The following is a 61,936-nucleotide window of genomic DNA, read 5'->3' as shown; positions in this document are numbered from 1 at the left end:
TGTGCCATTCTGCTTGTAACGCGTTGGCCAGTTGTGGGAGTGTCTGCGGCGTGTTCTGACGTTGACGTTCACGTCGATCGAGTTCATCCCAGATGTATTCGATTGGATTGAGATCTGGAGATCTCAACGGCCAGGGCAAAATGTTGATGTGGGCATTATGAAGGTAGCCTACCGTGACACGAGTTGTGTGAGGTGGAGCGTTGAAACAACTCCCTCTAGCGGTCAATGTTTGGAAGAAGGTGAGGTTGAAGAATTTGATTCATGTAGCGATTTGCTGTCAAATTTCCCTGAAACACAACCAAGTCAGATCTCCTGGTGTAGGATATGGTCCGGAATCCCAACGGGCAGACAAGCACAGGTTGCTAGGGACTATTCTAATCCGGAATCCCAACGGGGAGACAAACTTAGGTTGTTGGGGACTATTCTAATCCGGAATCCGGGACATCATATATACAGACACGCACGTTTTTGAAAAATGACGTAAAGTTTCTTTTGGAAGCTGAGCTCACTAGTCACGTGATCATCATATGACTCATGCGCCAGAAAGAATGTGACATATAGGCTTTGTGTCACTTTGGAATTTCAGGCAGTAATATGCAACACGTAATTTAACCTGTGTGGTGGTATGCTTGGGCTTATTCCAATAACCGGCGCGTGCGCTGCCCAATGCGAATGGCAAGTTTGGCGTTTGACCATATAGAGTTTTGGTCGGTTTATCAAATGATATGGAATTTACCAAATGAGGCTAATTTCTATCCTGTAAACTGATCCGTTTTCATTAACTTATATCACAGAGCTTATTTGCACAAAGCGATCTTTGCGCCGGGCTGTCGTAAATATGGGTTTGTTGGTTAACGCCGCACTCAGCAATATTCAAGCTATATGACGGCGGTCTGTAAATAATCGAGTTTGGACCAGACAATCCAGTGATTAATATCATGAGCATCGATCCATGCAATTGGGATCGATGAAAAAAGTCAGCGAGCCTGACCACCCGATCCCGTTAGTCGCCTTTTATGACAAGCATAGTCGCCTTTTACGGCAAGCATGGATTTCTGAAGATCTATTCTATCCCGGATCTTCACGGGTCCGTAAATATGGGCGTTGTGACAGTCGCAGCGCTAAGGTCACTTTGTGGAACGGCCCATGCGCTGGTCTTGAGAGGGGACACTGAGATTAATTGTCGATACGAGATGTGATGTTCACATATTAATGCCTGAACATCCTTTCAACTCACAGATGTGTAATTTTATATTCATTTATAGCGTTTACATAGAATGGTAATATTTTAAATATTAATATTTTTATTTTTAACCTAATTGAAAACATCGCCGACTTTCATACCAAGCTGAATAAAAAGGACAGTGAGAGAGAGAGAGAGAGAGAGAGAGAGAGAGAGAGAGAGAGTACTAATTCTTTAACATGCGCATACATTCACATGCAACGGCATACTACAAATGTGAATATCAAAATATAGATTTTTGTTATGTCCATCAAAGTTTTTCCCATTTTTTTTCTGATAAGAAGAACAAGTGTACACGCAAGGGAGAGCACTCTCTTTCTCGCTCTTCACGCGGGAATTCAAGCGAGGTCAAGGGTTACAGTACATGCCAAGTAAAAATGGCTGCCGATTTGGCACAATTCGATTTATTACTTCAGTCTCTTTTGAGCCCTGATAACAACACAAGAACACAATCAGAGGTATGTATTTTGAAGATTGTTTATGTGTCTTCCAATTAAATATCTTGAGAGCTGCCCCAAACAAGAGATCGCGGCACCAGACGCTGGGTGGTGTGAGCCTCTGTCTCATCGATCCTTCTCCATGTGACTCCAGCCTTCTGCCATGTGGTCATAATAAAGGCAGACACACGTGTGCGTGTTGGAGGGAGTTGCGATTCTCTGAAGTTCAGCTTTGACTTTCACCGTGTGTACATATAATTACAAATAAACGAATATTGTTTAGGTCGTAAACTGATACCGTAAAGTAGGCCTAACTGAATTCGGCTCGATCAACTCGTGTCTTGCTTACAAATTGGTGTTGTGATTTTTTTTCTGTGGTTATGAATAAAACAACTGGTCACACATGTCTGGGTGAAAGTAGGGTACTATTATCTTGGGAAAGCATATATATCAAGGCTAAAAAACACCTTGGTCTGTATAGTTCGCAATATATATGAACAAGGGAGAAAAAAAAGACTTTGTATGAGCCAAGTAATTTTTAGGAGTAGCTCTATGCGTCATCACTTTGCATTTTGACTTCCTTCCAAATGTATCTGCAGAGTTGAACATTAAAAAACAGTTTGACCAAACATGAACAGGAATTTTTATGATTGTAATATTTTATTTAAGTGGTATTGTCCACATGGCAATCTTCAGATATGAAGTGCCTTGTATTACAATTTGCAATAACCGACACGTTTTCCATGTTGTGATCCGAGTGAAACACAATTCCCTTGTCAATAGCTACTGCCTCTGTACTTATTAATGAAACTGATAAAAAATTGATTGAGGATTATGTTACCCCTTGGTTTTCAGTCGATGAGTGTTTGAGCTTGTATGAAACTCTTGATGAATTACATCTCACTGTTTTATCAAGACAGACCATCAATATTGTATGGAGCTGAAACTGAAAGCCCATTTAGCGCCTAAGCATTTGTTACTGACTAGTCCTAGTTTTCTGGTTAATGTGGCTGTGGGTTAATTGATAGAGTGTCAGTCTGGAGAGCGGAATGTTGGTCGGTTCTATCCCCTGTCCACATCAAACCAAATAGACATTAAAGATGGTACTTGATACCCTGCATGGCCTGGAAGTAAGGGAATGAAACAAGGACTTGTTGGCAATTATAATATTTAACTGTAGCATGCTCTCGCAAGGGGTTTGAATTAGTGGTAGAGCGTCCACCCGGAGAGAGGAAGGTCCGGGGTTCGATCCCCGGCCGCGTCATACCAAAAGACGTTAAAAGATGGTACTTGTTGTTACCCTGTCTGGCGCTCGGCATTAAGGGGCTAAAACAAGGACTGGTCGGCTCGGAGTCAGTATACTGTGTCTGAGTGGGGTATTCATGTTAAACTGCGGCATGGTATCTCAGTGAGCTAGCACTATAAATCGGCATCAGTCCGGACTAGTACAAGCAGCCACACACACACATACACGTGCATGCACGTCGCTATATAAGTGCAATAATCTTGGACGCGACGTTAAACCCAATTTCACCTCACCTCACCTTAACTGTAGCATGCTCTCGCAAGGGGTTTGAATTAGTGGTAGAGCGTCCGCCCGGAGAGAGGAAGGTCCGGGGTTTGATCCCCGGCCGCGTCATACCAAAAGACGTTAAAAGATGGAACTTGTTGTTACCCAGTCTGGCGCTCGGCATTAAGGGGCTAAAACAAGGACTGGACGGCTCCGAGTCTATACTGTGTCTGAGTGGGGTGTTAAACTGCGGCATGGTATCTCAGTGAGCTAGCACTATAAATTGGCATGTCCGGACTGGTACAAGCAACCACACAAACACACACACACACGTCGCTATATAAGTGCAATAATCTTGGACGCGACGTTAAACCCCATTTCACCTCACCTCACCAATGATATGGTGGGGGTCGCTACAGGCTACATATCCCTCTCAATCAAGAGTTATGACAAACACTTCCAAACTTCTTCAACATTTATTTTTATCATTAACATGTTGAGAGGACATCACCAAAGCCCATCACTGATTTACTGTCCAATAACTATCTGATCACTACAACATGTTCGAAATAATGAACTTAAAATGACGAAAAGTTTACTGTTCAAACTTGAAAAGTGTTGGATTGAAAGCTTTGGAAAGAATAGCAGGCCTCAAAGTTTACATTTTTACCAAGTAGTCATATGGCTACAAGTATTTTTTTCCAGGTAGCCAGTGGTAAAATCAAGAAGTCAAGCCAATAATGTAGGTTGCCAAAAGCATTTGAAATAATCTTTATCAAATAACTATTATAATATGTATTTTACAGCGATAGTCTTGAAATTGTATCTTAATGGAAACTGTACTTGATTTTTGTTATTTGTGACTTGAACAATGATGCAATTTATGTTACTAGATTATATAGGTATAACCTTGCTTATCCAGTGAGCATTGTCAACTAAAATAAAATACTAATTACATTAATATTTATGTATTTTGGTTCATTGTCGACTTTAGAAGGAATTATTTGCGAGTACAATTACATGTATTAGCAGACATGTTTTCAACCATCAGCTGTTATTTATTTTTGTGTCTACAGATGTGTAGCAATAGAATTTAGTCGCCACAAGATATTTTTCAAGGTCGACATTTGGTTACCTCTGAATTTTAGACAGTAGACAAACTGAAATTTAGGTCACATTGGCGACCATTTTTGTTGCAACTTTGCGGCCTGAATAGTGAGTCATTCTACAACCTGGGCATGCTGACTGGGCATATGTTTAGTACTGATGTGTCCGCATTCTGGTAAAGAAGAATTTCATCTTTCATAACAATATATCATGTAACTAACCATGGGTCTGGGTAGTCCTATAGGTTGCCAAGGCCTTCTCAGTACCCATTCGACCCTAGTTGCCAGCCCCAGCCCTATATTGTATCATGGGTCATGTATCGGGATACAATACTGTATCACCATGTTGTTACACCACTAACTGTACCAATCTCATTAAAATCAGATCTTAGTTCTCGCTACCGCTGAACAAAGATCCAAGGAAATAACATTACAGGTCCTGTCAGACCGACCTTGCACGAACTTTGACCGACCAATGGAATAACTGATAAGAAGTAGACATTAGCCAATCAGAAGGCACCTTTCTCGTGCTTTACAGCAATAGTTTTAAATTGGCGACTACGCTGACAAACATATTTTGACAAATTCTCGATTAAAACTTGGAACCTGAACAAAAGAACATTCTGGAATGGCTAATAGATGGTCTAGATTATATGGATTCAGTTGTTAAGTTGTTACTATCGTTCAGAATTAGAAATCACATTCTGACTCTCACTTTCATGATCTGGTAAGCGACGCTCTGATTGGTCGGATGAAAGGTTGTTCTGACGCGACCCCTAATGGGATGTCCTCAGATCTTTGTTTAGCAGCAGCGAGAACTAAGGTCTGATTTTAATGAGATTGCCAACTATACACACGTGTATGCCTATAGCTTGGCACACACCATCGGCCATCTGAGTGTAGACAAACCCCGCATGGGCCATCTCTTCAGCAGTCTGATACATTTGCGTTGGCCACGCCTCAAACGAAGCGAGCCTTCTTTCAAAGCGTAGATAATAGTGCGATGGCGCCTCCATGGTCTAGCAGTAGAGCGTCTGTCCAGGGAGCGGAAGGGCTGGGGTTCTTGTTACCCTGTCTGGCGCTCGGCATAAAGCGGCTAAAACAAGGAATGGTCGGCACAGTCAGTATACTGTGTCTGAGTTGGGTGTTCATGTTAAACTGTGAGATGGTATCCCACAGAATCCCACTGGGCGAGCACTATAAAATTGGCATTAGTCCGGACTAGTACAAACAGCCAATCACACATGTGTATGCACATTGCTATATAGGTGCAATAATCTTGGAGACGACGTTAAACCCCATTTCACCTCACCTCACCTCACCTCACCTCACCTCACCTCACCTCACCTCACCTCACCTCACCTCACTTGTCTAACTCTAATTACTTACAAATAAATTCTATTTCAGCAAGCCTATGAGGGTATCCCAATCCCAAGTCGACTGGAGTTTCTCATCCGAACTGTACGAAACGCAGACACCTCCATTGAGGTGAGTTTATGACACAATCATGAAATATGTTTAAAACAGCACCCTGTTACATAAACACAGTGACACAGTGTGCGTTTCAATAATCTGTAAATATATATATTTTATGATTTATGAACCAATTTATTACCAAAACTAACACTCGGTCAAGTGTTTCCACAGTGTCTTTATTCTTATCACGATATGCCGCACATGATTTGCAAACTTTACGCACTAATACTGCCCAAGACAAATGTTGCATCTCGAGTCGCTGATCTGTGACCACATGTTGTGCGTTCATGAGCATCGGTTCACACAACATAACAGTATGTTCATTTGTGCATCAAACCAATCTAATATCTCATGAATATGATGCAATTCTTCACATATTAACCAACATGTATAGTATTCGCGTTTCATTTTGTCGGTGAGTCAGAGCTCTAGATAACTTTTTGAGCAATTGAGTTTTCACTCTAGGGTTTCTATTTTAATTGGATTATTACATTTTTCATTGGATGACCAATATTTTTTCACTCATCTATTCTACACTCTATTGGTTTTTTTCCCAAAAGTAGTGAACATTTTAAGATTAAAAAAAATATGAAATAATGTTTAAGATATATATAACTGTTCTAAATAAATAGGCTTGACTCAGAAAGTAATTTAACTGGTTATTGTGTTTTCGGAAATTAGCTCCGTTGTACACATGCCGAAAAAGCTTCATTGGGAATTTATGCGAGCTGTTTTTATACATTTGAGTTTTTCATTTAATGCATGCATTTCTGTACGCAAGTGAATTGAAAGTAATTGGGTTTTGAATATTTTTGCGGGGGGGGGGGGGGGGGATTTTAGGCAAATACGCAGCTTATCTGTAGTTCTGGTGAGTATATATGGTTCAGTGTTGATGTTAGTGAAGAAAGACATGGACATTGATCCTTGTAGTATTGATCATATTAAATTGTTGGGAAGCTAGTTTGAGAAAAGAGTTGGTGAGTTGCCAGGCAACAAGTATGTATGTCTAACCTATGTTAACCTTATTACTATGGTTACCCTGAGAGATAATGCTGAATCATGTCTGTACCCCTTTGTAGACAAGAAGCTTGGCAAATGTACTCCTGCGACGTTTGTTCACATCCAATTTTGAAGAGTTTTGGCCCCAAGTGACGGAAGACCTTAAAAATGCCATCAAGAAGGAAATGCTGCTCGCTGTCCAAGAAGAGTTAACTCCCCCTGTCAGGAAAAAAGTCTGTGATGCTCTGGCTGAGCTGGCCAGGAATATGATCGGTGAGCAGTTTGACGTTATGGCAGTTTAAAGACAATGTTCAGGGAATTTGACCAATTTATCTTTGTTTGTTGTTTAACCCCACACTCAGCAAATAATCCAGCTATATGGCAGCAGTCTGAAAATAATTGAGTCTGGACCATACAATCCAGTGATTGACATCATGAACATCGATCCAAGCAATTGGGATACGATGACATGCATCAACCAACTCAGCAAGCTTGACCACCTGATCCTGTTAGTTGCCTTTTTACGACAAGCTTGGGTTGCTGAAGACCTGTTCTACCCCAGATCTTCATGAGTCACCAATTTCTCTGTGTATTTACCAATATAATGACATGACATTCCTCTAGGAAGGGGCCAGTTTTGTGCGATGTGGGTCCCTGGGTAGCTATTGTTTGCTCTGTGTTTCTTGGACTTGAGCCATCATTTTCACAATGAGATGCAGGGCGGTCGGGTAGCCTAGTGGTTAAAGCGTTCGCTCGTCACGCCGAAGACCCGGGCTCGATTCCCGACATAGGTACAATGTGTGAAGCCCATTTCTGGTGTTCCCCGTCGTGATATTGCTGAAATATTTCTAAAAGCGACGTAAAATCTAACTCACTCACTCACTCACAATGAGATGCTTGACCCAGTGTGTGAAAAAGCTGCCTGCCCACTGCAAAATTTTGGCAGGGCAAAAGATTCAGAAATGTCCGTAGCCCGACTTGCTATCGAGACATTCACTCTTTTTTGGTATGCACACCTCAACCGTTTCTGTAGCTCAATACAACCGTCAAAACTGAAAAATCAAAATTAATATCCCCAGTGAATCGAGATCAGAGTTACTCCCCCCTCTTTATATTTGACTCATGATTTGCATTTTGGATCTATTTTATGATACACTTGTTATTTTCTCATGAATAAAATAGACCCAATTTGCAGATCAACTTTGCGGAATCATATTTCTGGGAAAATAAAATCACATATTTAAGGTAAAGAAATTTTAAACTGACTGGTAACTTTTAAGGCCAGCTTGCCCACAATATTTTGAGACTGTTTTACACACTGTTGACCTATGTCTATTATTCCAGTAAATTGGGGCGGTTGGGTAGCCTAGTGGTTAAAGCGTTCGCTCGTCACGCCAAAGACCCGGGTTAGAATCCCGACATGGGTACAATGTGTGAAGCCCATTTCTGGTGTCCCCCGCCGTGATATTGCTGGAATATTGCTAAAAGCGGCGTAAAACCAAACTCACTCACTCACTCACTATTCCAGTAAATCCCCCATGTTCTGTTTTAGATGAGGAAAACAACATGCTGTGGCCGGACTTCCTCAAGTTTCTGTTTGAGTGCGCCAACTCACAGGACCCTGGCTTGAGAGAGAGCGCTCTACACATATTCACGTAGGTCGTGGCATGTACCTCCATCATATAGTAGAGAAACTGTGATTTCCTTGTTCTTTAAATCCGCACTCCGCAATATTCGAGCTAGGTGACGGCCTTCTGTAAATAACCGAGGCTGGACCAGACAATCCAGTGATTGACATCATTAGCATCAATCGATGCAATATGGATACAATCACATGCATGAACCAAGTCAGCGAACCTGAGTACCCGATCCTTTTAGTCACCTCTGATGACAAGCATTGGTTGCTGGTGACCAATTCTAGGCCAGATCTTCACATCATTCAGTGATACAATTTGTCAGTTCAGATACTCTACCATAATTAAGTCTACCAAAAATTAGAATAATAAGTACTTGTAATCGTTTAATTAAAGGTCTTGAATCAAAATAAGAGGCCCTGATGGCCACATTATCTCCGTTACTTACATTACCTAGTAATAGCAAAGTATTTTTTCTATCCCCATGTGGTTCCATATTTTATATGATCCTCAGCAAATTGGTGGTCTAAAGAAATATTTAAGATTTTAGTTTATCTTGACTTCTTTTATGTCCATCCATCTGTCCTTTAGCACTGATGATAAGAACTCTTTTATTTACAACTGCTGAAACTAACAGTTTTGGTCCACTAGTCCTTATGATGCCATCTTCCAGAGGCAAGAGAGTTAGCTGACTTTAAAAGTCCAGTTTCCACCCTTGCCGAAAGAATTAACTCTTGTTTTAAAGAGTTAACTCTCTTGCCTCGGGAAGATGTTATGATGCTGACACATAGCAAAACCCTTATTAAGGGCCAATTTCTACTAGTCCTTATGATACCTTAACTATTGGGCAGTTTGGCAAGGACTATAGGACTAGTGCCAATTTCTAACGCTGCTGAACATATTACCTTATCATCCTTATACCATGTATACACCTCTGCACTAACTTTCACGAATACTCTTTGACGATGGAGTGCTACCATGACTACTGTACGGCTCTGTGCATGGTAGGTTCTACTTTTCATGTAGGATGTGACACATTTCATGGCAACAAAGTGCATAGTTACAGTCCTGTTTGTTTCTACTGCAGTGTGGTCCCGGGAGTATTTGGGAACCAACAGGCTCACTACATTGAGGTCATCAAACAGATGCTCGGGCAGAGTCTTCTGGACAGGGAACACCCTCAGGTATAAGTTGTAGGTGTTTTGTTTGTTGTTTAACACCAGACTCGGCAATATTCCAGCTATATCATGTATATGGTGGGTGTCTGTAAATAATAGAGTCTGGACCAGACAATCCACTGATTGACATCAGCATCGATCGACGCAATTGAGATACAAAGACAGCATGCCTGACCACCTGAACCCATTAGTCACTAAGCATAGTCGCCTTTTACGGCAAGCATGGGTTGCTGAAGACCTTTTCTGACCTGGATTTTCACGGGTATATCTATCCATGTCATAATATTGTGCAGTCTCAAACTGTGGTGGGATGTTCATCAAGGTGAAAAATATTACTTCCTACCTTAAATGTTTGCTTTAGTAACTCTTACACCAAACAAAACTAATTACCAGCGAAATATTTTTATCCATTGTGCTAGAATTGACACTAGTACACACTTGACTGCATTTCGAATCTTATAAATGTAGTTGTATAGAGTAGGGCTGCAACGAATACACTATGAGGCGAATACGATTTGTATCATGAATATAGGGTAACGGATTCGAAGAATAATTCACAAATACATTAACAAGTCAGCAGTTGATGTATCATTTGTCATATTCAGCATGTTCAGTGAGGCAACAACAACATAAATTATTTGACATGGTTTGTTAATTTTTAATATATTATTAAATATATTATTCATTTATATACTGCATTTATCCAGGTACTAGTATCTGCTCAAATGCAACAATGACCAGTGACCACAATACTGTCAAATTAAACAGTATAAGAGTGTTGTATTATGAAGAAATCTATGCATATAATATGTTCTTATGGGTATTTACATGTAAATGCATATGCTTGCATATTCAAAAATATTCGATTCTAGTGGCCACGAATAACGAATTCAATTCATGAATGGATACGTCTCGATTCACCGAATACGCGAGTGAATCGTAACAGCCCTAGTATAGAGTGCTCGTGCTTCAGCTAAGCTGAACAGTTTGATTGGCTAAGTGGACAGGCAGTGGCCTATAGTGTTCAGTGGCATTTATGTGCATTGTCTTTCCCGATTTGAAGGTATATATGGGGATTAGCTGTCTCCTGGCTGTAAAACAGCTATGATTTCAGCAATGTGAGCTTATGTTATGGGTTAGACACAGGCACTAGTCTTTTTGCCTGACTTGTGAAAATCTAGAGCGACGGTGTTTTACTTAAAGTAATAGTCGACCCATGAAGATCCAGGGTAGAATAGTTCTTCAGCAACCCATGCTTACCGTAAAAGGCAACTGTGCTTGTCGTTAGAGGTGACTAACGGGATCGGGTGGTCAGGCTCGCTGACTTGGTTTGGTGCATGTCACCGATCCCAATTGCTTGTTGTAAAAGGCGACTATGCTGGTCGTAAGAGGCGACTAACGATATAGGGTGGTCAGGCTCGCTGACTTGGTTGATGTATGTCATCTTATCTCAGTTGCGTTGATCGATGCTCATGATGTCAATGAATGGATTGTCTGGTCCAGACTCGATTATTTAAAGACCACCGTCATATAGCTGTAATATGGCGGAGTGAGGCGTTAAACAACAGCAACCATAAATCAATAGTCAAAATGAGCTGTGGACTAGTTAACTAAGACCGAAGGTGTCTATCCCTCATCGGTTGTCTACCACTTGACTACTGTACTTGTCAGAGTTAACATACCTTCAAGTAAGCCGATAAGTTTGTGTTAAGCCTAACATCGTGTGGGTCTTGACAGGTGCGGTTTGAAGCAGTCAAGGCAACTACAGCATTCCTCAATGCCAATGACAAGGAGCAGGGCCTGTTGAACCACTTCCGGGACCTGTTGCCCGGGGTCGTGCAGGTACGTACAGCGGTAACAACGTGTACAGGGATAGTAAGACGTCCTTGTCAGAGCCCTTCAGTTGTATGGGAAAGATTCAGGTGTCCTGGGCCCCGTTCCACAAAGCGATCTTAGCGCTACGATGATCGTAAGCCTATGTTAAAGAATGAGACTTACGATCACCTTAGCACTAAGATCGCTTTGGGGAACAGGGCCCAGACCTGTTGCCCGGGGTCGTGCAGGTACGTACAGCGTTATCAACTTGTACAGGGGAAGTAAGGCGTCCTAGTCAGAGCCCTTCAGTTGTATGGGAAAGATTTAGGGGTCCCGAGTGTGTGGGAAAGATTTAGGGTCCCGAGCGTATGGGAAAGATTTAGATGTCCCGAGTGTATGGGAAAGATTTAGGGGCCCTCGAGTGTATGGGAAAGATTTAGGGGTCCCGAGTGTATGGGAAAGATTTAGGGGTCCCGAGTGTATGGGAAAGATTTAGGGGTCCCGAGTGTATGGGAAAGATTTAGATGTCCCGAGTGTATGGGAAAGATTTAGGGGTCCCGAGTGTATGGGAAAGATTTAGGGGTCCTGAGTGTATGACAAAGATTTAGGGTCCCGAGTGTATGGGAAAGATTTAGGAGTCCTGAGTGTATGACAAAGATTTAGGGGTCCTGAGTGTGTGGGAAAGATTTAGGGTCCCGAGTGTATGGGAAAGATTTAGGAGTCCTGAGTGTATGACAAAGATTTAGGGGTCCTGAGTGTGTGGGAAAGATTTAGGGGTCCCGAGTGTGTGGGAAAGATTTAGGTGTCCTGAGTGTATGACAAAGGTTTAGGGTCCCGAGTGTGTGGGAAAGATTTAGGGGTCCCAAGTGTATGGGAAAGATTAAGGGGTCCCAAGTGTATGGGAAAGATTTAGGTGTCCCGAGTGTATGGGAAAGATTTGGGGTACCGAGCAGCAAACCCTAGGACCCTGCTTTGTTTCTGACACTGTTTGATATTTAGGGAAATAAAGTTACTGTATTCGACATAATAAGCGCCCCGCTCTAATAAGCGCCCACGGCAATATTTGCTAATATATTGGCTAGCGAACAATACCAATTAGCACCCTTCCGATTGATCAATGTACACAAGACTTATTTATTCATGTATAGTACGTGTGTTATATGCATCCTTAATTATGGGAAATTAAATTCTGAAAAAATATATTTGTCGTATATATAAACATTTCAGGCTGTTGTTTTTCACCAAAATAATATTCTAATAAGAGCCCCCTGTTTCTAATTTTGAGAGAGCCCTGGGCGCTTATTTTGTCGAATACGGTATGTGTTTTCAGAAATGTCACTTAGAATGCACACAGTTTGCCGAAGGTTTCAAATGTTGAAATACTTGGGCATCAAATACTCAATAACGCCAGCAAATCTAAAAGCACATAATGTTTGTGGACGTTGTGCTATTTACCTGTGTTCTGTGTCCAGGGCGTTGTGGAGAGTGTGAACCAACAGGAAGATGATGCGCTACTCAAGTGTATGATCGAGCTGGCGGAGAACGTTCCCAAGTACCTGCGGCCCCAACTGGAGAGCATCATCCCCTTGTGTCTCAAGGTCAGTCAGTCCGAGCACGCCACTTATCAACTTACTCAATGCGTACTGGTTTACTGGAATTTTAATGTTTGACTGGAAAAGACTTTAAATACCAGCTTATCTTGAAAAGGACTGAAATTACAAGTAAATACCTTAAAAAGTATTGTAGTTTGACATTGTGTTTTCAAAATTATTATTTTTCATGTTAATGATGTTCTCTTTGATAGCAAATTTGTGTTAGATTCAACATCAGTTTCGAGTAACTTTATTTGGGTTGCACTTTTCAATAATGTGTTTGCCTTATGTGCATGTTTTATATAGCTAAATCGAGCCCTGGTCGCGAGTCAACCTTCATCCTTTATCACACTTCAGCATACCATTCTTTGTCACTGTCACAGTGAGACTGCTGCTCCGTTGTTTTGTGGTACTAATAGTGACAAGATACAATATTGAGTCTGTGAGAAGTACTAAACACGTGGTGATTGGGTTTTTTTGCAGGTTGTATCAGATGCCAATTTACCTGACTCTTGGCGCCAGCTTGGTCTGGAGGTCATCACAACTCTTTCAGAAACGGCACCAGCCATGGTCAGGAAGTTCAGCAAATTTATTCCTCTACTAGGTAAGTTCTGCATATTTTATTATTCAGAGCTCCAGGTAACATTTTGAGCAATTGAGTTTTTACTCGAAGGTTTCAATTTTAATGGGGTTGTTACATTTTTTATTGGGTAACTAATCTTTTTTCACACATCTTTTCATCACTCTTTTTTGGTTTTTCCCAATATGAGTACACATTTTGAGATTTCAAAAGAGATGAAATAATGTTTTAGATGTATATAACCATTCTAAATATAGGCTTGACTCGGAAAGTAAATTAGCTCTGTTGTACACAAGCTGAAAAAGCTTCATTGGGTATTTTCGCGTGCTGTTTTCAAACAATTGAGTTTTTTATTTAATACATACGTTTCTGTACACCAGTTAATTGAAAGTAATTGGGTTTTGAATAGTTTTGGGGGGTATTTTTTACGCATCTGATTATTGGAATTATATCTTCACTCACAGTTTCTAATTTTGAATACTACTATCATCTGGAAGTGATCCTCATCAGTAAAATGTTTGCAAACATCAGACATTTTAGATGCTTATTTCTTTAGTCCTCAGATACCAGTGTTGGTTGACATATTCCCTTCATGGAAGAATCTGATGTGACCAAAGATCTTTAAGTTTCCTTGATTGGTTTTACCTATTCTATTTGTAGTGCCCCAGGTTCTTGCGCTGATGGTTGACCTGGAGAATGATCCTGATTGGTCAGTGCAAGACAAAGATGAAGATGAGGACGAGGCTGACAGGTCAGACCTGATACAGAGGTTGATTGAAGCCAACAGGGCTTGCTCCTTTTAAGTTTCTGCCCGTCTCCAAACTAACTGGCCTACAAGTAAATGGAGGCCGCGTAGCCATCTAGCGGGACTCTGAAACTCTTAGAACTCCTCACCCTTTGAAATGCCTTTTCCTGCATTCGTGATTAAATCTTGGCTTCTATTTTCCTCATTTTGTGGTGAATTATGTGAAAAAACATATGCTTGAGCCCTGAGAAAAGGATTATGGTCTCCTACAGTTCAGTAGATGTCGTAAAGATTTAAGTGTCTGTATTTGCTGATCTTGCCTTCTTAGGGATTCCAACCTCTACAAATATTTTCAACCACATTTAAACTTTTTCAGGTGTCATTGCTTTCAATGTCTATGATGATATATCATAGAGCCTTTTTTGTCTGAATGTATTGATGCTTAATGATAGGACTGAGACAATTGAAAGCATGATATCAAATGCCGTCATCAAACACCATTGTCTGTCATCTAGTTAATGGCACCCCCATGATTAGTTCAAGGTCGCTTTGATAAGGACTTTTCCAGTTGGTCGACAGTAATAAGCAGTGTCCTAAGGGTACTTAACAGCTTCAGTAGCAGAGCCATTAGTTTTGTCATTTGATTGTGACGTCATGGTAACCAATGACGTCACAATGGTCTGCAAAGCATTGTGGTGCAATTTCATTGCAGTGATATCTACAATATAGATATCTCTTGATCTCACCCAAGTGATATCTCCTGTGGGAGCCAGTTTCGGATGATAAAGTAATTAGAAGAAGAATATTTGACATACAAAGTACTCTGTTTTTAGGTGAAATGAATAAACACTGACACGTGAAGATCACGGTAGAATAGGTCTTCAGCAACCCATGCTTGCCCTAAAAGGCGACTATGCTTGTCGTAAGAGGCGACTAACGGGATCGGGTGTTCAGGCTCGCTGACTTGGTTGATACATGTCATCGTATCCCAATTGTGAAGATCGATGCTCATGATGTCAATCACTGGATTGTCTGCTCCAGACTTGATTATTTACAGACCGCCGTCATATAGCTTGAATATTGCTTAGTGCGGCGTTAAACAACAAACAAACAAACAAGCTTACAAATCTGTCGGCTATAATTGGTGATTGTGTATTTCAGCAATGCCATCGCGGGTGAGAGTGCTCTCGACAGGCTGGCATGTGCCCTGGGGGGTAAGACGATGCTGCCACACATCGTCACGAACATCTCTCAGATGATGGCTCACGGTGAGTGTATTTGCAGCAGCAGCTGGTAGAAACTCATCACCTATCATCACAGAAATGTACTTTTTTATCAAGCATGTCATAGGGCCCTCAAAAGATTTAAAACATGCCTTTCTGAATTTACGTGTTTCAAAGGAAGAATAATTTGTCACTGTAAAAAGAGTAAGGTCATACGAGTTGTACATCTACCCTTTTTACTTTGCAATAATTACCTATGTTGCCTTGCAGACGACTGGCGGTACCGGCACGCGGCGCTCATGGCTATATCCGCATGTGCCGAGGGCTGTCATCTACAGATGGAGACAATGCTAGGAAACATCATGGATGCTGTCATGCCACAAACAAAGGACCCTGTATGTAATCATATGATGTCATTACCATTGTTTCAAAAATAATCCCTGGCGATTCCAGGGCAAAAGAGTGGCTTACAATGTGTGGCGTCACTGAGAGAGTCATTGTCCTGACAATGGCTCACTGTCTGCACTTTGGGCCCATCCTTGTTTTCACAGGTCTCTTTGATATATCTGGTATTTGCAGACTTGTTGTTAAACAGTATCCACTCACTAACTCGATGTGAAGATCCGGGGTAGAATAGATCTTTAGCAACCCATGCTTGCCGTAAAAAAGGCGACTATGCTTGTCGTAAAAGGCAACTAACGGGATAGGGTGGTCAGGCTCGCTGACTTGGTTGATGCATGTCATCGTATCCCAATTGCATGGATCGATGCTCATGATGTCAATCACTGGATTGTCTGGTCCAGACTCGATTATTTACAGACCGCCGTCATATAGCTGGAATATTGCTGAGCGTGGCGTTAAACAACAAACTAACAACCACTAACTCGATAGTTGTTTTTTTCTGGCCACTGTTTTTTCTGGCCATTTTGATTATATATATATATATATATATATACAGGCAGTCGTTGTAGCTGGAATATTGTCTAGTAAGACCACAAACCTCATCCCTTTGTTTCAGCATCCGAGGGTGAGGTACGCTGCATGTAATGCTATTGGGCAGTTGTGTACAGACTTTGGTCCAACGTTTCAGAAAAAGTTCCACCAGCGGGTAAGAATATGTACCTATTTCAAACCTATTTATTTTTTCAAATACTTTTAACAAGTATTTAAGGATATATAGCTGGAGCAGCAACAATGAAGTAAGAGCTATCTCTCATCTTGCCCAAGTTCTCATGTGTGATATACCTGGTATTTTGTCACTGGCTTAAAACCACCCACTTAATGCAGAAATTTACTGTTTGACTCAAACCTTAAAAGCTTATGTCAACTTCAATGTTTCTTATCATCCGTTAAGTAAGCCACGGCAGCATAGATGGACATATAATAATTTGATCAAGGGAGATTCCTTGAAAACCAGTCGTATCTACCTGAGTAAGTTCGGTTGCATGTAACGGTGTATCATGGCTGTGGGATTCCAGGGTAGAACAGTCCCAAGTAGCCAGTGCTTGTTGATAGAAGCCACTGAAACTGATTGGGTTGGTTGAGTGTCATTTACCCATCTGTGTGGATCGATGCTCATGATATCAGTCACTGGATTGTCTGGTCCAGACTCAATTATTTACAGGCCGCCCTCATAGCTGGAATATTGCTGAGTGCGGCGTTTAAACAACAAACCAACCAACCATGGAGATGTTGCTCATAATATCAACCACTGGTTTCTCTTGTCCAGAAAGGATATATACTGAACCAAAAAAGTTAGGGATCATGAATATTTGGGGGGATATTCTATTTGTAGATAACTGAGCATACCATTCCATAAAATATCCCCTCAAATATTCATGATAAACCTTTTTGTTAGGTTATACAGGCCGCAATGGTCACGCATAACATACTGCAGCATACAACAACACTCACTCACTAAAATGTAGTACCCGTGAAGATTCCGGGTTAGAATAGGTCTTCAGCAACCCATGCTTGCCGTAAAAGGTGACTTTGTTTGTCGTAAAAGGCGACTCACGGGATCGGGTGGCCAGGCTCGCTGACTTGGTTGATGCATGTCATCGATCCCAATTGCGTGGATCGATGCTCATGATATTAATCACTGGATTGTCTGGTCCAGACTTGATTATTTACAGACCGCCGTCAAATAGCTGGAATATTGCTGAGTGCGGCATTAAACAAGAAACCACCAACAACAACTAAAATGTAGTCTTATGGTCATAGATAATGAGAATATAATTGACAGATGATGGTGTGTTGCAGATTGTATCTGAGCTGCTGCTGATCATGGACGATGAGGCTAACCCTCGTGTGCAGGCGCACGGTGCTGCGGCCCTCGTCAACTTCAGCGAAGACTGTCCAAAGCATATACTAGTAACATACCTCGATGTCATTGTTAACAAGCTGGAACAGGTCCTCACAAGCAAACTGAAAGAAGTGAGTAGCTTTTGGATTGGATTTGAGTCACTTCACCTAGGAATGTTCTGCTTGGACATGTCAGGGAGATTGAAAATATTTCTTAGCCCTAAATTGAGGATCTTGATGTTTGTCAACATGTATTAACAACTATTGAAGGATGATGTTGTAAGGTTTTGTTTCTATGCATGTTGTTATCATTAAGGTGAAGGGGGAGATAGGAATGGGTGCCGTCTGTCATGTTTCATTTTCAGAGCAGAACTAAAAAGAATTTTTACCAAACTTGGCGCATAGATAGGTCTAGTGGTGAACTGGTGCCTTTTGATAGTTTGGGATTTTAAAAAAAATTATTTTTCGAGTTTCCATGGCAACAACATTTGACTTTGATGGAAAATGGCTGTAGTGCTCTTTTCCGGAGCAGATCTTGAAAAACGTGCAATATATCTTCACCAATATTTATTGGCAGGGGATATGGGTATTTTATGCTTGTTTAAATTATATTTAAATTGTTAAGGAATGTATGTAGATGTAAATAACTTGAACCACTATTTGGTTTGACTTTTGCTAAAAATGTGACTGTATTATCAGCCAGAGTATCAGCCCCTATGGCAAAATGGCTGCGAAAAGAAAAATTGGGAAGTTTGTCCTAGACGGCAGGAATTTATACTAACCCCAGGCTAATGGTAAGTTCTAACTTGATACTGTTGTGTTTGTTCATGGATGGAACCAACATGGATGTGCATTTGTTTCAGCTGTTGGAGAAGGGTACTAAGCTTGTATTAGAACAAGTTGTCACAACACTAGCGTCTGTGGCGGACACAGCGGAGGAGAAGTTCCTACAGTATTATGATAGGTGAGAAGATCAGTGCGTCGATAGTAGCTCAGTCGATGCCTCCTGGCTGGTCAGACAATCATATGACCTGAATAGTAGTGTGTTGTTGTATTGGCTTATTGGGCATACAATATTTGCTAATCAGACATAAGATATTGGTTCGTCAGACATAACATATTGACTCGTCAGACATACAATTTTAGCTCATCGACATACAATATTGGCTAGTCAGACGAACAATAATTGCTTGTTTGCTAGACTCAGAATTATATGTCTCTGTAAGATTGCTGAAATACTGCTGACTAGAGCAAAAATAACATTCCCTCCCTTAGTTCACTGGAGCCCTGTGAAGACTGGGGTTAGAATTGGTCTTAGTTAACTTGTTTTGAATTGTGTGTATGCACATATATGAGACCTGTGAAGATCCGGGCTAGGATAGGTCTTCAGTAACCCATGCTTGTCATCAGAGGTGATGAATTGGATCGGGTTATCAGACACGCTGACTTGGTTGATGCATGTCATCGTGGGTCAATTGCGTAGATCGATTCTCATGATGTCAATCACTAGATTATTTGCTCCAGACCTGATATATTTATGGACCGCCGTCATATTGCTGGAATCTTGCAGAGTGCAGCGTTAAACAACAAATAGTTTACTTGATTGATACAACAAAAATGGTATCCTCAAAAGTTTTTGAATAAGAAATAAGATGTGCTTCACTTTCCCTTGTCTTATTATCTGAACTTTCTGATTGAGGGGTGGTTTCTGTTCGAAATGTCAATGTCAAGGTATGCATTGACAGGGAAAACACTACCATTGAAAGCTGTTAATATTCAGCATATTATTGCAATCTCATTAAAATCAGATCTTGGTTCTCTCTATTGCTAAACAAAGATCTGAGAACATCCCATTATTGGTCACCTCAGAACAACCCTTCATCCAACTAATCAGAGCGTTGCTTACCAGATCATGAAAGTGACAGACTGAATGTGTTTTCTGATCATGCAACCTCGAAATATTTCACAGAGGGTATTCCGAACGACAGTTACAGGTTTAATTATTATATCCATACAATCTAGGCCATCTATATGCCATTCCAGAGTGTTGTTTTTATCAGTTTTATAATTTTTCATCGAGAATACGTCAAAATATGTTTCGAAGCGTAGTCGCCAGTTTGAAACTAGTGTCGTAAAACTTGAGAAAGCTGCCTTCTGATTGGCTAATGTCTATTTCTTTTCAGTCATTTCATTGATCGGTCAAAGTTCGCGAAAGGTCATATCTTTGTTTAGCGGCAGCGAGATTGATTATTGCTTTGTCTTACTTTGATCGCGAGGGGACACGGGTGGCCCAGTCGTCTAAGGCGCCGCAATTCGCTGTGAAGAGTTGCGTCCCTTGGTCACGCCAGAAACCTATGACCGTGGGTTCGAATCCCGGTTCGCCCCGATTATGTTTCTAGGTTTGTCAGCACCATACCCGTGCTCGTGGGTTTCACCGAAGTGGTAAACATCCGAGACTTGATTTCAAAGAAAATGTTCATTCTATGGGGAGAATTTATTATAATGTATGTGATCTTCTACAGGTTTATGCCGTGTTTGAAGTACATCGTTCAGAACGCCACGACGACAGAGTTACGCCTGCTGCGAGGGAAGACCATTGAGTGCATCAGTCTTATAGGGTTGGCTGTTGGAAGGGAGAGGGTGAGTAGCCTTACACATTTGTTTCTTATAAGAGTAGTCCAGAGGACTAGAAGACCGAATTTCACTGGTCCCCAGAGCTTGTAGCTAGTCCCAGTGTTCCCGTTTACTGGTAATTACCAGTTTTTCACCAGTAAAATTAGGCTTGGACAGGTAATTCATGTGACTGCCAGTCCCTGTGGACCAGCAAATAAAATACCTTATAAATCTGTGATATTCATATAAGTATATTTTTCGAACAAAGTCAGCTTGTCTGTTACATCAGGGTTTCCCCTTGTAGAGTTTTGACCGCCTCCGTGGTCTTGTGGTAGAGCGTCCGCCCGGAGAGCGGAAGGTCCAGGGTTCGATCCCGGGCCGCGTCATACAAAAAGACGTTAAAAGATTGTACTTGTTGTTACCCTGTCTGGCGCTCGGCATTAAGGGGCTAAAACAAGGACTGGTCGGCTCGGAGTCAGTATACTGTGTCTGAGTGGGGTATTCATGTTAAACTGCGGCATGGTATCTCAGTGAGCTAGCACTATAAATCGGCATCAGTCCGGACTAGTACAAGCAGCCACACACACAGACACACGTGCATGCACGTCGCTATATAAGTGCAATAATCTTGGACGCGACGTTAAACCCAATTTCACCTCACCTCACCTTGTAGAGTTTTAGTGCAGTGAAATGAGATTTTGCTTTGCTTTGATGTTAAATATATATTTGTAGCGACTTCGGACTGGAAATATTTTTTTAAAAAGAGAGAAAATTGTTACTGAACATAATGTGAATGATGTATAGATCTAACTAAGTTATTTCAGAGATGACGTCATTACATTGAACATGATGTTGAGCACTTGCTTGATAACAGTGTTAGAACCTACATCGAAACGTAACTCTTAATTGTAATAAAGAAATTTTTTACTTATCCTGCATTACTCCTTAATGCATTCACTGCTTACTTACGACAACTAGAAGGACAGCGCTGCGAAGGTCCTGGGTGAAGAAATAAAGTTGTTGTTCTCAAGTCCCAATCAGTGGCCTTCCGTCGCTGTCCTGTGACCTTGATGACACCTAAGGTCATCTTCACATCACTGCTTGTCGCAGCACAGCTAGGACGTGTCCAAGCGGAGCTCTCCTTTTGGATTAATTTTAGACCTTCAGTTTGTCTACAATCTTAAAAATTGATCTGCGATGGGTGATGTATTCTTTTCATATTACTTTCACCATGTTGTGTAGTTTTATGTGAATTAATTAGGCGTGAAAAGACGCTTGTCTTTTTTCCCGCCAAAATATTGTTGTTCGCCGCCATTTTGAATTGTGTTACAATCGTTTGCCTGCCAAGGTAGTCATATTGTTTACAATTCTCAGCTACGTATGTATAACATATTCTTATGTTCTTAAATATTACTAGCTTTGGCGTAACAGTGAGTTGCGTATACTAAAATTATTGTATACTTTTTCAACTCGTTAAAAATATGGTTGCCGATAGATTAATATCAAATCTACGGCTTTCTTCCAGTCCCGCTTCATCAACAATTCTTTTATTGCGTACCTATGTTTATGCGATTAAATAGTTTTTTGTTGGTATTTTTGGTTTTACATTGAGTTGCGTATATGAACTATTGTATACTCTTGCAACTCGTAGTTTTTGCCGATAGATTATTGTTCAATTCTATGGCATTCTTCCAGTACCGCCTCATCAACAATGGCGTAATTGTGTTTAATTTAAACATATTTTATTGACATATATGGTCAACGGGATTGGGCAAAAGTTATCCAACTTAGGTGGCCCTTTCCCTACTCTATATGTACAGACATTGAATATACATATATATATGTAATTGTGTAACTTATGATTGAGCGTGGTATTAATTGTCGTGGGAAAAATCTTACAAAGATTATCATCCACGTTGTTTGGTTTGCGCGCAGATGGGCTCTCCAAACCCTAAATGAAAATATAAATACCCTTGGTTTACATTGGGTTGCGCATACAAAAATATTGTATATCCTTGCAACTCATAAATTTGCCGATAGATTAGTGTTCAAATTCTTCGGCACTCTTCCAGTATTATCTCATCAACAAGGGTTTCATTGCGTAACATACCTTTGAGCATTTTACTAATTGTCGTGGAAAAAACCTTACAAGATTATCATCCACGATTGGTTGGTTTGCGCGCGGATGTGCTCTCCAATCTCTAAATGTAAATAGCCTTGGTTTACATTGAATTGCGTATATAAAAATATTGTATACCCTTGCAATTCGTATTTTTGCCGATAGATTACTGTTCAATTCTACGGCATTCTTCCAGTACCATTTCTTCAATGGTTTAATTGCGTAACATAATTATGTTTGCTCGGTGTACATATTGTCGTGGAATAATCGCCCAAAGCTCTTTATCCACGGTCATAGGCATGCACGTAGATGTGCTCGCCAAAATTCAAAATGTAATTTTTATGTAAATCTCTAATCCAACGAGTTTACTATATAAAAGCAGATTACTCACAATCATATTTTGCAGTTATTCCGTCGTGAGACGAGAGGAATGTCACTATCGCAGAATAGCGAATGACATATGGTTCTGTCATTACCACCCAACCGTTATTATCGGCAGGTATTATGACGACTGTGATTGCAGAAGTACACCATCCACCGAAATCAACAATACCGGAGGATTTTGTGAGTATCGTAACTGCTCCTATTTTTTCAGCCGCCGGACACTTCCAGATACATGTATGATAATCTGTGACGTCGGCGACAGCACCAGCGTATCGAGATGCTATGATGGGGGTAGATTAGACACAAGCCTTGATCCAGTCAATACTTTTGAGCTTTGTGTCTGATTTATCTGCGCCGAGCGCAGCACTTGACTACAACCAAAGCACTTCTATTACGCAATCGGCGCACGATCAGCTTAGCGCTGTTCCAACATATCCAGCATAGACCTGCGCCGAGCGCAGCGTCTGACTGATACCCAAGCGCTCCTATCACGCCAGTGACGCACGATCAGCTTAGCGCTGTTCCAACATATCCAGCATAGACCTGCGCCGAGCGCAGCGTCTGACTGATACCCAAGCGCTCCTATCACGCCAGTGACGCACGATCAGCTTAGCGCTGTTCCAACATTCCAGACCTGCGCTGAGCGCAGCGTCTGCGTATCAATCAAGGTCTCTACAATGACGTTAGCCCAAGGCTTACAGTGTACCGGTTACGTAACCGGCACATGATCAGCTTAGCACATGTACCCGATTGGGAAGCAGACCATCTCGTGTCAGTAACGCCTTCCCCTGATAACAGGGTAAATAAGAGGGACACCACGAGGTCATTGGAGGAAGCCTTCTCCAAAACTCACATTTGCTCCGTGATTTAAGCGACCAATATCGTCAATGTTTGTAGTGGATCAGAATCTATTAGAGGATAACCCTATCTGATTAGATCACTTCCAAACTATGGTGTTTTTCCTACAGCGTCAGTTTGACCACAGGAAAATTCATCTTGAGACCGTTCTGACGGTGATTACCGTTACACCCAAGACTTTATAGCGTTTCCAACTGAGATGCTGGTTTCAAGGGCAGTCTATTACGTCAACCTTGATCATCTACTCCCCTGTTCAACGAACAGATCGCAGACACGCACGTCAAGTTCCCAAAAAGCTTGGAAAGTCCAAGTCAGGGAATTATAAGCCTAGACGCGCGTTTCTCAGGGAAGACCAGCATTCCCTTACTGAGAAAGGGAGTGGCAGAGACAAGTCTCAAGGACGATTTCGTACTTATCGCACTATATCATGGTGTCCGTATAAGGGTAGAGTTAACCCCACCGTTGACCACAGTTTGATTGGGAAAATCCAACATAGACATACTGTTGGTAAGAAGAGCTGTAGAGTGGGTTCACAACCCAGTCTTTACTCCGGGGTTTTATCCTCACACCTACCTGGTACTCATGAAGGACCCAGACAAGATGAGAATGATCCACAATCTCTGTGTTCAACGAACGTTTGATTCTTCATCAGTCTCGACTATCCATCCCAACCGTAGACTTTTCAGGTCCAGTTCATTGGGGTTCACTACCAATGGTAGTATTTCCCATTTGACATGTCAGTGACACTTATGGCTATTTACAGGAGTAATGAAGCCAATAACTATCTACACGTGACGAACACTTGGTTCGAGTCGTAGATGGAGGGCGATCTACTGTATCATCAACACATGTCAATAACTGGGATAGACAATCAACGAGGCGAAGTCGGGAGTATTCTCCTTCCTATTGACTTCAGTTCATAGGAGACCTGTTTAAGACAGACCAGGATATCCTATCTGTACCGAGGGACAGATGGCACAAGTTTCTACTTCTTTTGTCATCTACTCTACACCAACCACACACACTTCGCCAGTGGCAAGTGTTGCTAGGGTTAATCACCTCGGCACAGGAGTTAACTAGCATGGGCCGCTTACAACAGCGACCAATTCAATTTTTTTCCTGAACCCTTACATCAGGAGTCAGGATCCACTCAAGGCCATCACTCTACCAACTAAGCTAGAGCATCAATTTGTGGCGCTGAATGTCTGCGGAGTCTGTTTATTCGGATTTTCCCCGAATACACACCTGTTTGTGGACGTCCCTTTTCAGGGGTGGAGTCTTCACTTACAAGACCAGATAAGCTCAGGGCTATGGCCCGGCGCACAATGGAAGTGGCACATAAACAACTTGGAGTTGGAAGCTTTAATTCTGGCTATATCACATTGGCAGAATCAACTACAGTTAGCCCGACTCGCTATATCCACAGACAACAGCACTGCGGTGTGGTGCCTGTGCAATCGGGGAACAACACACTCCCACTCTCCACTTCTAAGGACATTCAGATTTCTTCCATCTAGTGGATCGGCTGTGACTAAGGTTCATAGTTCAGCACATCCCCGGATGTAGAAACATACTGGCCGATACTTTATCACGTCCAGACAGGGTGGCTCCCACTGAGTGGAAATTTCTCACAGAAGCATTCCAGTTACTGCTTCAGGAATTCAGGCAACCAAACATTGACTTGTTTATTACTTGCCTAGGCCACCAACCCATGACGTATATCTCCCCGTTGCCGGATCCGCAGACTTGGGCGGTGGACGAGTTCAGTATCACTTGGGAAGGGCAAAGAACTAAAACTCTTCTGCCACCACTTTTACTTCCAAGGTGCTACAGGGGATCAAGGAGACAAGGTATCTCGATCTCTCCTTTGGTCGCACCATGGTAACCGGCGAGAGGGTAGTTCGTCAAGCTCGGAAAAATCTAAAACGATTCACTTCCCCTCTCACAGTGGTCCAACCTACTCATCCACCCTCAACAGAAAATTGCCTCACCCAACGTCTGCACGCATGGTTCGTCTTTAAAAGGCGTTTAAGTGCGAAGGGTTATTTCGACACGGGCAGCAAAGCTATAGCTTTAGTTCATCGTTACTCTCCCAGAGACGACGATGACAAGTGGGGATCACTTGAGACTTTTTACAGGGAAGAAAAGAATCAAGACCCTACGATTGCGTCACAATTCCTAGAGGAATACCTCCTACATTGCGTACCCAAAAACACTTGGAAGGTAGCACCATTACTACGTAATTGGCTGCAATTATCTTAGTGTTGGCCGTTTCCGGAAAATCACAGTGTGATTAAGGTCACGGAACTACAGGCCATATTATGCTCATTCAGGTTTGAGGATCAGAAGGCCAAGTTCCAGCCACCTGATTGGGACTTGAACGTGGTACTTCGAGGTTTGCGAGGGCCCCCTTCGAGCCCCTCATTGCATCCTCATTTTCAAGCTCCTTCCCAGCGCGTGACACCTTCGTTACACTCTCGGTATAGTATAGAGAGCTCCGCGAACGGGCTATCGCTGTGAGGAGCTTGGACCTCACCAAGGAAACAATGGTTTTCTCTTGGCATTAGCAATGGCGGTACGGGTGAGCGAACTACATGTGGTCGACTCAACCCGGATCCGTTTTGAGCATGGGACGCACGGAACAGGACATCTAGGGTTATGCTGGGATTTTATTGCTAAAATCTACTACCAGGCCAACCCGACCGTTCTTCACCATCCCACCGATATCGACTATTGTGGGAATCGTACATGGTGAAGTTCTCCTGGGCTCGGTGCGAGCAGTTCGAGTTTTCATTCGACGCTCCAAGACAAGGCGTGGTTCGTCCACGACAGAAGTTAGTCGCATAATCGCAAACACCATATCTATATGGTTACGCGCAGTAATCCTTCAGGCCTACGAGATCATCAAACGGAACTCGCCGAGAGCGAATTACCCTCAAGATCTCAAGGTGTCAGCCTTACCAGGGCTCAACACGGCAATTGTGGTTTTGGAACAATCACGGAAGGATATTTCTGGAGATTCGACACATATTTTCGTTAGTCATAACCTTCGCGTTGTGACTCTCGAGGATGTCAAAGACGTTCGAAGTTTGGCCCTCTGGTTGTTATCCTGCAGATTGCCAACCACTGACGCAAATAATGAACTCGCCCTATACAGAGCCAGTCAACTTCCATGTGCAGTCACTCAGTCGCCACCAGTGGAAGAATATTAGACAATCTTGTTTGTCAGCGACGGCTCTATGACGCAGTAAGTAAAGAATTAGCTGAATAGCTATTATTTTCTTTATTACTAAGCGTGTATAGGGAATTTCTCTTTAATTCCTATGTTCAATGTTTTTGATTTTTGAACAACCCTACCGTAATGGCGTTTTTGTCTGAACTTTTCCGCTTCACGGTTTATCGACCAAATGGGGTCGTATTGCAGGGTGTGAATTATTGAGGTTTCTGTATTCTGAAGGTTGACCCACCTCCAAACCGTCCGATACAGATGCATTAAGGAGTAATGCAGGATAAGTAAAAAATTTAGTAAAATCTAAATATTTTTTACATTTGTATACTTATCCTGCATTACTACGCTTAAGGCCCACCCGTCGTTAGACTTGCCTCCCCACTTTGGCTTCAGAAACCTCAAAAGTATGTTTTTCTAAGAGCTTGGGCGACAGGCAGTGATGTGAAGATGACCTTAGGTGTCATCAAGGTCACAGGACAGCGACGGAAGGCCACTGATTGGGACTTGAGAACAACAACTTTATTTCTTCACCCAGGACCTTCGCAGCGCTGTCCTTCTAGTTGTCGTAAGTAAGCAGTGAATGCATTAAGGAGTAATGCAGGATAAGTATACAAATGTAAAAAATATTTAGATTTTACTAAGTTGTTCATCCATAAATTCTTACCCCCACTTTGTACTCCAACTTCTAAATGCCTATCAAAGAAGTTATGATGTTGATAGAATCATAACCAGGTAATTTTCAGGCGTTTTTTTATTTGTTGAAAGTCGGGACTGACATAGATTAGGGAGACCAGTGAAGATCCGGGGTGGAATAGGTCTTCAGCAACCCATACTTGCCGTAAAAGGCGACTATGCTTGTCGTAAAAGGCGACTAAAGGGATCGGGTGGTCAGGCTCGCTGACTTGGTTGATGCATGTCATCGATCCCAATTGCATGGATCGATGCTCATGGTATTAATCCCTGGATTGTCTGGTCCAGACTTGATTATTTACAGACCGCCGTCATATAGCTGGAATATTGCTGAGTGCGGCGTTAAACAACAAACCAACCAATCAACACACTGTTTAATAAGTAACCGGGGGAGATTTAATAATGTAATAATGAATAGTAACCTGTGATGCTACATGTGCGTTTGTGGTCTCCAGTTCATGCAGGACTGTAACGACGTGATGCAGCTGCTGCTGAAGACGCAGATGGACCAGGAGGAAATGGCGGATGACGACCCACAGGTCAGCATTTGTCTCCCTTGCACTATCCCATGTTTTCTTCCACTTGACCCCACTACAGAACCGTATCATCTGACATCTGTTATTTTGAATGAGGGGGCACGGGTCTAAGGTTCCCCGATTCGCTGTGCAGAGTTGCGTCCCTTGGGCATGCCAGAAACGTATGATTGTGGGTTTGAATCCCGGTTCGCCCCGATTATGTTTCTAGGTTTGTCTGCACCATACCTGTGCTCGTGGGTTTTACCAAAGTGGTAAACGTCTTGAGACCTTCATCACTTCGGGCTTTCCTCCCACATTAAGCTGACATGCCACAATATACCGTATTCGACGTAATAAGCGCCCCGCTCTAATAAGCACCCACGGCGATATTCGCTAATAAATTGGCCCGTGAACAATCCTAATTAGCACCCCTTCCAATTGATCAATGTACACAAGACTTATATATTCGCTTAAAATACACACTCATCTGTTATATGCACACTTAATTATGGGCAATTAAATTCTGGAAAAATATATCTGTCGTACATAAACATTCAGGCTGTCAGCATAAACCACGAAATTTACCTTTTAACTCTCTTTTTTTTTCACTAAAATAATATTCTAATAAGAGCCCCCTATTTCTAATTTTGAGAGCGCTCTGGGCGCTTATTACGTCGAATACGGTAACTGGAATACTGTTAAAAGCGGCATTAAACCCAACTCACTCACCCACTATTTGGAATGATAGGACCTCAGATGAGGTTGACAAACAAGAGCCACCTTTCGATAATTAGATCGCTGTCAGCATTTTATAATTAAAAGACTTGGATGGAATGTTTCTGAAAATTGTCAGGAATGACAACATTGTAAGTATCTGGATAGGATGGCCAGTGGGGTTTTATGCATGTCTCTGTCTTATCAGGGGACATGTTTCAGGATCCCATGAAGGGTTAGAATTGGTCTTCAGCAGTCCATGCTTGTAAGAGCTGACTGTATCAGGTGATCAGGCTCACTGACTTGGTTGGTGCTTGTCATTGTATCCCAAATGTGTAGATTGATGCTCATGCTGTCGATCACTAGATTGTCTTGGCCAGACTGGATCATGTAGAGACTATTGTCATATAGCTGGAATATTGCTGAGTGCGGCGTTAAACAACAAAAAAACAAAAACAACTTTGGGGATCAATGCATGGGTGGCCCAGTCGTCTAAGGCGCCGCGATTCGCTGTGCAGAGTTCCGTCCCTTAGGGGCGCCAGAAACCTAATATTGTGGGTTCAAATCCTGGTTAGCCCAGATTGTGTTTCTAGGTTTGTCAGCACCATACCCGTGCTCGTTGGCTTCACCGAAGTGGTTACGTCTGAGACCTGCATCACTTCGGGCTTTCCTCCCACATTCAGCCGACATGCCGCGATATAACTGGAATAATGTTAAAAGCGGCGTTAAACCCAACTCACCCACTCACTCACTTATGCATTTGCGGTATACTGTGATTGTTAATCAGATGTTTGCGAATCAGACAAATCTTAAATATGAAAAAAGGCAGTCCATATGGGTTATTTATTTATTTCCAGATATCTTATATGATCTCGGCATGGGCAAGAATGTGCAAGATATTAGGGAAGGATTTCCAGCAGTACCTGCCCCTTGTGATGGGGCCAGTGCTCAAGGCAGCCTCGCTAAAACCTGAGGTCGCGGTTGTCGATAGTACGTAACTTTCTGGTCAGTTAGTCAGTCTTAGTCTCAGGTATTTGTCGTTACAGATAAAAGCACAAGAATTTATTATTTATGATATAACATAATTGAAGGGTCTAATGTTTTCAACTTAATTTCTACCACTGACCCATGGTTTTGAGAGAAAAATATCTAATCCAAGAAATTCAAAATAAGATATTAACATTTTGAGATGGAAAGTAGAGTTCAAATGAGCATTGCTGGAGAAGTAATGGTGTGCCGTGTTTCAGGTGAAGACATGAAGGCTATGGAGAATGACTCGGACTGGCAATTTGTCACTCTCGGGGATCAGGTGAGATGAACTTGGATTCTGTCTCCATCCGGACCAGAAACCCGTAGTGATTCCATGTTTGTTTCGTCCCCAGCAATCTATCCTAGTCCCTCAAGCAACTTAATGGATTGGGTGGTTAGAGTTGGAGACTTTGTTGATTGTCATCATACCCTGATGTCATTGATAGTTGCTCATGATATCAATCACTGGATTGTCTGGTCCAGACCTTTTAATTTACAGGCTGCTGTCATATGGTTGGAATATTAAGCAACAAACACACACTCTACCAACTCAGTCTCAGATATTCCAGGGTAGAATTGGTCCCATGTAACTTGTGCTTGTAAGAAATTGATTGGTCAGACTCAGTGACTTGGTGAATTGGATGTCCTGATACATGCTGCTGCTCTCAGTCACTGATTTGTGCCCAGTCATCCAAGGCTCAGCAGATTTGCGTCCCTTGGAAACCAGAAAACTATGATCGTGGGTTTGAATCCCCATTCGCCCTGTTTATGTGGTTAGGTTTCTCAACATCATACCCTTTCTCGTGGGTTTCCCCAAAGTGGTAAATGTATTAAGACCTACATGACTTCGGGCTTTCCACCAGCTTCAAGCTGAGAGACTGTTATATGACTGGAATACTGTTCAAAATGACGTTAATCCAAACTTACTCACTCATACAGCTTGGATATTGCTGACTCCAGTATCGAACAACACTCACTCACTCACTCACTCACTCACTCACTCACTCACTCACTCACTCACTCACTCACTCACTCACTCACTCACTCACTCACTCACTCACTCACTCACTCACTCACTCACTCACTCACCCACCCACCCACCCACCCACCCACCCACCCACACACACATTCACCCACCCACCCACTCACACATTCACTCTCTCACCTTCTTCCTGGGTTTGACACAAGAGGCGTGCTGACTAGGTTCATTGCATGTCATTGTATCCCAATTTTGTTGATGGATGCTCATAATGTCTATCACTCACTCACTCACTCACTCACACAACCACTCACTCACTCAAACCACTCTCACTCACTCACTCACTCACTCAGTCAGTATTCCAGCTATGTGACAGTCAGTCTGGGTTAGAACTGGTCTCCATCAACCTGTGCTGGTCTTCAGGGGCCGACCAAATGGTGGTCAGGTTCAGGTAACTTGGTAGATGACATGTCATACCCTGATGACGTGGATCATTGCTCTCAATATCGATCACTCGATTGTCTGGTACAGACTGGATCATGAGTGTCATGTTAAACAACAAACACTCGCTTACTATGTCAACAGTTGTGTATTGAATTCAAGTTACACATGCACTCTCTTGCAGCAAAGTTTTGGTATTCGGACGGCGGGTCTGGAAGAGAAGGCGACGGCCTGTCAGATGCTGGTGTGCTATGCCAGGGAGCTGGATGAGGCATTTGCTCCATACACAGAGGAGGTTGTCAAGACGCTAGTACCGCTCCTCAAGTTCTACTTTCACGATGGTATCCTTCCTCACCGAGCTGGGAACATACTGCTGCTTTTGTCTACAGCAACAGGATTACATGCAAATTTGGGACACCAGAGAACACAGACCAATCTCTGCATGAAAAGAAATTTAAAGTGTCATTGATCAGATTGTCAGGATTAATATTTAATGGCAGTTCTTGTAGGGATTATATGTAAAAGTCAGGGCCTTGTTCCACAAAGCAATTGCTGTGCCGGAACTGGCCTTAGTCTGTGTTAAAATAGGGGAAAATAGGGAGTTACAATTAATATTTAATGGTGGTACTCATATGAATAATATTTAGGGTTCAGGGCCACATGGCACTGGTTTTGTCATGACTGACGTTAGTCTATGTTAAAGTATGGGAGTTATGATCGCTTTGTGGAACAGAGACCATTAGATGTCATAAAGATCCAAGTGTCTGTATTTGCTGTTCCAGCCTTCTTAAGGATCCTGCCCCGTGAAGGTCCGGGGTAGAATAGGTCTTTAGCAACCCATGCTTGCCGTAAAAGGCGACTATGCTTGTCGTAGGAGGCGACAGGATCGGGTGGTCAGGCTTGTTGACTTGGTTGATGTATGTCATCGTATCCCAATTGCATGGATCGATGCTCATGATATCAATCACTGGATTGTCTGGTCCAGACTCGATTATTTACAGACCACCGTCATATAGCTGGAATATTGCTAAGTACAGCTTTAAACAACAAACAAAACAAAAAAACAATCTTAGGGATCTACAGATCTACAGATCTTTTTTAAACCACATTTAAATTTTATCAGATGTCATTGCTTTCAATGTCCATGATGATATATCATAGAGCCTTTATTGTCTGAATTTATTGATGCTTAATGATAGGACTGAGACAATTGAAAGCATGATATTAAATGTCAACTTCAAACACGAATAGGTGTCACGACGACCTTGTCTACGTCACATGCCCTCAGAATTCAGGGATGTCACGATTTTTAGGGGTGTTCTTTTATGTTATGACTATGGGCCTCATAAACATTTCAGGGTATTTCCATTCCTGTTGGTCATTCTAAATCTTGGATCAGCAGTTGATACCGTCCATTTTATGTACTTGTGCTCAAATGTGAGCTCTTCTGCCCCAACTAGGTTTTTTTAACAAAACACTTAAGAAAAATGTTAGAAAATGATGCCTAATAGACATGGGTAAGAATCTTCCATGGATCCTCGAAGTTTAGTGACCACAAATTTGTTGAAATCTCATGGCTTCCCCCTGAACCCCCAAGTTACGGCCGACGCTCCATTGCAAAGAAGTTTCAGCTGAAAAGGAAAATATCCCTTAATACACCTCCTATTGACCCGTAGGGACATTCTGCCATACGATTGGATGACATTGAATGTCAAGGTCACTCGATGTGATCTAGGCATAATAAGGTGTGTGTATGTATAACTTACAAATTATATAATGCATGATCTTAAAGGTGGGTCTATTTTGTCACCTATCTAAGGTCAAGGTCACTGGAGATAACATTAAGAAACATGGCTCTAATTTTAATTGTTCATCATGGGACAACATGTTCAAAATGGATCCTTAGCGTGTAAGATGTTCGGATTGCTGCGTCGGAGAGCCTGCCGTTCCTGATCGGATGTGCCAGTATACGTGGACCAGAATACCTTGCCCAGATGTGGGACTTCATTTGTCCGAACTTGCTCAAAGCCATCGAGATCGAGCCGGAGCAAACAGTCCTGCCAGAACACCTCAACTCCTTAGCGAAGGTGAGTAGTCGCGGAATAACAAGCTGTGAGGAGTTTAGATAAAAACCTACGAGTCTTGAGTAATTTCGAATTATCTCTCCCGAATGTTACAGCTCTTATTCATTGGGGACAGCTAATTCATAATTTGAGTAGTTCATTCTATGTATTACACATTAACATTTTAGAGAAAAACATGATGAAAACTTCACTGAAGGCGACCTAGTATGAACAATGGGTGACGTCATATTGTATTTTTCTCAACAAGAGCACTGTGGCGTTATGTGGCTTCATTTGACCAATGGGCATTGAGAATGGCTAAAATGTGTATGTGCAAATAATGGAAAGTTATTTCACACTATCATTCCTCCCTTTATAACTTTGTAAAACTATCTCATTTCTGGAGACGAAAATATGTCTTGTTCATATGAATTTGAAATGCTTAAGAAATATAAATGTTTTCAGTGTCAGTGATGATATATCATAGAGCCTATATTGTCTGAATGTATTGATGCTTAATGATAGGACTGAGACATGAAAGCAGATATCAGAACTTAAACTATGTTATTGATTGGCTGATTCCCAAAATTAATTCATTTGCAATTGCATAAAAAGATTTGATTACTGAATAATTTAGTTGTTTTTTTATGGTGACAAGATTGTGTTCAGTATGTGTTTGCATTTAGTCACAGATATATTCAATAAAAAAAGTCAAGCCATGGAGCAGTGTCCTTTGGCTGAGCTAGGTATTTGCATCAAATTGCCATGACACAGTTCCAGCATTAGAAACTAACTGTTTTCGTCCACTGGTCCTTATAATGATACCATATAGCAAAACCCGAAATAATGGCAAATTTCTACTAGTTATGATACCTTAACTGTTTGGTAGTTGGCAAGGACGATAGGAATAGTGCCAATTTCTTGTGTACAAATATGAATAAGAAATGAACTAAAACAACCAATAGTATAACCTTGTGTGTATGTACCTAAGTAGGCTGTTCAGTTTGTGTGCCTATGTTTCTGTACAGGCAGGCTCCATATCTATGTGGATTCTGGGGCAGTAAATAATGCTTGAATTTAAACCTGAAAAAGCATTTTATAAAAAATTAGGTTGTTATTAGTTTATTATTTCTCAACAGATTCAACCCAAGGGAGTTAAAATATATTGAATACCCAAAGAAAACTATCAATACCCAATATTAATGACAACAAGTAAGTCCTCAATGGCTGAGAAGAGCATGTGGAGTCTTGGGTGTGCCTGATGTAGGGTTCAAGCCTTGGTTTGTCAGCACCACAGTCATGAGATCCACCAAAGTTACACACATCTCAGATCTGCATCACTTCCAGCTTTCTCACACAAGCTTGACTTTCCATGATATGCTGAAATACTGTTCAAACTGACGTTAAGCACTCTACTGGACCTGTGAAGATCGGGGTAGAATAGTTGTTCGGCAAACTATGCTTGTCGTAACAAGCGACTATGCTTGCTGTAAGAGGTGGTGAGGTGATGTGCCTGGAATATTGCTGTAAGCAGCGTACACCCTACTCACTTTCACACTCTTGATTCAGCCGCGCTGTGGAGGTTCTGAGTCGGAATAGAGGCGACCATGCTTGTCGTAAGAGGCACCTTACAGGATTGGTTGATCAGGCTTGCTGACTTGGTTGATGCATGTCATCGTATCCCAATTGTGTGGATCAATGCTCATGATGTCAATCACTGGATTGTCTGGTCCAGACTCTATTATTTACAGACTGCCATCATATAGCTGGAATACTGCTGAGTGCAGCGTTAAACAGCAAACAAACAAATGAATAAACTTGTACTGGAATTGGTTTTCTCTGCGTGCAAGCTTTACCTTTATTTGCAACGTGTACTAAAAACTTATCATCTGATGTCAATGCCAACTTATCACTATTGATAGAAAGAGGACAATTTAATAATGCTGGAGATGTATAGATGCTTTCATTGTCGGTGATGATATATCATAGAGCCTATTTTCTCTGAATTTATTGATGCTTAATGATAGGACTGAGACATGAAAGCAGATTATATCAGTTAAAAAATATAGTTAAAAACAAATTCTGTTGCCATTGTATTACTATTGCATGTATGCTTGTCATACAATGGACAGTGTTATTGATGCAATACACCAATCCTGTATGACTTAGTATAACAATCCAATCTTGATCAATTCATTCTTGACAAAGGTTTTCAGTAAGTTTAGAGACCTGTGAAGATCTGAGGTAGTATAGGTCTTCAGCAACCCATTCTTGCTGTAAAAGGTGTCTATGCTTGTTGTAAGAGGCGACAAGCTGGTGCGGCATTAAACATCAAACAAACAAAACCGGTAGTGGTTTCCCGGTGTTAGGGTGTTCCTGTAGGCAATCTCTCAAACATTGTATCCATATGCAGTTTCTTAAGGAATTTCATTGAATGAAAATACATCTTGAGCATCAGGTAATTATAAGAGTGACTTGATATGATAGAGATTATTGTCCTCGTGTATTTCGGTATATGTTAGGAATAACAAATATGTGTTATGCTCCCCAAAGGCTCACTAAATACAAGTTTTACAACTGACAGATGTTGTTGTCGATATGGAAACACTCGGCAAATAATCTCTTAACAATTCTATTTTCTTGTAAATAGTAAATGACAGTTTGCCATGTTTACTGAGTTGTCCTATGTTGACATTGACAGTTGTTGTATTTGGCCTTAGTGGTAGTGAGTTCATCTTCCACAGGCAGAGAGTTAACTGACTATGAAAGTCCAGTTTCCACCCTTGCCGAACTAGGCTGGAATTTTGGAATTATGTTTTGGCTGGACTATGCATATTCCAATCAAAATTGCGTAACACAATCGACATCCGGTTCGTCAACTTAGTGTCAACAGATATTTTCAAAAGCTTTTCATGGTTTTAATCAATGTGCTTACGTGATTTGATGCACTTTGTGCAGTAAGACCTGTTTTATCATAATATAGATATTGATTATCGATCAGATCGTCTTCACTAGGCGCCACCATTTTGTTTGAAGTAAATACAAATGATATGAGAGATTCAGAGATTGGTCAGTTGGAGGGACATAGAAAGGACATAACCACTGGTGGCGCTGGATCGAGCCCAGAAATTCCAGCCTAGTTCGGAAAAGGTTGAAACTAGACTTTTATTGTCAGTTAAATCCCTTGCCTCAGGAAGTTGTAGTGAGTTAGGTTCTGAGATTAAATGTGTATTTTTTTAAAGTAAGTTTTCTCATTGGGCTGTTCTTAACCTTGTGTCCAACTAAAAGAATTTATTCAGATATGTTGAGTGAAGCTACTTAATGATAATCCACCGAATTGACATCTAGTCCGACTATAGATATTTATTTTGAGATGATCCTGTCTGTTCCAGTGTGTGGAGAAGCTGGGCAAGGGTTGCCTGACGGACGAGTACATGAAACAGCTGGTGCAGTCTATAGACAAACTGCTGAAGGATCACTCGTCAAGGCAGGAGGAGCGACAAGGTGAGGCCACTTCTTCCAGTCAGGGGTGGGTGGGGGAGGGGGAGTCTTTACACGTTGGAAGCTTTGTGGTAGTTGTCTTTACACGTTTGAGGCTGTGATGCTGTTCAGTCTTTTCATGTCGCTATCATATAGCTGGAATATTGCTTTGTGTGGCGTTAAACAACAAACAAACGTAACTCAAACAACTTATGTCAGATCACATCTTGGAGTCGTGTGGTGGCCTAGCCTTGACAGCTTTGCCTTTTCACGCGGCAACACCGAAGACCCCAAGTTCGATTCCCCACGGGTAAAATGTGTGAATCCAGTTCTTTATGTCCTCCATCGGGATGTGCCTGGAATATTGCTGGAAGCGGCATACACCCTACTCACTTTCACACTCTTTGAGTCAGCCACGCTGTGGAGGTTCCAATCAAAATAGAGGCGACCATGCTTGTCGTAAGAGGCACCTTACAGGATCGGATGGTCAGGCTTACTGACTTTGTTGATGCATGTCATCGTATCCCAATTGCGTGGATCGATGCTCATGATGTCAATCACTGGATTGTCAGGTCAAGACTAGATTATTTACAGACTGCTGTCATATAGCTGGAATACTGCTGAGTGCAGCGTTAAACAGCAAACAAACAAATGAACAAACTTGTACTGGAATTGGTTTTCTTCACGTACAAGCTTTACCTTTGCAATGTGTACTAAAAACTAATCATCTAATGTCAATGCCAATGTATCACTATTGATAGAAAGAGGACAATTTAATAATGCTGGAGATGTATAGATGCTTTCATTGTCGGTGATGATATATCATAGAGCCTATTTTCTCTGAATTTATTGATGCTTAATGATAGGACTGAGACATGAAAGCACAATATATATGTTGAAAATATAGTTTTAAAAAAGTGTGGCATTAAACAACAAACAAACAAACGAAGTGTTGACTTGGATGATGGTGGTTGCAACAAGTGTTTCCAATATAACTGTGGTGACATGTTAACTGTGTGTTGCAGAGAAGCGAAAGGATGAAGACTATGATGAACAAGTGGAAGAATCTCTGTTGGATGAGGTGAGTCAATATGTCAAACAGTAGCTCCTGGGAGTCTGGGTCATAATATCGATCATCGGATTGTCTTGTCCAGCAGTTTGATATCAAATTGTTGTGTTAACAAATGTTATATTTGGGATAACACTTTCGTAGTAAAGTACAGATTCTCGTATGTTTTGGGGTTGAGTCCTATCGAGGATTTGAACCCACAATGCCAGAGTGAGGCACCAAATCGCCAGCACACAAAGTCAGCGATCTAACCCACTCAGCCAGCGAGGCTTCCACAAAAATGAAAGTCTGACAACTGGTAGTCTAGATCACGTACTTCTTACTAAGAAAGTGTTATCCCAAATATAACATTTGTTACATTTGACCACTTTCTAAATGGCATTGAATGTTCAAATTGTTGTGTTATTGCAACTATTCTGAGTTTATTTTAAAGACAGTTCTGTTACTAGTCACTGTTTCCCTTGATTGCAGGATGACGAAGATGTATATATACTCAGCAAGGTATCCGACATCATCCATTCCTTCTTCGGGACACACAAAGAAGCCTTCTTGCCGATATTTGAACAGATCATGCCACATTTTGTCAAACTGTTGGTAAGGAATTTTATTTAATTTTATTTAATTTAATTTTATTTTATTTTATTTTATTTTATTTTATTTTATTTTATTTTATTTTATTTATTAAATTATATTAAAAAATATATATATATATATTTTATTTTTTATTTATTTATATATATATATTTTTTTTAAAATATTTTATTCATTTTTTAATATTATTTTTTTATTATTATTATTATTATTTTATTTCATTTCATTTCATTAAGTGATGTGTAATAATTATCAGTCATGGCATTGTCCATAGCAGATGACAGAGCATCAATGGCAAGTAAAGATATCTATAGTCATCATCAATGCTCACCCTGTCCATAGTATGATAAACTGATAGTAGGGGTAATTGTATATTTCATATTTCATCTTGCATGCTTATAAAATACCCCCATGAAGACTGGGGTTAGAATTCGTCTTCACCAACCCATGCTTACAAGAGGCGACTAACGGGATCGGGTGGTCAGACTGACTGACTTGGCTGATGCATGTCACATCCCATTTGGGTAGATCGATGCTCATGATGTCCATCACTGGATTTTCTGGTTCAGATTCAGGTTAATTTAGACTGCCTTGATATAGCTGTATTATTGCTGAGTGCAGGGTTGAGGAACAAATAAACAAATATAGAAAAATCACCTATATGAGTATCCGTTCAGAAACCGTTCAGAACTTTGCCCTTATAATTCTGTGCTCACGGATTTCACCATTACTTTACAAGACCCTCATGTTGTCTGCAAGGATGCTTAAAATTAATCATTGGGGATCCCCTGCACCCCCACAAAGTCAAGGTAAAACCCTGCCTTGATCTCTTCACTGGATTGTCTGGACCAGACTTGATTATTTACAAACTGCCATCATATAGCTTGAATATTACCGAGTGAAGCAAACAAACAAACACACTCAGACACATATGAGAATTATGACCTTTATGATGAGAGCCTTACAGAGATCTGTTTGTTTCAGAACCCAGCTCGGTCGTGGCCGGACAGACAGTGGGCGCTGTGTGTGTGGGATGACGTGCTGGAGCACACTGGACCTGTAAGTTGTACTGTCGAACATGGGACGCCTGGAGGGAACCCGGGTTAGAATAGGTCCCCAGCAAACTATGCATGTCTTTGTACCCTGATGGCATTGATTGTTGCTCACAATATCGATCACTGGATTGTCTGGTCCTGAGTAAAGTATTTGCTGGCCTCTCTTTATTGCTGAGTGTGGTGTTAAACAACAACTAGAAGTCAAATATGTGGCATTAAAGCTTTTTATATAGATGGATTGGTTCCAGCAACATTAAAAATGTGGCAATAAAAATAAATAGAATTTTCCACATCTGTTGAACGATGGACAAAATGTTTTTGCACAAAGTCAGTACTGAGGTGGACCCTGGGGGCATATTGTATCAGAATATTGTGAGGACAAAATACATTTTGGCATCATAGACGACTGCCGATGGTATTGAGTTATAATTTGACTCTGGATGGTGTTGAACTGCCTTGTACATATTAGGAAAATGGGTCGTTGATGATTTTCATTTGTCTATTTATTTTCAACCACCTACACACAATCTAGAATCAGATATTTTATCTGGGTTAGAACTAAAGTCAAAAGCTTTACTAGCCCGGGTAAAGATAAAATGCCCTTGCAATGTGAAAACAATGGGGACATTTTAAATTTTGTACAAGCCCACAGGAATTTGTTCTAGCCCTGGGCTAGCAGGCTAATGTTTATTTCTAAGCCTGGTAAACCAAACAATGGAAATAGTATTACTATTTAACCTGAGTTGCTACATTTGTAATTCCATATTTACTGACTGCTGCAGACTTGGAACCAAATATCAGTTTTTGAGCTAGAGATGTCCCTGATTGTTGTACAAACCAAAAGTCAAGCGTAGATGTTCAGTCTGTTGTGATGGTCTCTCTCGTGAATTAAAAACGCTTTCAAAGTCGGTGATGATATATCATAGAGCCTTTATTGTCTGAATATATTGATGCTTAATGATAGGACTGAGACATGAAAGCAGGTAAATGTTCCGAGACCACAAAACCAGCCAACCATGAAATGGGTAGTTGATGGCTGCAGGGGCTGCGGAGTAGGATCCTCAGTGAAGCTGTGACCCTGTAGAAGACCAAATCTCAGTTGTGACAGTCGGTGCCAATTTGACCAGACTCCAGCTTCGATTCTGGCAGAGTGGCGTGACCTATTGATAGAACTCTGGTCATTTGGCCCCCTCCCAAACCCAAAGGAACATTGCTATGGGATGAGACCAGCCATGCCTACTCCCTTGTTTGACACTGGAAACCAGTTAGATTTGGTTCCCAGCATCCTGTGTTAGTGCTAATTAACTTTACACCCGTGAAGATCCGGGGTAGATCCGTTCACATATATGGCTACATGTGCGACCTGCTCACATTGTAAGTAAGATCCGGGGTAGAATACGTAGTCAGCAACCCATGCTTGACCCATGAAGATCCGGAGTAGAAAAGGTCTTCAGCAACCAATGCTCGTCGTAAGAGATGACAAATGGAATCAGGAGGCAAGGCTCACTCACTTGAGTGATACTATCATCGTACCTCAATTGCATAGTCCAAAGCTCATGACGGCAATCAGCCGTGAAGATTCTGGGGTAGAATAGGTCTTCAGCAACCCATGCTTGCTGTAAAAGGTGACTATGCTTGTCGTAAAAGGCAACTAACAGGATCAGGTGGTCATGCTCGCTGACTTGGTTGATGCATGTCATCGATCCCAATTGCTCGATATTAATCACTGGATTGTCTGGTCCAGACTCGATTATTTACAGACCGCCGTCATATAGCTGGAATATTGCTGAGTGCGGCGTAAAACAACAAACCAACCAACCAACCAAATCATGACGTCAATCACTGGTTGTATGGTCCTGACTCCATTATTTGGTCAACGTTAAAAGGATAGAGAAAAAAACTGCAATGCTGTGTTAAGCTCACAGACTTGACTTCTTTTCTACAGATCTCCATCAAGTACCAGGAGTTCTTCCTGAGAAACATGCTGGATTCCCTGGTGGACAAGAGCACGGAGGTGCGGCAAGCTGCAGCCTATGGCATTGGAGTCATGGCTCAGTTCGGGCAGGACGTGTATGCTGATGCTTGTGCTGGTAAGATAGACGTAGTCACAGATAATGTTAGGGGTGACTCCAGAAAACCTGAAAAGGACATCTTCTATTCGTGTAGGGATTTGTTTATGATGTCTGGATTGACCATTCAGATATTTGCGATGTGTGAATGTGCATCCAGTATAGGAAAACATATGTTAAATATGCAGAAATTGATCTGCTTAATACTGAAGGGCACAAGAAAATGATGCATTCTTCATGAAATATATTTATTTCATTTTTTTTCAGTCGTTTGAAAAGTTCCGATTTCTTAACAAACACAATGAATTATTTCTTGTAAAGTTAAAAAATGTCGTATCTAAGAATTTGAACTCTGTCATTGATTGTGAAGTATGGCTGGACCCAACACATCAAATCAGATGTGAAATAAAATTGAATCAAGATCTAATCAGATATTGAAATGAAATATTGGAGACCCCTGGACCCTCCTGGACCCCCCTGGACCCCCCTGGACTCCAGTGGAACAAATACACGTAGAAACTGGACACTGGTTCGGGAATGTACCGTATTTAATGTAATAAGCGCCCTGCTCTATTAAGCACCAACGACGATATTTGCTGATATTTTCAACTTAACCTTCTGATTACCGGTACTTTCCATATGGAACAATGGGCATCAACGCTGATTTTTACTCATTGTTAATGTTGAGTATCACAAATACATAGATATGTAAGTCAGCATGTGCAAACATGCAGGTAGCATTATTTGTAAAAGACATATATATCTGAAGGGGTAAAATACTGAGAGCGGTGGTTGTCTGTGTTTGCCAAACCACAAACTTTACGATCTTTCAATTCTGTTTTTTTCCCCACCAAAATCATATTCCAATAAGCGCCAGCTATTTCTAATTTTGAGAACGCAAGGGGCGCTTAATACACCAAATACGGTAATTGATGATTAATCAGAAATCAGTGTCTTTCATGTAAGTGACAAAAAATATAATAGCAAGATTCTTACATTTTCTTCTCTCCAACTCAAAACACATCTACGAAGAAACGTCATGGCAACAGCAACAGGCCTTCAAACCTTAGTTGTATTTGGGGGGTTTCTGTTTGCAGATTTTATGTATTTTTTTATTGCCCCTACAAATTTATTTAGATTTAATATTGTTGAAAAAAATCAATCCTGAATTTCATTATAGATTCTTCAGTTCATTACAGAAACCGATTAATGAACATCAACAGCTGTCCTGGTATTGTAACTGAAATGCTTTCAGTGTCAGTGATGATATATCATAGAGCCTATATTGTCTGAATGTATTGATGCTTAATGATAGGACTGAGACATGAAAGCCTAAAACTACTGCTATATATGTTATCAGCGTTTTACCGTACGAATACATGGAGTAAATGTTCTGACATTGTGTAGTCCAAAAATAGGTTACCATTACATCATGATTCTGGTAATTGCCAACTGAAATGGAGATTGTGCTCCGACTTGAGTTGTCGCAATGGTTTCATACTTTTCCTGGTCAAGTCTTGTTGGTGTACGGGCTATTGTGAAATGCAGCCCTCTGCCAAATGCGACTTAAATCTAGGATTGGTGACCCTAATTTATCTACTGCTCGCCGCTGGGCTACCTAAAAGTAAACATAACGCGATAATATATGTCTCATCTCCACTCCACTCCACTCCGCTCCACTCCACTCCACTCCACTCCACTCCACTCCACTCCACTCCGATCCAGCCCTCATGTATCAACGCTCCACTTCCACTTCACCCGCTATCCGCTCCACTCCACTCCACTCCGCTCCACTCCGCTCCACTCCACTCCACTCCACTCCGCTCCAGCCCTCATGTATCAACGCTTCACTTCCACTTCACCCGCTATCCGCTCCACTCCGCTCCTCTCCGCTCCGCTCTGCTCCACTCCACTCCACTCCACTCCACTCCACTCCACTCCACTCCGATCCAGCCCTCATGTATCAACGCTCCACTTCACCCGCTATCCGCTCCACTCCACTCCTCTCCGCTCCGCTCCACTCCACTCCACTCCACTCCACTCCACTCCACTCCACTCCGCTCCGCTCCACTCCACTGCACTGCACTCCACTCCACTCCACTCCGATCCAGCCCTCATGTATCAACGCTCCACTTCCACTTCACCCGCTATCCGCTCCACTCCACTCCGCTCCTCTCCGCTCCACTCCACTCCACTCCACTCCACTCCACTCCGCTCCAGCCCTCATGTATCAACGCTTCACTTCCACTTCACCCGCTATCCGCTCCACTCCGCTCCTCTCCGCTCCGCTCCGCTCTGCTCCACTCCACTCCACTCCACTCCACTCCACTCCACTCCACTCCGATCCAGCCCTCATGTATCAACGCTCCACTTCCACTTCACCCGCTATCCGCTCCACTCCACTCCGCTCCACTCCACTCCGCTCCAGCCCTCATGTATCAACGCTTCACTTCCACTTCACCCGCTATCCGCTCCACTCCGCTCTGCTCCACTCCACTCCACTCCACTCCACTCCAATCCAGCCCTCATGTATCAACGCTCCACTTCCACTTCACCCGCTATCCGCTCCACTCCACTCCGCTCCTCTCCGCTCCACTCCACTCCACTCCACTCCACTCCACTCCACTCCACTCCGCTCCAGCCCTCATGTATCAACGCTTCACTTCCACTTCACCCGCTATCCGCTCCACTCCGCTCCTCTCCGCTCCGCTCTGCTCCACTCCACTCCACTCCACTCCACTCCACTCCACTCCACTCCACTCCGCTCCAGCCCTCATGTATCAACGCTTCACTTCCACTTCACCCGCTATCCGCTCCACTCCGCTCCTCTCCGCTCCACTCTGCTCCACTCGTCGTCATGGTTGGAATCCGAGCTACATCCTGATCAAGATCATTGGTTCGATATCCAGCTGTGCTCAGGGTATCAAAGAGGGGCGGTTGGGTAGCCTAATGGTTAAAGCGTTCGCTCGTCACGCTGAAGACCCGGGTTCGATTCCCGACATGGGTACAATGTGTCAAGCCCATTTCTGGTGTCCACCGCACTGATATTGCTGGAATATTGCTAAAAGTGGCATGAAAGCATACTCACTCACTCACTCACTCACTCACTCACTCACTCACTCACTCACTCACTCACTCAGGGTATCAAAGCTTTCAGTGTCAGTGATGATATATCATAGAGCCTTTATTGTCTGAATGTATTGATGCTTAATGATAGGACTGAGACATGAAAGCACACTGAGGCCATTACTTTGTTACCTGTTGCATCACAGATCCACTGACCCTAATTTCATTTAATATATGAAAACAATAATAAAGATCAGGTCTTTGAAATGCATTAGGAAGTGAGAAGACGTTTCGGAGTATATACTTACTCCTTCACCTGATGAAGGAGTAAGCATATACTCCAAAATGTTACGTTCCTTATAATAAAGAAGTTGACATCCATATATTCTCTTCAATAATAAAGATGCATATATATTGTGGTCTATTAAGATCAGTGTTTGGGAAGAGTCCCCAATAACACAAGGGTGATGCTTGATTCAACACACGTTTCTTTTATGGGTAATAAAATCCGGAGTTCTTTCCCTTGTCCTTCATGTGGGATTTACAGTGGCAGAAACTAACAGTTTTAGTTCACTAGTCCTTATAATGATAACATATAGCAAAACCCTTTAAAAGGGAAAATATTTACTAGTCTGTAGGTACCTAAACTATTGGTATAAACGTTTAAAACCAGCTTTCAACTCACGTGTTAAAATTCTGCAGCAGATAAATGCAAAATTCTGCACGTGTTCTGCACAAAATGTGATTTTCTGCTAAATAGGTTCATATCTGCAATGAGAGGGCATTTCTGCAAAATACTCAGTGACCGCAGAATACAGCTCTGATGAACCAAAATTGACAAATAGTGAAATGCTTTCATTGTCGGGGATGATATATCATAGAGCCTTTATTGTCTGAATTTATTGATGCTTAATGATAGGACTGAGACATGAAAGCATACACACTATATGTGCTGTATAAAGTATCAGTATAATACCTTGAGAATACATTCACTGATTCAGTAAACACAGGTTCAGTTTCTGGCATTGGGTTGTCAAAAAATGAGTGCTTCCAGTAAGGCTGTCTGTAATTGTTACTGCTCTATCTGCTATCAGCGTTTTACTTTGAGAATTATTTAGTACAGGTTCATGTTCTGTCGTGGGATTGTCCAAAAGTAGGATCCTAGTGAATGGAGATTGTGCTCAGACTCATGGTGTCGCAGTGGGGGGCATGGGTGGCCCAGTCGTCTAAGGCGCAGCGACTCGCTGTGCAGAGTTGCGTCCCTTGGGCACACCAGAAACCTATGATGTGGGTTCGAATCCCGGTTCGCCCGATTATGTTTCTAGGTTTGTCAGCACCATACCTGTGCTCGTGGGTTTCACCGAAGTGGTAAACGTCTGATACCTGCGTCACTTCGGGCTTTCCTCCCACATTAAGTCGACGCGCCGTGATATAACTGGAATAATGTTAAAAGCGGCGTTAAACCCAACTCACTCACTCACTGGTGTTGCAGTGGTTCATGTCTTTCCTGGTCAAGTTTCAATAAAGTGTCATAGATATGAGATCACTCTAAATTGATGAATATTGAAAAGCTTTCATTGTCAGTGATGATATATCATAGAGCCTATATTGTCTGAATTTATTGATGCTTAATGATAGGACTGAGACATGAAAGCCTACTAACTACTGCTATATATGTTATCGGCGTTTTACTTTGAGAATTATTTACATTCAATAAGTACAGGTTCATGTTCTGTCATGGGATTGTTGAAAAGTAGATCCTAGTACATCAGGATTCTGGTACTTGCCAGCTGAAATGGAGATTGTGCTCAGACTCCTGCTCATATTGTGTCACTAGTTTCATGGTTTTCCTGGTCAAGTTGGGGCACTGCTGGCTCAGAGGTCTAAGGTGCCAAAATTCGCTGTGCAGATTTGCATCCCTTGGACACGCCAGTAACCTATGATTGCAGTGATAGAATCTAACATTAGTCCACTAGTCCTTATAATGATAACATAAACTAAACCCTTAAAAAGGGCAAATTTCTGCTAGTCCTTATGATAGCTTAACTCTTAGGCCACTTTGGCAAGGACTATAGGACTAGTGCCAATATCTAACTCTGTGATTGTGGTTTGAATCCCAGTTTGCCCCGATTATGTTTCTAGGTTTGTCAGCACAATACCTGTGCTCGTGGGTTTCACCAAAGTGGTAAATGCTAAGATCTGCATAACTTTGGGCTTTCCTCCCACGTTAAACTGATGTGATATAACTGGAATACTAAAAAGAGGCGTTAAGCAGAACTCACTCATTCACTAACTCACTGTGATATAGTTAGAATATCATAGATCGGAGATCACTCTAAATGGACGAATATTGAAAAGCTTTCATTGTCAGTGATGATATATCATAGAGCCTTTATTGTCTGAATGTATTGATGCTTAATGATAGGACTGAGACATGAAAGCATAATCAGAGTATTAAGGAATCTGAATCATACAATTTGTTAGGTAAGACACAGTCTGAGACTTCAAACACTGGTCTGAAGCCCGTGTCTAGTAAAATGGGATTGTCGAAAAGTAGATCCCAGTACATCAGGATTCTGGTACTTGCCAGCTGAAATGGAGATTGTGCTCAGACTCCTGCTCATATTGTGTCACTAGTTTCATGGTTTTCCTGGTCAAGTGGGGGCACTGCTGGCCCAGAAGTCTAAGGCGCTTCAATTCACTGTGCAGAGTTGCATCCCTTGGACACGCCAGGAACCTATGATTGTGGGTTTGGATCACAGTTCGCCCTGATTTTTTTTCTAACGTCTGAGACCTGCATCACTTCGGGCTTTCCTACCACTTTGAACTGACACGCCGTGATATAACAGGAATACTGTTAAAGGCGGCATTAAACACAACTCACTTACTTCTGGTCAAGTTTCAGTTTTAGTTTTGGGTCGTTGTTAGATGGTTAAAATATCCTAGATCTGAAATCACTCTAAATTGATGAATATTTAAATGCTTTCATTGTCAGTGATGATATATCATAGAGCCTTTATTGTCTGAATTTATTGATGCTTAATGATAGGACTGAGACATGAAAGCATAATCATAGTATTAAGGAATCTGAATCATACAATTTATTAGGTAAGACGGACCGCCTCTGTGGTCCAGTGGTAGAGCAGAAGGTCCGGGCTTCGATCCCCGACCGCGTCATACCAGAAGACGTTAAAAGATGGTACTTATTGTTACCCTGTCTGGCGCTTGGCATTAAGAGGCTAAAACAAGGACTGATCGGCTCGGAGTCAGTATACTGTGTCAGTGTGGGGTATTCATGTTAAACTGCGGCATGGTATCTCTGTGAGCTAGCACTATAAATCGGCATCAGTCCGGACTAGTACAAGCAGCCACACAAACACACACACGTACATGCACGTCGCTATATAAGTGCAATAATCTTGGACGCGACGTTAAACCCCATTTCACCTCACCTATTAGGTAAGACAGTCTGTGACTTCAAACAGCCTGTGTCTAGTGAAATGGTTTCTGGTCTAGCAGGATCAGTCCATGTATGAAGTAATGCCAAAGATAAAGATTTAGTGGGTCCTGAGAAGAAAGGAGAAAACCTCAAGGTTCCCCCAGAATTTAGAACAGTGGTATGAATGTAAGGTGCATTATGAAACTATTCAGACAGAACAGGTCAATATTTCACATTTTTCTGTGGCTTTTTTCAGAGGCAGTTCCGAGGCTAGTCCAGATGATCGAAAATCCAGAATCCAAATGCTCATCAAATGTGAACGCGACAGAAAATGCCATATCGGCAGTGACTAAAATATGCAAATATAATGCTTCCAAAGTAAATGTGGAGGAGCTGATCCCTCGATTCATCTTCTGGCTCCCTGTGACGGAGGATGAGGATGAAGCCGTTCACATATATGGCTACATGTGCGACCTGCTCACATTGTAAGTAAGATCCGGGGTAGAGAACGTATTCAGCAACCATTACTTGACCTGTGAAGATCCGCAGTAGAATAAGTCTTCAGCAGCCCAGGCTTGCCGTAAAAGGCAACTATGCTTGTCATAAGAGGCGACTAACGAGTTTGAGTGGTCAGGCTTGCGGACTTAGTTGATGCATGTCATCGTATCCCAGTTGTGTGGATTGATGCTGATGATCACTGGATTGTCTGGTACAGACTCGATTATTTACAGACCGCCGTCATATAGCTGGAATATTGCTGAGTGCGGCGTTAAACAACAAACAAACAAATTCATTGCCCCGCTAGTGTGATGTGAGATAAACACACTGAAGTATTTGCTGTGTGTGCAGGAACCACCCAGGCATGCTGGGAGAGAACAGTCAGAACTTGCCGCGGATAGTGGCAATCATCGCAGAGTCAATATATAAAGAGGTCATTGAACCGTCACAAGCCGTCTTTGGAAGGATGCTGCAGATTGTGAATCAAGTGAAGGTAAAATTATAATTCTGGTATTTACGTATGGAGAAGGTTGTCCTGAGCGCGAAGTCAGGAAACTTCTGTTGGGAGTCCTGTATCCTGGGCTATACAGCCCTTATCAGGGTAGACATGCTTTCATTGTCCGTGATGATATATCATAGAGCCTTTATTGTCTGAATTTATTGATGCTTAATGATAGGACTGAGACATGAAAGCAGAAGAGATATTTAACAACGATGTCAAACTTAAGTTGTTCTGTTCTTTGTGGATCCCTCTTTCACTTACAAATTCGAAATATTGGTTACAAATACTACCTAGTAAATCATGAAGATATAGCAAATGTCAGTGTCTATTGTGGAAAACATTTGGACACTTGATTCCCAGGCATTTACCTGGAATATTTATTTATCGATCCAGAGGACACAAAGCTTTTCTTGTTGGGGTTCCAGGTGAAAACAATGGGGGTCTTTGTTAAAAGCTGGGCTCCCAGAGAAATGTCAAAATTTACATTCAGCACTCAGTGACGTAAGATGACACTTGATCCAAGGCTGTTAATTAAATTAGATTTGGTGCTCCCCAACTGAACAATTCAACAAGTGCCATTGCTGGAAAATAGTGAAGCAGTCAACTCTGTTTGGTACTTTTTAATGGATTTCATTTGAAACTTAATTTTGAGTGGTACCAAATTTTGAAATAGCAGTATCATTCCTGAACATGCACACCAACTGTCTGCATCCCAGGGGATGTACTTTGTGTTTTTGTCTGTCTGTTTTCAATTTTAATGCATGTAGGATGCGGGATTTTGCATCCTGCTTCATGCGTCGTTAGGTTGGTGAAGAATTGATGACCGTGGCCAAAAATCCCTATTACCAGGATCTCCTGTAATTAACAAGGGAGGCAACTTAGCTTGAAACAATTACAAGCCTAGTGATAACACGTTAGGACACTCCCTAAAAACATGAAACATGTGAAGCATTGCAGAATAAGGGGTGCAGAAGCTACTCTCACAGAATAAGGGGTGCAGAAGCTCTTGCAGAATAAGGGGTGCAGAAGCTACTCTCGCAGAATAAGGGGTGCAGAAGCTTCTCTCGCAGAATAAGGGGTGCAGAAACTACGCTCGCAGAATAAGGGGTGCAGAAGGTTCTCTCGCAGAATAAGGGGTGCAGAAGGGTGTCTCGCAGAAAAAGGGGTGCAGAAACTACTCTCGCAGAATGAGGGGTGCAGAAACTACTCTCGCAGAATAAGGGGTGCAGAAACTACTCTTGCAGAATAAGAGGTGTAGAAACTACTCTTGCAGAATAAGGGGTGCAGAAGCTTCTCTCGCAGAATAAGGGGTGCAGAAGCTTCTCTCACAGAATAAGGGTTGCAGAAGGTTGTCTCACAGAATAAGGGGTGCAGAAGCTTCTCTCGCAGAATAAGGGGTGCAGAAGCTTCTCTCACAGAATAAGGGGTGCAGAAGCTTCTCTCGCAGAATAAGAGGTGTAGAAACTACTCTTGCAGAATAAGGGGTGCAGAAGCTTCTCTCGCAGAATAAGGGGTGCAGAAGCTTCTCTCGCAGAATAAGGGGTGCAGAAGCTTCTCTCGCAGAATAAGGGGTGCAGAAACTACTCTCGCAGAATAAGGGGTGCAGAAGCTTCTCTCGCAGAATAAGGGGTGCAGAAGGGTGTCTCGCAGAAAAAGGGGTGCAGAAACTACTCTCGCAGAATAAGGGGTGCAGAAACTACTCTCGCAGAATAAGGGGTGCAGAAACTACTCTTGCAGAATAAGAGGTGTAGAAACTACTCTTGCAGAATAAGGGGTGCAGAAACTACTCTCGCAGAATAAGGGGTGCAGAAGCTTCTCTCGCAGAATAAGGGGTGCAGAAGGGTGTCTCGCAGAAAAAGGGGTGCAGAAACTACTCTCGCAGAATAAGGGGTGCAGAAACTATTCTCGCAGAATAAGGGGTGCAGAAACTACTCTTGCAGAATAAGAGGTGTAGAAACTACTCTTGCAGAGTAAGGGGTGCAGAAGCTTCTCTCGCAGAATAAGGGGTGCAGAAGCTTCTCTCACAGAATAAGGGTGCAGAAGCTTCTCTTGCAGAATAAGGGGTGCAGAAACTACTCTCGCAGAATAAGGGGTGCAGAAGGTTCTCTCACAGAATAAGGGGTGCAGAAGGGTGTCTCGCAGAAAAAGGGGTGCAGAAACTACTCTCGCAGAACAAGGGGTGCAGAAACTACTCTCGCAGAATAAGGGGTGCAGAAACTACTCTTGCAGAATAAGAGATGTAGAAGCTTCTCTCGCAGAATAAGGGGTGCAGAAGGTTCTCTCGCAGAATAAGGGGTGCAGAAGGTTCTCTCGCAGAATAAGGGGTGCAGAAGGATGTCTCGCAGAAAAAGGGGTGCAGAAACTACTCTCGCAGAATAAGGGGTGCAGAAACTACTCTTGCAGAATAAGAGATGTAGAAGCTTCTCTCGCAGAATAAGGGGTGCAGAAGGTTCTCTTGCAAAATAAGGGGTGCAGAAACTACTCTCAGAATAAGGGTTGCAGAAACTACTCTCGCAGAATAAGGGTGCAGAAACTACTCTCGCAGAATAAGGGGTGCAGAAGGTTCTCTCGCAGAATAAGAGGTGTAGAAGCTTCTCTCGCAGAATAAGTGGTGCAGGGCTGAGGGAATCTCAGGGTTATTGGCTATTGTTTGCAAGGGATGCCCAGAACGGTCGACATCCTTTCAAAACATCTTTAAAGACCTTAAATTTTGTGCTTGAAGTTTTGTACGAGTGCTGAGTTGACTCCTCTCTGTTTGTTCCAGGCCAATGAGGAGGTGTTCCAGGCTTGCGTGGGAGCTTTGTCACAAGAACAGCAGGAAGCTTTATCTGTTGCACTATCTAAATGCTGATTGGCTAGTTCCAACTTTTCCTTGACCAATCAGAAAAGCACTTGTGTGAATTGCATACCTTTGAGGGCATTTTGGAATGATTCTTGTGGGCTGTGATTGGCCAGTTTGACTTTCTTTGAATAGCCAATCAGTGCAGTGCTTGTTTCCCAAGACTATTTGAAGGCGTCTTACAGCATCAGACAGACTCATTGTGATGAAGTTGTGTATCAACTTGTTGCTTTCTTCAGCATTTCACACTTGTGGATGTAGAGCAACAGTCCTTGGGTAGATTTTCTGCTAAACTGACGGAAGATGTGTTATGGCTTGTGTACCAATCTGAAGACTAGCTATTTGCTTAAGAGGAGAACAATTTCTGCTTACATCCGCGCCATGGGATTGTTCCTAGTTGTGTGAGACAGCTGCCGTAGGCTTGGTAGACAACAGTTGTAGGATAAAGCGTGTTTCTATAACATCCTTATTAAGAATTCTCGAAACATTGCACTTTCTTGAGGAGATTACATTGGATCTAATTTTGAATTTTCCATTCTATGTAAAAATTGAGAAAGAAACTGAATTGTTTATTCAGATTTCTAATATGTTGACACGTTATTTGTTTCAGTGTGAAATATTTAATGTATATTTTCTTGAAGCTATATTAAATTTATTGTACAGATCCTTGAACATTGTAAATGTTTTGAATATTCTGCATTTGTGACGCATGTCGTTGGGACATGAAGTGAGATTTCAGAACAGCATCTTGTTGTACAGAGTTTTTGATGTAATAGCTGTGCATAATGCTTACTTGTGTTCATGGAACTAACTTTAAAGAAGACCTGCTCAGATCTCCAGTCCATGGCCGAACCTCTCGTATAGAGTGCTCAATTCCGTTGTGGCAGGGTAGGCCAAAGAGGTTATCTTCAGGGGCACGACTTAATTGATTAATAAGGGGCGGTCGGGTAGCCTAGTGGTTAAAGTGTTCGCTCATCACGCCGAAGACCCGGGTTCGATTCCCGACATGGGTACAATGTGTGAAGCTCATTTCTGGTGTCCCCCGCCGTGATATTGCTGGAATATTGCTAAAAGCGACGTAAAACCATACTCACTCACTCACTAACTAATTGATTAATATTTAGAAGTTATTGATCGGTTCATAGCCGACAGTGAAATCACGTGAATCTTATTTGGCAAAAGTCTTCAAACGAACAAAATATGGGATTTCATACACAAGGTCATGGTTGCTCCTGGTCTACACTAACACACACATCCTTTTCAATATCACCTTGTTCTTTAAATACAAACCTGTCTTTATGCAATCTATTTTTTGTTTTCAAGATCGGCAGAATCATCCCTGCTTGGTGCATTTTTTGTCCATTTTATTTTGTCGGTGGCTTACAGCCTATATTAAATTATTAAAACGATCATCACATGACTACATAACTCTGATTGTGATAATGATGGACCAGGTTTCTGAAATACGATTCCAGGAGAAAATATAATATTTAAAAATTGCTATAGGCCGACTATTTCCTGAAGGGTATGGATGGTAAGACAAGGTAGTTGACTCTTGTGGCAGAATCAGCTCATCAAGTCTTTACCCTGATCAGGGGCGGTTGGGTAGACTAGTGGTTGTAGCGTTCGCTCGTCACGCCGAAGACCTGGGTTCAATTCCCGATATGGGTACAATGTGTGAAGCCCATTTCTGGTGTCCCCTGCCATGATATTGCTGGTATATTGCTAAAAGCGTGTTAAACCATACTCACTCACTCACTCACCCTGATCATGATCCTTGGGTTGCCAGCACCACGTCCCTGCTTGTGGGTGTCGCTGAAGTGATTAACATCAGTGGCCATCATCAAGTGGGGTTTCCTTCCACAACTGCACAACCAACCAGTGATATGACAAATACTGCACAATTAAGGATTGACTAGTTATTATTCTCTTGTGAATCAGTCCCCAGTATCCGGGTGTGAGTTATCACCCTTGATAAGTTGAGGGTCAAGGTCTTTAGATCTGAAGTCCTGTGTCATTCTTGTTATAGTAGCTTAAGGCATAGAACTTCCATTCTTCAAGTTGTTCCGCATAAAGAACCTTTTTCCCAAATCGTAAGTGATGTCTGTGCTAATGAGATGGGGAATTGCATGGTAACAGCAAGTTATGTCATTAAACTGACCCTCCTTTTCATTTAATAGGCTAACTAGAGCAGTGTTGCAGTAAGTTTTGTATGAGGTTGTTTTTGAAGGTAAATATATCCCACTGGAAATGCATGGTGATAAGTTCTAACATCTAACTGGTGTTTTTCTAATTGTGTGTCTTTTAGGAAACAGAGGCTACTCCCCGTTTTTGCAAGCAATTATCTAGTTTTCTGTACATCCTCTATTAAGGAATCGGAAGTGTTTCCTGGAATGGTTTTGGGCAAACTGATTAGTCTTGGCATCTGGAAACTTGTATTTCCAAACAAATTGCATAAGTTTGGGGCTACAATCAATAAAATTCGCTCAATTCAACATTATTATCTTTCATGCTTGTGCATTGTTAAGACTGGTATGTATTCTTACAATATGATTTATATTTGTGCACACTTCAAAATTCAATCTTGTCCGGAGGCCAGGGTAGACCCTGTTGTCTAAGGCACAGCATTTCAGTGTAGAGGGTTGCGTTCCCAGGAATGTCGGAAACCTATGATTGTAGGTTGGAATCTTCATTCACCCGGATTGTTTCTTCGTTTGTCAGCACCATACCCCTGCTCATGGGTTTCACCAAAGTGGTACACATCTCTTCCCTCTTTCCTCCCACATTAGACTGACAAGCCGTGATATTCCGGGACTGGAATATTGTTCAAAATGGCATTAAAAACCAATTCACTCACTCACTCAATCTTGTCTGATAGCCCGAGACTACCAAATTGTGCTGAGGTCATGTAAATATCCAGTGATTGTAGTCTTCATTGAAGAGAAGCATTTGAGGGCTATAATTCTCAAAGCATCACTTTTGATACAAGTTTGAACTGAATAAAAGGCAGAAAATGTAAACAGTAAACATTTTACTCATGTTCAAGCAGGACTTGGTAGAACTCTTAGGACTTGTGAAATTTTATATTATTTTTTATTATTATTTTTATTTTCACTTCTTTATTCATCTCAGCAGGTACAGCATTTATATATACATGTCATGTCAATATAGGACTTATGAAATAGGAAGACAAATTTCTAAGGCTGCTGTTAGAATATGTGATTCTTTTACTATTATATTTCTTTCCACTTTCATTTTTCTCAGAGGCCTTCAAAAATTAGCAACTGATTATTGCTTGTTTGAATCTTTTTTTCTGTAATATATGGGAGTGTGGATACTATTTTATTTTAAACATTTTCTGAAGTGTAAATTATTACATATTTGTATGGATGTCTGTATAAACGTATGTATAGATTCTGTTTGGATTTTGGAAGAGTTATTCCCCTTTGTCTGCATTTCACTGATGCATTGGTAGTTGGATGTTCAACTTGAGTGAATCATTTTATTCTATAGCAGTTTCACCAGTGGCTGAATATGAAGTAAGGAAGCATCAGCTAGCTTGCAGTATTTGTGTTGTAGTTTCTTGTATCATATGTACAGCTTCGCAAAATTACTTAAAAATGAGGAGCATTTTAAGGTTAATTGTTAAATTATTTTATGAGGAATTTAATTTTGTACAGAAGTCTCGAATATGAAATATTTGAAAAAGAAATACTCTGTTATTCTCTAACTTTATTGCTGAACTGACGATTGTATCAAAGTATCTCAGATGCTGAATTGATCAAAACTGTCAATTATGCTGAACTGTGCACTGTTACAATGTTCAACAGTATCTAGTGTACTGAACTGCTCATTGTTGCAATGATGAACACAGTATTTAGTATGTTGAACTGTTCATTGTTAGTATGTTCGACATATTGAGTACTGAACTTTGCACTGTTACAAAGATCAGCACAGATCTAGTATGCTGAACTGTGCACTGTAACAATGATCAACACACCATCATAGATACTGTAGCAGAGATGATATCTGATCGCTTGGTTGTACATGAAAATAATTAATAAACATTTTATTGAGGACATCTGGATGTTGCCTTTGGTGGTTGTCACCTTGTTTCCACCGAGCAAAATATTTTTGAACTGATTATCAAGAGGGGGGAGGGAGCCATTTATAAAAACAAACTACCTATCTTTTTAGCAGTTTTGACAGCATTACTACTACTGCTGTTGCCACCACCCCATACAGAGTATGGAAGCCTGTTACTGTGTTACCGTGGCAATTAATACAACTGCTATACCTGCTTGGTTCTCCAATAAAAATCCCAGTTCAGTTACACTATTCTTGTTATTTTGTTCTGATATTTGAATGTTATAACAGTGGTGTTCTACCCCAGAAAGACGTCTCCGTTTAGTGCTAGAGCTTCAACCCGGAGAGCCGAAGGTCCGGGTTTCGATCCCTGACTGCCTCATACCAAAGGACGATAAAAATGGTCCTTGTTGTTACCCTGCCTGGCGCTCAGCATTAAGGTGCTGAAACAAGGACAGTCGGCTGGAGTCAGTGTATTGTGTCTGTGTGTGGTATTCATGTTAAATAACGGCATGGTATCTCATGGCTAGTACTATAAAATCGGCATCGGCCCGGACCAACACAAGCAGCCACACAGACACGTCGCTATGTAAGTGCAATAATCTTGGACGGGACGTTTAACCAAATTTCACCTCACCTCTACCCCGAGAAGTCGGCAGAGCTGTGACCAATGTGTAACTAAGAAAACAAGCACACTGTTAATATTGGTAACAGCTAGACGGAACTGATTTGTTCGAGTCCAGTATGATCCATGGTCTGCTCAGTGTCTGGTTTACAAGAATGGCTTTGCTGTAAGTGCCTACTAAAGGCGGGATCGGATCTGCGAGCATTTTGAATGCACGATTTCAGTTACAGGTTTGCCTGGTGACCCTGGAAAATCCGGGGTAGAACAGGTCTCCAGCAACCCATGCTTGCAGTTAAAGGCGACTAACGGGATCGGGTGGTCAAACTCGCTGACTTGGTTGATGCATGTCATCGTATCCCAATTGCGTGGATCGATGCTCATGATGTCAACCCTGTATTGTCTGGTCCAGACTCAATTATTTACAGACCGCCGTTGTGTAGCTGGAATATTGCAGAGTACGGCCTTAAACAACAAACAAACAAACGTGTCTATATTTATTGACTATGTTTTAGTGAATTAACGATTTTCGTAACACGAAGGTCGCTTTGTGGCCCTCTGTTGTGCAGGGCCCCGTTCCGCAAAGCGGTTTTAGCGCAACGACAACCGTAAGCCTGTTTATGCATAAAGTTATGATCATCACAGCAATAAGATCGCTTTTGGAATGTGACCCTAAACCACAAGGCGTCTTCGCACCGATTATGTATCTATGTTTTATCAGCACCATACATGTGCTCGTTGGTTTCATCAAAGTGGTAAACGCCACTGCATCACTTCGGGCTTTCCTCCCACATTAATCTGACACGCCGTGACGTAACTGTAATTCTGTTCAAAGCGGTGTTAACCCAACTCACTCACTGGCAAGGCGTCACGTAACGTTACGACATCCGTTAGTCCACTTACTAAAGTGAGTGAGTTGGGTTTAACGCCGCTTTTAACTGTATTACAGTTATATCGCGGCGTGTCAGCTTAATGTGAGAGGAAAGCCCGAAGTGATGCAGGTCTCCGACGTTTACCACTTTGGTGAAACCAACGAGCAGAGGTGTTGTGTTAATAAACCTAGAAACATAATAGGGGCGAAGCGGGATTCGAACCCACAATCATAGGTTTCTGGCGTGCCCAAGGGACGCAACTCTGCACAGCGAATCGCGCCGCCTTAAACGACTGAGCCACCAGTGTCCCCTACTTGCTAAAGAGTTACAATTGCCTTTTGGGAAGCGGGAACAAAACTAAAATACTATTAGAAGCAACGTTAAACCCCCACCTCACGCACTGTTAATAGGTTCAGATATCAGCGGTTGTCGGCTGTGGTAGCTTCAAGCTGGATATGAATCCCGTCACGCAAGAAGACAAACTAATATCTCAACGTCGTTGCACGGCAACGAATATTAAAACTGTACCCCAATTATGGGTTTTTGTTGGCCACCCTATGAACTTCTGGATGAACTAATTACAATCGCGGTATAGGAAATCCGAGCTGAGCCCTAACACAGCCATTAGGACCAAGTCTAAATGAGTCAATATCGTGCAGAGAGGCCTCCCGCAGGCAATGTGTGGAGCTCGTGTTATTAATACAGTGTATTATAGAGGCCACGACCTGAGGTTAACGACTCCAAACAGGGGTGGTTCTCTGGAAATTTGAACCTTTGTCTCTTTGTCAACACTTCTGACACAGGTGCCCGTCACGCACTGTCATGCAGCGTTCAAACACAACTGACAACTGTTACGTGTCGATTCTGAAATTGAAACAATATGTTAACCCATAAATATGTACGTAAAAGAACTTAGTGGGAAGCTAACAAGTGGCATACAATCAACAATTTACTAAGAGTTGACCGACATTGCCGAGGTCGGATTGTATTCGGGGAGTCATCATTATTTAATTACGGGTAAATGTTTTTAAAGCTTGTTCAATTTATTGACATGCTCAAAAGGGCTGTACAAATTGTTGATATCTCAAAAAGAAGTAAACAATTTGTGGTCGTTGTTTATTGTACAATACAACACTGCAGGGTGCATAAACCATGAGGGTTTATATTCTCCCTGCAGTGTTTTATTGTACGATAAACAACGACCTCTATATGTACAGTCTAACTAGCTACTGGAAATTTCTACTCAGTGCCCTCACAGCATAGAATATTCCACATGTTTCTATAACATACTATCACAGTCCACGGTTTTCCGGACGTTTACACATATAACTAACATCTAAAGATAGTAACTTCCATAAAACTGCTTACATTAAATAGTACGACATTCCTGACAACTTATCACTGTCCATACACAATGCAATGAGCTTCTACCGAACTCAACAGAAACAGTGAGTGAGTGAGTATGGTTTTACACCGCTTTTAGCAATATTCCAGCAATATCATGGCAGGGGACACCAGAAATGGGCTTCACACATTGTACCCATGTTGGGAATCGAACCCGGATCTTCGGCGTGACGAGCGAACGCTTTAACCACGAGGCTACCCGTCCGCCCCTCAACAGAAACAATGTAATACAGTTACAATAATTGTTTGACAATATGATACACTGTCATATGACACTACGTTGTTTGACGTCACAGACGCTGTGCAACATATTTTAGAGAAAACTAATACAGATATAGAGCAAAGATCAAACTCAGGTTGAATCTGGGATTCGAACCTACAGTCAACAGCTTCAGGCAGTTCGACAAACACGACGGTATATAGTGCATTGCCCATAGGCCACAGGAACTGTCCGATAGACGCGTCCTTGATACCGTAAACTAGAAATTAAACGACCATGACACATACCTTAGCGTTCAAATACAACAATATGTCAGTCTCAGTGATATTAGTTTCGGAGTGATTACATGTTTGATGCCGAATTTTCAATTTCCCACCAAGATGACGTCGGCCTGTAAACAATGGAGTATGGGCCAGGAAAGACGAGCAGGTCAGCCAAATCATCAAGCATTCTCGGTCTAGTGTCGTTGACGCTTACAGTATGTTGTTGTTTATTTGTTTGTTTGTTGTTTAACGCCGCACCCAGCAATATTCCAGCTATATGACGACGGTCTGTAAATAATCGAGTCTGGACCAGACAACCCAGTGATTGATATCATTACCATCGATCTACGCAATTGGGATACGATGACATACATCAACCAAGTCAGCGAGCCTGACCACCCGATCCCGTTAGTCGCCTCTTACGGCAAGCATAGTCGCATCTTACGGCAAGCATGGGTTGCTGAAGACCTGTTTTACTCGGGATCTTTACGGCTCTCTTACAGTATGTATCATTACTGGTTTAACTATGGGACCTCCGACAGTCATAGAACTAAGATGGCTTCGTAGGATGGGCCCAGGTCCCGGACAAAATACAACCAAATTAATCAATCAAGTCGGCACTCTTTTCTCCGAAATATGGACGCTGATGGTTCTGGAATTGTTCCCCGAAGAACGAAAACGATAAACACTTGAGGATCAATTCTCGGGCTTGGAGTTTTATGTCCAACTTTACAAGGCGCAGTCTGGAGGTTGAGATCGCCTACAGCATGTATAATAGCTGGTGCCGCGGTTCATGACTTGACATGCTGCGTTATTTTCATTGATTGATACATTTTCCTTGTGTAAACAGTCACTGGTGTGTTGAGACGGGATGTTTTGGGATTGTGTACGCTGACTTTGCATATTTCCATTTATCATCGCGAGATTTACAGGTCCTATCGAATGAGCGTCCGAAATGACTGCCAATATGTTATGGCCCGGTTTCACGAAGCGACTTAAGCATGTCGACTGTCGTAAGTCGCCTACTTCACAGACTTACGACCGTAGCTAATGACGCTTTGTGTAATGAGGGACAACTATGGAAGGGTTGTGTGTGTGTGTGTCTGTGTGTGTGTGTGTGTGTCTGTGTGTGTGTGTGTGTGTGTGTGTGTGTGTGTGTGTGTGTGTGTGTGTGTGTGTGCGTGCGTGTGTGTTCCAGTCGCGAAGGCGCCGCAATTCGCTGTGTAGAGTTGCGTCCCTTGGGCATGCCAGGAACCTATAATCTTGGGTTCGAATGCCGATACGCCTTAATTATGTTTCTCGGCTTGTTAGCACCATACCACCATACCACTCACTAACATGGTGATCGCCCGAGATCTGCATTACTTCGGGGTTTCCTCCCACATTAAACTGACACGGAGCGATATAACTGGAATTCTGGCACAGGTGGCCCAGTCGTCCAAGGCGCCGCGATTCGCTGTGCAGAGTTGCGTCCCTTAGGCACGCCAGAAAGCTATGATTGCGGGTTCGAATCCCGGTCCGCCTCGATTATGTTTCTAGGTTTGTCAGCACCATACCCGTGCTCGTTGGTTTCACCGAAGTGGTAAACGTCCGAGACCTGCATCACTTCGGGCTTTCCTCCCACATTAAGCTGACACGCCGTGATATAACTGGAATACTGTTAAAAGCGGCGTAAAACCCAACTCACTCACTCACTCACTCACTCACTCACTCCTTGTTGTTTCTTAGTCCCTCACAAAATATAAACTAGTGAAGATCCGGGTAAGAATTGATCTAGGGGCGGTCGGGTAGCCTAGTGGTTAAAGCGTTCGCTCGTCACGCCGAAGACCCGGGTTCGATTCCCGACATGGGTACAATGTGTGAAGCACATTTCTGGTGTCCCCCGCCGTGATATTGCTGGAATGTTGCTAAAAGCGGCGTAAAACAATACTCACTCACTAGAATTGATCTTCAGCAACCCAAGCTTGCCGTAAGAGGCGACAAACGGGATCGGGTGGTCAGGCTCGCTGACTTGGTTGATACATGCCATCGTATCCCAATTGCGTAGATCGTTGCTCGTGATGTCAATCACTGGATTGTCTGGCCCAGACGCGATCATTTACAATCCTCTGGAATATAGTGCGGCGTTAAACAAAAACAACAAAAACAAAAAACAAAAAAACAAAAATAATTAAATATCAACTTTACCAAATTGTTAAAATTTTCCATTTGCGAATATGACAGACCCCAAGAAGTTAATGCTTGCAGTATTCCAGAAAACGTTATATTTAGTACAAAGGAATTACAAAATGTGTAAGTGCCCCTTGGCGATGCACGACATCCTCTTGTGGCGTGATCAAGTTGTAACTTCAATTTCGTGATGCATATGAGACGTGAGAAGAAAGA

The 61,936-nt window shown here is 42.0% G+C and overlaps 1 protein-coding gene across 2 annotated transcripts; it reads left to right on the top strand.

The window, feature by feature from the left end:
* The first annotated feature begins 1,586 nt into the window (after nt 1-1,586).
* Nucleotides 1,587-56,417, top strand: LOC124152130 (importin-5-like). Of its 2 annotated transcripts, XM_046524901.2 has the most exons (28): nt 1,587-1,701; nt 5,704-5,784; nt 6,852-7,044; nt 8,324-8,426; nt 9,493-9,589; nt 11,321-11,425; nt 12,871-12,996; nt 13,474-13,594; nt 14,231-14,321; nt 15,477-15,583; nt 15,809-15,933; nt 16,557-16,646; nt 17,801-17,974; nt 18,706-18,806; nt 20,365-20,482; nt 28,191-28,274; nt 29,822-29,954; nt 30,212-30,273; nt 31,598-31,754; nt 33,328-33,500; nt 36,869-36,980; nt 37,982-38,037; nt 38,497-38,619; nt 39,601-39,675; nt 41,617-41,761; nt 48,502-48,730; nt 49,095-49,236; nt 52,010-56,417. In XM_046524901.2, exons 1-28 carry the CDS (start codon nt 1,621-1,623, stop codon nt 52,094-52,096), a joined length of 3,291 nt encoding a protein of 1,096 aa, XP_046380857.1. In that variant the 5' UTR covers nt 1,587-1,620; the 3' UTR covers nt 52,097-56,417. The 2 variants fall into 2 exon arrangements, with proteins under 2 accessions (XP_046380857.1, XP_048240920.1); XM_048384963.1 differs by lacking the exons at nt 1,587-1,701; nt 5,704-5,784; nt 6,852-7,044; ... (1 more) ...; nt 9,493-9,589; nt 11,321-11,425 and adding an exon at nt 11,629-11,646.
* Nucleotides 56,418-61,936: the final 5,519 nt, after the last annotated feature.

This window comes from Haliotis rufescens, unplaced genomic scaffold (genome assembly GCF_023055435.1).
Source record: "Haliotis rufescens isolate VD_foot unplaced genomic scaffold, xgHalRufe1.0.p SCAF_52, whole genome shotgun sequence".
Taxonomy (NCBI): domain Eukaryota; kingdom Metazoa; phylum Mollusca; class Gastropoda; order Lepetellida; family Haliotidae; genus Haliotis; species Haliotis rufescens.
Note: the sequence above shows the minus strand (reverse complement) of the source record. Positions and strands in the feature narration are given on the sequence as shown.

Coding starts and splice junctions, on each gene's coding strand:
- LOC124152130 (XM_046524901.2), top strand. CDS start 1,621: ATGGCTGCCGATTTGGCACAATTCGATTTATTACTTCAGTCTCTTTTG. Junction 29,955..30,211: donor TGAGGTCGCGGTTGTCGATA/GTACGTAACTTT, acceptor GCCGTGTTTCAG/GTGAAGACATGAAGGCTATG. Junction 41,762..48,501: donor GTATGCTGATGCTTGTGCTG/GTAAGATAGACG, acceptor GGCTTTTTTCAG/AGGCAGTTCCGAGGCTAGTC.